This window comes from Theobroma umbraticum, unplaced genomic scaffold (assembly GCF_002168275.2).
Source record: "Theobroma umbraticum cultivar Fairchild unplaced genomic scaffold, ASM216827v3 scaffold_67.0, whole genome shotgun sequence".
NCBI lineage: Eukaryota > Viridiplantae > Streptophyta > Magnoliopsida > Malvales > Malvaceae > Theobroma > Theobroma umbraticum.
Window position 1 is genome coordinate 633346 of NW_018397262.1, and position 61306 is coordinate 694651.

Sequence of the window (61306 nt, forward strand, 5' to 3'; positions counted from 1 at the left end):
TATTTAATTATAGAACTTTTGAAACTAATGTTTACTTATTATATAACTATTTGACTTAACAAAAAAGACCCATGTTAAACGAAAAAAATCAAATTATTTAACAAAAAAATTAATTTGAAATTAATGTCATTGTATTTTTAACCATTTTAGTCCATGGATCCTTAATTAGTTTAGCCCATTGAAATTAATGTTGCCTATGAATCTTTAACCATTTTAGCCCATAGATCACAGCCCAAGTCAACCTAAGTCAACCCATTGATCTCACCCTCAAAAACCGACCGAATTGACCGAAACTGAGCATCTAAAAAATCGACCGAAATCGATATTGCATCATATGCGGTTCGATCGGTTATAGTAAAAAAATTTTTAATCAGTTTTTGGTCAAAATCGAACCAAAATCGACAAAATTGACCATTGCACACCCCTAATGTGAATGTTACGTAGCATTATCACATTAGCATATTAAAGTAATATAATATTACCACGTCAATATTTCTAATCCACTTCATATGCCACCTTAGTAAGTGATGTTATGTCAACGTCACGTCAATAATAATATCAGTTTTATGAAAAGTAATTTCGAAAAACAAATTAAAAGGATTCAATTGAAAAAAATTTTAAAATTAAAAAATTAAATTATTACGATTTTAAATAAATAGATTAAAATGAAAAAAATAAATGAATACAACGGGCTGTTGAGGTATTTGGGTTTTTCTTTAACAGTCCATCAAGAGTAAATAGAAAGCCATTTAAATATTTTGTTTAAATACAAATGATCTAAAGTAAGGAAACTACATTGAAAACAGTAAATAGTTAAAACAAGATTCAAAAACGGGGGAGAGAAAAGGAGTTGAAAAGGAAAATCATTTTCAAACGCGAAAGAAAAGAGAGAGAGAGAGAGAGAGAAACAGTCCCTTCGAAATTGTACCTTTCCTTTCCTCTCTTTTTCAAATCTCCGATTGCTGCAATTTGCAGAGATCTACAGATTAAGAGATCTTGATTTCGATTGGATCTGTCGATCTGCCTCCTCTCTACATCGATTGATTTCGATAGGTAAAATTTTTGGATCTTAGGTTGAAGTAATGGAGGCGATCGAGGAGTTGTCACAGCTGTCAGACTCGATGAGGCAAGCAGCGGCGTTGCTTGCCGACGAAGATGTTGACGAAAACTCAAGTTCAAGTTCCAGTTCTAGGAGGTCTTCTACCTTCCTCAACGTTGTTGCTCTCGGCAATGTTGTAAGTTCAATTTTAAGTAATTTTTTTTCTATGCTGCCGCCACTTCAGTTTGGATAACTTTTCGATTCATCTATTTCAACTTCATTCACTGCTTACGGTAAATTGGTTGTCCGTATTTCTCTATTTACTGTGTAGATTGGATTGAGTTTTTATTTGTATGTGTGTTTATTTTGTTGGACTGAATTGATTTTGAGCTTATTTGTTGATGCTGACAGAGCAGATCCTTGAATCTGGGGTTTTTGTGGGTTTTTATTTGTATGTGTTTGGATTTTTTGCTGATTATAATTACTAAGGTTGTTGGGGAATCTGCAGATTAGAGAGTAAACCCTTCACTGATTTATCCTTTTCTCATAATTCAAAAAGGTTTTGAGGAAGAAAGAACCATCATTGCTTTATTAAAGAAACTTGGATGTCATAGTTGTTCTTATTTGGAATTCATTTGGAGAGTAATGATTCTGCTAACAAAGCCATCGAGTACTCTTGGAATTTGAATTATCATTTTTCTCATTCTAAACATTTTGCTACTAATTCACAGCGTATTAGGCCTTTTAATGTGACATTGCGGTGTTATCACTGCCCTGTTGATTTGTTTTCATATTCATATGTTGTTCTCTTCCGACTCATCTGTTTTTTCTGTGGAAAAATCGTTTAGGGGGCTGGGAAATCTGCAGTTTTAAACAGTTTAATTGGACATCCTATCCTGGTAAGTTGGCTTGCACAAGATTTTGTTTTTCTTTTCCTTGCATATCCCTTTTGTTGCTGGTTGAACTGAGCAAAAGCTCTTATTTTGTTCCTAATCTTTTCATTTCTTTCTTATCCAGCCAACTGGTGAAAACGGTGCTACGAGGTCTCCTATTAGCATTGAGTTACAGAAGGATGGTGCTTTAAGCAGCAAATCAATTATTCTGCAAATCGACAACAAATCTCAACAAGTTTCTGCCAGTTAGTATCTATGTTTTAGAGGCTCATAGCCTTACAATTACATACATGCACAGACTCATAAGTATTTTTCCGTTGCTTCTTGTAATATGATCATGATTCAATATCAGAAACATCCTCTGAGGTCTCTCATGATGTCACTAACCTGCCCTGGGGCTTTAGAATTGCTGCTGAAGGGGTTAAATTCCGAAGAAAAGTCATCTTGGAAGGGTTTGTTGATGAGTGAGATGCATTAGGAGATTTTTCTGATAAGCACCCCAATATAAAACCAATTGGAAATAGGTAACGAGGCTAGAACATGAATCTATAGCCACAGTAAACGTTAAGCCTAGCTGATGTACAATCACACTACTTAACTGTTTGATGTTTCAGCAGGATGGATGGTGCATAGTTCATTTGCTTCAAACCTTTACTTGTGGTATTGCCTGACGTTTGTTGTTGTTCTATAGGTGCATTGCGGCATTCTTTACAAGATAGGTTAAGTAAGGGTTCCTCAGGAAAGAATCGAGATGAGATTTATCTTAAGCTGCGAACAAGTACAGGTTGGTTAGAAACAGTTTTTAAATTTTAACTATTCTTATGCAGTAAGATGAGTTTCAAAAGTTTGTCTTGTTTATAGTTTGAGCATTTAGATTTTAAAGATTGCTCACAATTTTTATGCTGGTATCATGAAATTGTCTTTTAATACATGGGAAATATTATAGGAAGTTCAGGAGCATGAGTGTACAAGTATTCATGATGAATTGCTCAGATGGAAATATTTATAATGTCTATAGATAACAATGCTCTTCATGCATGAGAGATACTTTTGAAATGTGAAAATTTTTCACAAATTGAGGTAGATTTTATTTATAAGTAAAAAAACTCTCTTCTGAATTATTATGAGTGTCAGAAGCCTTGCAAAATGCCTGAAAGTCTTAAAGACAAGACTGTTTGAGTTTAGCTCTCTTAAGTGGAAGAAGCTTTGGCTAAGAAGTAAGTTTATGATAGAGATGCAGAATTGTGAGCTGCAATGGATGTTAACTCTGTGAAGCTTGCGTTCTCTGCCATTAGAAAGCTGTTGAATGGCAACTTGACTGAAGTTCATGCTCTTTCTGTGATTTCCATTTAGTTGGTTCATTTGATTCCATGCTACCTGTGCATATGCCAGATTACTTTTATTATTTGCTTCAATGCCTTACTTTTAATATGACATGAATTTTTTAACTCAGCGCCTCCCCTGAAGTTAATTGACTTGCCTGGACTGGACCAGCGGATTATGGACGACTCGATGGTAAGTGTTGGTTAATGGTTAAGACCTCTATTTCATTTAAAGGTTCACATAGCTTGGTGTTTATGGTCATTTTAGTTTTCGTGGATACTGGTCTTTGTTCTTGAGGTAGGTGTTCTTTTATTCTCAGTTTATTATAGGTATTTGATGTGAGTTACTGCAGTATGGTAAATAAAACAGTATATAGTAATTATTTCTGTGATGGCCTTTGCTTAGGTTAGTGACTATGCTGAGCGCAATGATGCCATCTTATTAGTTATTGTTCCTGCGGCCCAAGCACCTGAAATTGCTTCATCGCGGGCCCTCCGCCTTGCCAAAGAGTATGATGCAGAAGGTAAAGGAGCGTTGTCCTTGTAGTTTTTATTTATTTCTTTTGTCGAGGATAAAAGCTGAATTAGTTCGTAGAGTGAACAATTTTTCCTCTCTTCTTCTCCTTTATTTGTGTTCCCTCTGCCACTTTTCCCCCTCTTTCTGGTTATTGATCAAATAGCAATCTTATCATGTCAAATAGGTACCAGAACCATTGGCGTTATTAGTAAAATAGATCAAGCTGCCTCGGAGCAAAAAGCACTTGCTGCTGTTCAAGCTCTCCTGTTAAATCAGGGACCGCCGAAAACAGCTGATATCCCATGGGTTGCTTTAATTGGTCAATCAGTTTCAATAGCTTCTGCACAGTCTGGATCTGAAAACTCTTTGGAAACAGCATGGAAGGCAGAGACTGAAAGCCTCAAATCCATACTTACTGGAGCTCCTCAGAGCAAGCTAGGCAGAATAGCTTTGGTCGATGCTCTTGCACAGCAGATTCGCAAGCGCATGAAAGTCCGGCTACCAAACCTCCTCTCTGGGTAAACATTCTCTGCTTGCTTTATCTTGTTTTTGATTTCTTGCATCTGTATGAATTTTTATGCCATAGAAATGCTGTAAATGCATGTTTTTCTGTCTTGTTTGGTTTTCACTTCCCTCAAACAAGCATGTATCAAGAACTTGGTCAATAATTCTTTATGCTAATTTATTGGTCAAATCATCCTTTCTCAAGTTGATTTGTTCCTGCAAATTACCTCTACATTTGACATGTATGGTATATTTTGAAGGTTACTTATAACCAAAGTTATAAATGTTAGTCTCAACAAACATATTTAGACCCTAAGATTGTAGATTTGTTGTAGGGTATACGGATGGATGAAGAAAAACAACATTCAACTTAAATAAGGATGGAATATACTAAAATTTGAAATATTTCAGCATAATCTCCATCAAAATATTATTAGACAAACATACTAAGGTAAAAATACTTGAGCTGTTAGGTACATAAGTAATACTATTTGATATTACACACACACACACACACACACACAAAATACTCTGTATTACAAAGTTACAGTTATATTTTATATCCCCTCACTAGACTTGTATTTGAATATTTTACAAAGTTGAGCATCATTTGCTAGTCATGTATTAAAATATATTATTCCATATTTTAGTTTTTGTTGATATTTTTACAATATATCATTAAGTGATGAATATCACACTAAATTGCCAACATTGCTGACATATAATGGATCTTTAAGTTACTTAATATGTCTGTAAAAATATTCAATATTTGGAATATCTTCCATAAATTGCAAAATAGATGTGAAAGATGGATTTTATATGGCATGACCCAAACTCCTGTCAAGTAACATAATGAATCTATGTACCATGATGCTAAGAATGCCATAAATAAAATTGACGATTCCTCGAAGAGGACAACTTAGAGCAGATGCATATCAGTATTTACTCTTCCAAGGAAGTGTTTTTCATCCTAGTTACTCTACTTTCTTACCCCTTATTGCTTTGTGTCAATACAGGTTGCAGGGGAAGTCCCACATTGTTCAGGATGAGTTGGTAAGGCTTGGTGAGCAGATGGTCCAGACTGCTGAGGGTACAAGGGCTATCGCGTTGGAGCTTTGTCGTGAGTTTGAAGATAAGTTTCTCCAACACATTACAACTGGTGAGGTGAGTGATTTTTTATGACATTGGCTCTTGTGGGTGTAAATTTCTCAAGTACTAGATTTCTTTTCTTTTCTTTTCAATCTCGCTTTCTTGCTCTCTCTTCTCACCTGTTTCTGTTTCTGTTGTTGTGATTACTCTAATTTGTTCTCACATTCCAAGATACAATACTTACTGACCCTATGTGTCAAAGAATAAATAACTGTAATAGAAACGATGGCATGGTATGGGCTCTGTTACTGTGGAGTAGTATTTCCTCTGTTGGAAGTGTGGAGAGCTTCTTTAAAGCTCTTTCTAAAGAAATATTAAGGATCCCAATATTGAATGAGTACTTCTAATGCCTGGTCACTATGGTGGAGCCCAACCCTAATAGTGGAAGAATTAGCCCCCTCTGTTATTAGATGAGCCAAGAAGCTCCCTAAGTTAATTGAGAAGTGTGAACACCAGTGTTGAAAGATTATTTGAAGTCTGGCAAGCAATTGTTGAGATAGCTTCCATACCTTTTCTACTTTTTCCTTGACGGAGTCATGAGTCTATGGAATGGAGGATGGTTGACTGGTTGCTAATCCATTTATAATTTATAGCCTTAAAAATTCTGAGAAAGATTTCCAAAGCAGCTGGTGGATGATGAGCTTCCCAGAGCAAGGACGTGTTGTAGCAGCTTCGCTAATATCCAGGAAAAATGTTATGTATTAGTGATTTAGAAACTCTTACTTCCTTTATCATTTGTCCTGCCATGCTCCTTTATCATCATTGATTGTGGGGCAAGTAGATTTTTCTTCTGGTTGCTAATATGTAATTAATTGACATGTCCGTTGAAAGCAGCATTTTTGAAGCTAGTCAGCCCTTGCTTGCTTTTCTCCAATTCTTTTGTTTGTGCATCCAACAAATCCCATGAAGTTTCTTGTTTTAAAAAGCCAACTGCAGTAAGGATCTTTTATTGCAGGGTACTGGCTGGAAAATTGTTGCAAGTTTTGAAGGGAGTTTTCCCAATAGGATCAAGCAGCTTCCAATAGACAGACATTTTGATATCAATAATGTTAAACGGGTATGTTTCATCCTGGTGTTTCTGGCAATTCTTTAGTTATTCAGTATCGTCTGTCGCTTTCTCGATTTTGCATGTTCTCTAACTTTCTATGCTTATTTTGCCAGATTGTGCTAGAAGCTGATGGTTACCAGCCATATCTGATATCCCCTGAAAAGGGTTTGAGATCTCTAATAAAAGGGGTCCTAGAGCTGGCCAAAGAACCAGCACGACTTTGTGTTGAAGAGGTAAGTCTAGCATTAGTGTTTTTCCTTTTACCATCTATTTTGCCTTGAATCAAAGTTTAGGCTGTTTTGAATGCTTTACGTATTATAAAAAGGCTTGTACCTCTCTTCCCTTCTCATGAATGATGTTAAATGTTAATTTTTACATTTTGGAGGAAGCTTAGAATCTTTTGATGGTGTCAGAGTCATTTTGTACTCTTCTAAACAATAAAATGTTTAATGTTGGAGGCATGAGTGTGCAATACAGTGTGCTCTTCAGTTCTAGAATCGCTCTACTGTTTCTTGAACATTGACTTTTCTTCATTATTAATGCTATTTGACTATTTCCGACCTGAAGAAGAAGTATTATTAATTATTTTAATTGAATGAATATACCTTCAAGAGTTGCCCTTGTAAGTCATTTATTAGTAGACTTATACGTTACCTTCTGACATGTGATTTTCTATATCGATAACTGTGTGGGTTTTGTCATGTATAAACAGGTACACCGTGTCCTTATAGATATAGTTTCTGCAGCTGCAAATGGTACACCTGGTTTGGGAAGGTACCCTCCATTTAAGAGAGAGGTATTATATCTTAAAATTGTGTGCTTTTCTGTTATATCTTTTTCATCATAGCATCTTTTTATAATTTCAACTGTCCTATGTTTTGAAACTTTTCACCCCTTTTCCTCTTTGTAAGGCTTAACCATCTTTTTACTTTTTTGTAGGTTGTGGCCATTGCAAGTGCTGCACTGGATGGGTTTAAGAATGAAGCAAAAAAAATGGTGGTTGCACTTGTTGATATGGAGCGAGCTTTTGTGCCCCCTCAGCACTTCATTCGTTTGGTGCAAAGGAGGTACCAAACATGTTTAACATGTCTATATTTCGGCCTCATTTGTTAGATTTTTTAGAGCTTTATTAAATTAAAGAGTATCTGTGATGTAGGACAGCCATGTCTCTCTTACACACCCATACATACCCACACGCACGGAAACACGTGCAGTCATCCCTATTATATGGTTTGAGTGTGTTTCACCTCCTTTCTTATGCTGAAGGCTAGAAAGACAAATAATACTTGCTGTATATATTTGTAATTTCATCTTCCCCTTATTTCCTTTTCTTTTCTACTCTCCACTTATGTTTAGCATCTAACAGATTAATTCTATTAAGAACAGAATTTGCTAACTTGATTCTGACATTTTAATCTGACAATAGAAATATAGTTACACCCTTCCCATTTTGATTGAGAAAAGCAAAGAAATGGTAGAGACAAGTGGTTTTCTTTGCAATAATATATTTCAAAGCACCATAGTTGGAAACTGATTTTCTTACTTAAACACTTTCAAGCATTTACCACCAGCATTTTTATATGGTGTCAATTCTTTTTTTATATACTTCAGGATGGAAAGACAGCGCCGAGAGGAGGAGCTGAAGAACCGATCCTCAAAGAAAGGACATGAAGCAGAGCAGGCGATACTGAATAGGGTAGGTTCTTTTCTTGGATGCAAATTTTTCTTGGAGATTAGAGTAGATGGACATTGTCCAGTTATGTTGCTCTGACTTCTTATTTTTTCTATAGTAGCCATGCCCAATACATATATGAAGGACATGTGTATGGAGTTTTCAACCCTCCCAAAATATAAGTGAAAACTTAGAAACAATTGAACATGCCTTATATGACACTCACTCCTGAGTCCTAGCCAATAGTTGTCCATATGCCTTATACTTCACTGTCATGCATTCAATTGTTCATGTTATACTGGACTTTTATTCTTTGTTTAATATTTTTCCTATATTTTCTTTTTGTAGGCAACTAGTCCTCAACCGGGTGGCCAGCAAACTGGTGGAAGCTTGAAGACAATGAAGGATAAATCTGGTCAGGCTGAGAAAGAAGTGCAGGAGGGATCTGCTTTGAAGACTGCAGGTGCTGAGAGAGAAATAACCGCAGGTTTGTGTTAGGCACATTATGTTACTTGATTATAACTTAACACACAAGTTCTTGGTTGTACTGTTTTTAAACATTTTTTCCATGCAGTGCTCTTGTACTGTGGTCATTTATAGAAAATTTGGAGGCAATGTCCTGTTGCCACTAGAAACGTAAAACATGTTTAGCTTCTGGAGGATTTACATGCTAGATGTAACATTTTGATTTTGTTTGAGGTTGAAATGCACAATGTGGAATGGTGTTTTAATTTTATTTATGCAGAATACTCCCACTCCCCAACAACCTATGTCATTCCCTCTGTCTTTTTCTTTCTCTTTGGTTATATGTAAAAGCTAATGTAACTTTTTTACTGTTTGAAGTATAGGCTTCTGAATACAGTAATTTTGCAATAGAACCTCTGTAATGATTATGGCTTTCAGTTACCTTCATTACTTACAATTGAAGCAGTTTATTTATTGTATGTTATCGACTTCATCATCATTAGGATTTCAAAAATTCCTTACATCGTTCTATTTTTTTGGTACAAAGTGTGTTCCCTAGTCATTTATGGATAATCACCTTATTAATTTCTCCACCCTTCTTGCTACCTTTTTGTAATTTGTTATATGTGGAGGTCTCTTCAATTTTATATAATTTCTCTTGTAATAATGTCTTTGACATTTGTCATCTGCAGGGTTTTTACTAAAGAAAAGTGCAAAAACTAATGGATGGAGTAGGCGATGGTTTGTTTTGAATGAGAAGACTGGAAAGGTGAGACGATTTTCCCCAGTTTGATAACAGACCCAGGTTTATATTGCAAATTTGGATGGCACTGTGCCATCCTTAGTGCGACAAGCCGTAATAATAGTTTTATTGTAATTTTAGATGTTCATGTGATATTTACTCACTAGAGCATGGTATCAAAACATGCTGGATGCTTACAGCCTATGACATATGAGCACACCTCACCCCTAGTGTATTGGTATTGTGTCTGTTTCTGACATGGACACATCACTGACATGTCGGATACGTATCTGGCACAGATGGATACAACAAACAAATCAAAAGAATAATATATTTTTTTTGGACATGGCTGGACATGGGGATCAACACCAGAAATTTAAGTAATACGTATGACCGTGTTTGTATTATGTCATACCCATTTCCCATGTCCATGTGTGTGCTTCCTAGCTTTTAGTTGTACCCTTGCCCTATGATTTAGAAAATGGTTCATGTTATTGAAGCCTTATGTGGTTGTCATCTGTACTTCTAGGAATTGTGTGAAGATGATATCAAAGATACCTTTGCTTCTATAATAATTTATAGTAGAATTGATCCTTTGCTTCTATACTTATTTGTAGTGGAATGGATTCTGACTTTGTGCTTTATTTCACAGCTTGGTTACACCAAAAAGCAAGAGGAAAAACATTTTCGAGGTGTCATCATATTAGAGGTATGAGAGTTATTTTTTCTTCACCTTTTAGTTGTGAGGTCACTAATGTTGTTGTAACTTTTGTTGTGAAGTATTTATTAAGTTTTATTGACCATTTTAAATTATGAGCATATATAAGTAGTTGTTTTTTTCTTGGTGTATGTGTTATTATTACATATTTTAGATTATAACTTTTAAGTTTGAAGTATAAATATGTGGTCTTTTTTTCTTTTTAATTTTTTAGTGGTTAATAATAACAAAATTGTGGAAATTGATGCAAGGTTTGTTTGGTTTGGCTGGAGCTTCTGTAAGAAGTGCTGTTCAACCAGCGCGGTTTTGAAAGTGCTGTAAAGATAAGTTAAGATAGCATTTGGCCCAGTTAATGTAGAAGTGCTATAGGATGTAAAGAACTATTTGATAATATTTTTTATTTTTAATGAATAAAAAATAAAAGATTCAACTTTATTAGACCAATTCATAATTTTGAAAATAAAAGAAATTAGTAAAATGAAATATTTTTTATTAATTAAAAATAAAAAGTAAATGAAATCAAGGAAAAAATTAAACCAAATGAAAAAGATAAATGTAAAAAAAAATACTCTCATAATTTTATGAATTATTGAAGGGTAAAATGAGAATATGAAAAAAATCTCATTAAATATTTATTACTATGCATTAGCACCTTTTTTGAAGAAGTTTTGATCTGTAACTTAATCTAAAAGCCTGTAAAAGGGCTTCCCACATAAGTTAAAAATGTTAAAATTTTGAGTGCCAAACACCCTGCCTTCTTGTTGCAGTAGAAAAACTTTTCCGTAAGCTAGGCCAAACACCCACATAAGGTTGGTTTTTTTTTTTTGAATGTCAAAGTAATATTTCATTGCATAAGGGACATAAAGTGAAACTAGAAGTAACATAAGTTATAGAACTTTACTCTTGTTAGTATTCATATCTAACTCAATTACTAATTAAACATTAAATCTATTTATGTATCAATAAATAAAATTGTAAAGGATAATTAAGGATAATAGAACTCAATGTCTTGGTTTTTTTTTTTGGAAAAGTAGAACTCTATGTCTTTATACATCTAAAAAATGTTTTACACGTATTCATGCTTTTGTATATTATGGATATGGATTATAGATATCTTATTCTGTTAACATCTTGTATTCGTATGGGATGTATTAAATGTTCAAGGAGGTGAAGGGTGGGGGGAGGGTAGGTAAACTATTTTGGCATATGCGTATGAATAAATCATCTTCAGAAAAAGGAGCGGTTGTTTAACTTGATCATGAGGATTTTTCAATGTTTTTCTCTGCAAGCTTGATCCCACTAATCATTTTACTGTCTGCTGCAGGTCTTTAATGGACCTTGCTCTGCGCTTGTGCTTGTGGCTACCTTTTTTTTTTTTTATCTTTCCTCATTCAAATTTAGGCTTTCAACAATTACCGTTTGCTGTGATCTCCTCTTTTCCCTTTCCTAAAACAATGCACAAGGATGGAAACAATATTATTCCATTGTAAATGAGAAGTGCTGAGATTCTATTTAGCTTCTTCTGTATATTTTAGAATCAAACGTGAATACGATTTTATTCCTTGAAAATTAACTGGAGTTATGGCTTGTTGGAAGAGTTATACTTCTATGAAGATTTCCAAATATATTCTTTTTGAGATGCAGCTGTGCTTTGAAGCATTCTGAATAGCTTCTAACTTATGTCTAGGGAGATACTGATGTATTAGGATCAATTTTCTCAAGGATCTTGATGGGCTATTCTGTTCTTCGTTAATGGTTTCCAATTTTTATCTTTTCTGCCTAAGGGATCCTCGGGTTAAATGTTCTTGATGTTGTCAGTGAGAGTGTGTTAGTGTGCTTTTCTCTCCTTTCAATGACTGTCATTTTCCATTTATGAGTATTTAACCTGTCTGTAGGCTTGCCAACATGTGAATTTGCAACTTTTATTGTACTGAATCGAATAGCTTGTAATTCCCCATCTCATTTGTCTGCTATGCAGGAATGCAGCATTGAAGAGGTATCGGATGAGGAAGAGCCTGCCCCCAAAAGTGCGAAGGATAAAAAGGCTAATGGCCCAGATAAGGGACCCAGTCTTGTGTTCAAGATAACTAGCAAGGTTCCTTATAAAACTGTTCTGAAAGGTATCTTTTCCCCTTCTTTCATCCTGGTATTTAATTATTGTGTTTTTTTGCACCTCCCCATTTTGTCTTTTGTGCTTTTTTATTATCAATAAAATCATTTATCTGAACATTGTTTGCAAAACCTGTTTCTCTTGCAGCTCATAGTGCTGTTGTCTTGAAGGCTGAGAGTATGGCTGATAAGGTTGAATGGAAAAACAAATTATCCAAAGTTATTCAACCTTCTAGAGGGTCAACGAAAGGTGCATCTACTGATGGTGGTCCTGGAATGCGGCACAGTCTTTCTGATGGTTCTCTTGTAAGTTAATTGATTTTATTTCCTTTACTTTTCTTTTTTATTCCCTTGAGAAGGGTATTTCATTCTATCAGTGCAAGTAATCACTTCTTTTCTTTTCTTTGGAAGTTCTCTTTAATAATATCCTTTTGAGAATATCGTCACCTTCTTTTAATGCATTTCAGCAGCATAACAAATGTTTACTTTTCGATGGCTTTATTTGACTTTGTGATTATTTATTTCTCAACTATTTTGTCTGTGCTTGTGTTCCCTTCTTCATGCTCATGAAAAATGCTCTACAAAATGTTAATTGTTAACTTACGTGACCTTTCATCCTTCATTATCAACACTCCTCACCATCTTTCCATTTTTCTTTTGAAAATTCTACCTTAAACTCTCATCCTTGGTTTTGTGCAGGATACAATGACTCGAAGACCTGTTGATCCTGAAGAAGAACTTCGATGGATGTCTCAAGAAGTTCGTGGTTATGTTGAAGCCGTATTGAATAGTTTAGCTGCCAATGTCCCCAAAGTAAGCTTAGTTCTTCATCCCATGCCTCACCTATCCTTATACGTGGGTGCCTGTAAGACACCTTAACTCTGTTTCTGTGATGGTTGAGCAGGCTGTCGTTCTTTGCCAAGTTGAGAAAGCTAAGGAAGACATGCTAAATCAGTTATATAGCTCCGTCAGGTTTAGTACCCTTCTCTATGTATATCTTTGTGTCCATAAAACTTTTCCAAGTCTGGCCTTGCAAGTAGCTTTGGAAAGGGTTGTGTTCTTCTATGGACTCTGGGTTTGCATAATCTGCCATGAATTAAAATATATCGTTTCTTATAAAGGAATCTTTGATGAATATATTATGTTTTGGACTGTGTAGTGCTCAAAGCACAGCAAGGATCGAGGAACTACTTCAAGAGGATCAGAATGTAAAGCGTAGAAGGGAGCGATACCAAAAGCAGTCCTCACTTCTTTCAAAATTAACGCGCCAACTTAGCATTCATGACAATCGAGCTGCTGCTGCTTCTGGTTGGTCTGACGGTGGTGGTGGGGCAGGTGTGTAAATGCTTATTGGAAAAGGCTGAATTTTATTATTATTTGTTAAGTGCAAAGGGTGAAAGGTTTATGCCTTATGGAATGGTCTGCATTTTTAGGATGCTGGAAAAGTCCATTTCTTTATGGATGCTAGTGGATTTAGCACTTAAAGTTTTATACTACAAGTAAAACTGGGTTATCTTACATTCTTTTATCCTTGAATTTGCTACCTCCTCCACAGATTAATCACGAGGTGCTTACTTTCTATTGAACCCTCACCAGTCAATCCCACCTTCCAACCTAAACTTTTACAGTTTTCACCTGAAGTCACCTGATTAGATAGAGACTGCCTTTGTGTTGATTGTTATCAACTTAAAAGTAGGGTTCAACTTCTTCTCATGCTTCTTTATAGTGTAATTTTAAAATAATGAGAAATGGTCATGGTCAAGATGCCTTTTTTGAACGTCAGTGGAGGAATTAAAGTCTTAAGGCTCATATAACTGCTAGTGGTAGGTTTCATATATTTGGATCATTCTCGGTGCTCTTTCAAAATTTATGACAATCTGAATACCCTAATTTTCCCTTAGTTTTCTGTTATAATATGTTTCATTTGATTTGGTGCCTTTCTGACTGTTATTCATAATTGGTTTCGACATAAACCACCTGCTATTCATAGTTGCTGTACAACAGCATGACAACACTTCACCAATCTTGTCTTTCGTCTATCCCCATTGCTGAACTTTCTTTTTCCGGATAACCTCTCCTAAATGTTTCAATTCTATACTTTTCTACTTGCGTTCTTCAACATGGATAGTACACATGATGTCTTCAATTAATGGAGAAATGCCATGGTTATTGCAAATATTTCCTGTTTGTTTAGGTTATTATTTTGGTTGTGGTAGATCAGAATTTAAAACCTTTGGTGGGGTGTGCAGGGTGAGATATTTTCTGCATCTGCCATTAGGTTGAGATGTTTGTTAGAAGAGTGAACTAAAGATACTGCCTATTTTAAATACTTGTTCCTTGCTTTTAGCTATAGCTACCTGCTGTTCTTGATTGCTTGCCACCAGCATGTCAATCTTGCTTTCTTTTTTAAACCACACATCACTCTGTTTTCTTTCTTGAATGTGTGATAATATGTATATGTAAATGGACTGCTACAAAGGAAGTTAAGATGGATAGACGTGAATTACACGTTATCATCCAGAAACATCTGGTACAGCTTAGGTTTCGAATCAGTGAGTAGGGAAAGAGCAGAGTATGTAATTATAACAAAAAGGAAACAAAAGTTGGAGTCTACAAGGCCTGTTATGGTGCTGGTTCTGCACCAAGTGTATGGTTGAGATCACACGGGAGTCACTATGTATCTCATTCTATACTAAAGGATGGTGGAAATATACATGTTTGTGATTATTGTTTGTGGCAAAGAGTTTGTCATATTCTGATGTTGATCAATATTATCTTCACATTACAAATCTCTGGGTGTTCTTGTTTGCAGAAAGCAGCCCAAGGACGAGTTCAGCTGGTGATGACTGGAGATCTGCTTTTGATGCAGCTGCTAATGGCCCTGCGGACTATAGGAGGTCTGGATCTAATGGTCACAGCCGGCATTACAATGACGCAGCACAAAACGGTGATGTGAATTCGGGATCAGGCTCCAATAGCCGTCGTACCCCAAATCGTTTGCCACCTGCACCACCACAGTCTAGTTCGTCAGGTTACAAATTTTAGTGGCCGATAGTTTTCAGTTTAAAATTCTCATTTTCCGCCGCATTTTTGGTGGGCAACATTCTATCAAAGCCCACTCTTATATTTTGAGCATTTATCTTTATCAAATGCTACCTTGGAAAGAGTCGTTAGAAGAGGGGAGAGATGGTGTATGTGTAAATAGGACTATAGTTTCTCGATGTCAGGTTCTTCGGCTTTTGCCCTTGTTGGAACTGTGGATCTACATTCTTTGGAGATCCGTCGTTATATTTTCCAGTCAATAGTTTTGGCCCCCCATTAAATTCCTTCCCTCATTTTTGTGCTCCACTGATGTATTTGATTGTCTTGACTATGAAATTGTATTCAGGCTTGGACGATAATTAAGGGGAAGGATATTTCTTTATTTCTCAATTTGATTTTATTTTAAATTTTTTCAACTGCTTTTGCTTTGTTGTGCTGGTGCTCGGGCAGGAACCACCCAGCACTCCTGAGAACAGCACTGAACCAAGCATCAGGCTGCTTCACTATTTCTTGGTTGTGTTCCATTTCTTTACTTTTATAAGTGTTTTATCTTATGCTAAACCCACAATTTTTAGTTCATGACACTAATGATTTTACCAAATGCCACTTTTATGAAACCTTAAAAAAAAAATAAACTCTTTAGAGCTATTAAAATATTTAATAATTAATTAATTATTATTAATTAAAAAATAATTTATCATTTTATACGTTCACATACTATTAGCGTGATATTTTGGTAATATTATTGTGTAGTATTTTTCATTTTTTACTTAATGTTAAGCATGTATACGTAATATTTTTTATTAATTATAATTAGTTAAGAGTGTATTTAATTGAAAATAAAAAAATTTTTTGATTGAAAATAATAAAACAAATTATTTCAATTTGAATGATATGTAATAACTTAATTAACCTGATTCATCTTAAAATCATATTTAATTTAAATTAAAATAGAAAGGAAATAAAAATTTAAATATTTATTTAAATTTTCTATAAAATTTTGTTCAATACTTTTTCAAATATTATGATATAAAAATCCCTTTCTCTGAAGTAGACTTACTTAGGAGTCAGAGAGCAACGGCATCGCGTGTTGGAACCGTCATTCAACCGATCGCAGTCATTGTTATTTGTATTACCTGAAGACCTTGTATTTTCTGAGCGTACGACCCGTCCAGAATTCCTTCGACTAATAACACGCAATCAAGAGCTATTATATTGTTATCCGCACAGATTAGTCTACGCAGTTGGATTACCGATCTTCACATATTAACCGAATCGCGCTTAGTCTTATGTTAATATTTGTTTTATATATCCAATTATGAACGGTGTTTTGGGCAACCGCACCGGTTTGATAGCCAAGACGCGATCATCAACATTCTTAGGTCGGCTCGACTCCAAGGATAATTCCGTAAACATATCGAGATCTGTTCATTAATCCAATTACCCTAACAAATTTGTATTTTTTTGAACCACAAAACGACAATATCTGTTTACCGCTGGTGCAGTTCCCGTATGTTCCCTCCGATATGTCGATACGAATATAGAAAACAACTTTGATGCCCCTTACCTCGCCGCGGCTTACATACTGGTGTATCCTCATTCTGTCTCGCAGATATGTTTTCCTTTTTCCCCTCTCACTTTTCCACTATATTCCTAACTTAACTTATTCCAAATTCATTGTTTGTTAACATCTCCTCTGACCCTGTATTAATAACTCCAAACTAACCATAATTCTACTTTAACTTCCCCCGCCCCCCATCTCTCATCCCACTACTGATTGTTTGTGTCGCAGATCTGTGAATGATTTCCCGCATTGCGCACAGTTTATGTCCGGATCCATTTGAGATGTTTTACCTCGATCGCCCCTCCCAACGCTCCCAGCCCCCACCCCCCCACCCCACGGACACCGACTTGATTCACCCGGCCCTCCACCCTCCACTCCTACCGATTCCCCAGCCCCTTCCCTGATTCCCGATTCCACCTTGCCTCCTAACCACTGTGATCCGATCTCCCCCTTGCCGGCCTGAGGCTGTCGCCCTAACCCAGTCTCCACGAGCCTTTAAATCGCATTATTTTAACCATTTTAGCCCATAGATCATAGTTCAATTTAACCCATTTTAGTCCAAGTCAACTTAAGTAAACCCATTGATCTCATCATCAAAAACCGACCGAAACTGACTTTCTAAAAAATCGATCGAAACCGACTTTTTAAAAAACCGACCGAAATCGATTTTATATCATTACGGTTCGGTCGGTTATATCTCAAAAATTTTTGGTCAGTTTTGATGAAAAACCGACCCGAAACCGACCCATGCACACCCCTAGAGATTACATGTTATAATTACAAAGATAATAGTCATAATAATAATAATTAAAAGGTAAAATAATGTCAAAATTTTGAATCTATATATATATCAAAGAGTATATTTACCAAGAAAGTGAATACACAAATCATAGCATAGGTTTAAACCGGACACCTCCAGACAAAGCTTCATCCAGAAAAGGAAAAATCTCTTAAAACACTTGAAAACCCAAAAACCCTTGGAAGCCATCATCTTTCATTTCCTGCCGGATTGTTATAAGTCTTTCATTTCGATCAACAAAAGAAAGAGTGCAAAGACATGTTCAAGAAGGCAGTAGAAGCAAAGGCCCACCAAAGGCTGTCTGGGGCTGACAGGAAGAAGCTGAAGCGGACACTCAGAGACAGATTTCCCAGAGCTTCTGATGCCGACATCGATGCCTTGCTTCCTCCCAGGGTGCCCATCTTTCATTTTTCTTCTTTGTCTTCTGATTGAAAATCCTTTTCATTTATACCCAACATCTTCATTTCATTCATGCACTGATTCTTTCTTTGCCGTTTTTCTTTTAATTTTTTTGATGGGGGTATTTGCATATTAGACTGAGATAACAGTTGCAAAGTTTCAAAATCGAGCCCATGTGTATGGTGTAGAAGGTGGGTTTCCGGTGTTCTTCGATGTTGATGGGCGAGGCACAGAAATTTACCCCACTGGTATGTTAGTTTTTCTCCATCCCTGCTTTTTTGTACGCTTCCCTTATTATTATTTTTCTAGCTATGATGTGTTGAGTAGTTTTGATTTCATTTGCAACGTTGGATACTTGGCCTCTCTTGGATAAGCAGGGGTTTATCAAAAGTTTCTGTTGCTGCATTGATGGGGTTGGGAAAGCTAAAATTGTTAGTAAAAATGAAATTTTGTTTTGAATGTAGGTATTGAATTGGTATAAACTAGAAAGCTTTCTTTCCAGTGTTGCGGCTAATAAAAACCAAAGAATTCTTATAGATGACTGGACGCTTACTCCTTGCATGGCAAAGATATTTGTTCTCTTAATGTTCTTACTTTCTATGTTGCATCCATTTACGTCTAGTAAATTAATAAACATAAATGAGTATTGTTAGAGAAATGATTGTGATCTGTGAGTGCTTGGAATTTCTAATGTGGACTGTATTGAGACTGATCCACATCTATTAGAGTGGGAGGAAAGATATTTTATAAATATAAGTAAAAATAATGATTGTGATTGAAGTGGTAATTATACTGTGAATGTTTTACTACCAGGTTTAATTGTGCTTTAGATTCTCTTGATTCTAGCTTTCTACAAGTTTTGTATCTGAAGTTGCATTGATGTTATGAAATTTGTTTCATAAGACAACTTTTATTGCCAGCATTGTGCTACCTAGTGTCTGTACAGCATAGTAAGAAGGAACCAAGTGAATAAAGTTTTGAGTTGTGTTCTACATACATTTCTGAATGAGCATTGATGGAAAACATAATAGACTGAAGGAATTATCCTTGAATTTAGTCTAGTGAAGGCAATTTAACATTTTCTTTTTTTCCATGCTCTTATGGTACAATAGGCCTTTATTTGTTGTATACTGTCAATGAACTTGAACTACAGCAGGAGTTTTAATTAGTTCGTGAGTTGGATATTGGGATCACCACAATAGGTGAGCACATCAATAGAATGATTCTTATAAAATTCTCTACCATTTATAGAGATAGCTGGGCCTCTTCAATAGTTAATTGAGATCAAATTTACTCTATGGAGATCTTTCTACGGGGTTCTCCTGTTTTTGTCGCGAAGGTGCTAGGGATATATAAGTACCATGTTGGTGGAGATGGAAACTGTTGCTTTTAAATTCTTCTTACTCTATTCTTGTGCTTGAGGAGGAAGAGGCTTTCCAAATGTTGTTGAGAGAGCTATAGAGACTAACTCTGAGAGCAAGTTTCAAGTATTCCTCTTTTACAGACTTAGTTATCTATGACTGAGTTTTAAACCCGTGCAATTCCAGAATACAAGTTATAAAATGTATAAAGAGACCATAATTTATATTTGATTGGGTATATATATTGAGACTGCACTAGGATCTCTTGGACTTAAGCATAACAAATATCCAGCAAAACTAAATGGAAAAAGAAAAACATAACTCAAATGGAAATAAAAAACATAAGGCTAATCAAAATTTACCATGTAGTACAAAAAAAGCCAAATGGAACGCTTCATGAAAAAAACAAATGGAATGTGTATGTATGTTTGTATGCGTGTGTGTGTGTGTGTGTGTAAACTGAATCTAGAAAAAGAGTGAAGCATACATTCAAATCCATATTCTAACCCATGTGGTAGACTCGTATTTATAGTAGTTAAAATAAATGTAAAAGGTAAGGATATTGAAGATTTAAAATGGAATAAATATAATTAATTTAGTCAGAATATTTTTTTCAATGTTTTGGTGGACTTGACTTAAATTAACATAAAGCCAAGACAACATGAAATTGATGAAAAAACCTGGTTTTTCTGACTTGGCTTGGTTGGTAGTTTTGTACATGACATATCTTGCTTCAATAGAACTCAATCCAATAAATAAATATGTCAAAGAATGGAGGAGGAATTGTCAACCTGAATTCGAATTTATTACATGTAAACCCAACTTGAGATAAATGTTTTCTGGATGTATTAATGTCTTAAAACAATAATCATAGTATACAAGCAAGCTATAATTGAAGTAGTGATTGTATAATTTTATGGAGTGGTGAGCGAACAAGGTTTTTGTTATTCCCCCATAGTTATCCTTAGCATGCCACTGGGCATGATTTTGTGAAGAGCATTGGAATGTTAAAGATATTTAGCTCGCATAAGTTTTATTCAGAAAACTCAAATGGCGACGTTCTTACATTATGTTCATGTTTCATATGCATTTTTTCTGGTTTTAGTATTTTGTTATCTAAAACTTTCCCTCTTGCAGTTTTTGCTCTCTGGAAGGTCCCTGAACTTATACCTTCTTTTATGCTTAAGGGGGGTGAGGTTTCTCGATTTGTCATAGGAGGGGCAGATCTGATGTTCCCTGGTATTAGTGTGGCTGCTGAAGGTCTACCTTCATTTTCAGCTGGGGAGCCATGGGCGGTAAAGGTTCCTGGCAATCCAGCACCTATTGCAGTAAGCATTTTTAGAAATTTTATCTGTTTTTTCTTTGCTAGCTCTCTATACTTCACATTGCATATTAATCTATGTTGCCAGTATTGGTAAAAGTTGATTTGTATTATGCAGGTTGGATCCACCACTATGAGCAGCACCGAAGCATTAAAAGCTGGTTTGCGTGGGAAGGCTTTAAGGATAATGCACTATTATCGCGACTTACTTTGGCAAGTATAGCTGGAAACTAACTGAGAAGTTGGTTAAAGTGTGGCTTCATCATTGACATGCCTGTGGGATCTTTGCAGGGAATCAGTTGAGGGCCATTATGTTCCTAATGCTGGTTTCTTGGAGGATGCTGTCTTTGAGGATCCTTCTTTTTTGTCATCAAATCAACCTTCTGATTCATCTGAAGGTGCCGCTGGTGGGTCTGATGCTCAACAAAGTGGCATTAACAGTGAAGATATCGGGGAATCTGTTGATGTAAATGATGTTGTTTCTGAAAGATTAGCTGCCTCAACACAAAATTTTTCTGAGAATGCTGCAGAAGAAATTACTACAGATGTGAGTGATTTGAAGTTAACAGAAAATGTTGCTGCTACTGAATCAAATACAGAGCACTATTCTCTCTCCACTGAGGGAGTGGATTCCCATTTGGACAGATGCCTTTTGCAGGCCTTGCATACGACGGTAAAGGATAAAGACCTTCCGATGCCTGGAAGCACATTGTGGTAAGATACGTAAATTTATATTTGTGCACCTATATTCCCCTCTCATTGCTCCTTCCTCTCTCTTTCTGTGACACTTGTTGGGCACATGAAAGCATATGCAATCATGAATAATATTTATGAAAAAACTAAAGAGTAGCTGTATCTAGATTGTCTATTCAAAAATCAAGAAGCACGTGAATGAGCACCTACTTTTTCTTCCATGCAGAGCATTACTAGTTTATAAATTCTTGGTTTGGTTAGCTTCATGGTGTGTTTGTATTTTTTTGTTTCTTATGAAAAGAATTGAGGTTTCAATAAAAAGAGAAAAAAAAACAAATAAAGGGCATGACATTATACGGACATGTACAGGAAATGAAGATTCAGCATGGTATAGGTGGATTGTGTGAATAAATTCTTTGAGGCATGAAACAGATGCAAGTTTGCAAATATGGGGATGATACGATAATATTCATTGGGACGTGAAATGAATCAGGGTGCAAACTCGAATTACTATTTTCTTCATTCTTCTTTCATGGATTTATCTCACATTTTTTCCATGGGTCAGTACGTAAATTCTTAATAGTTTTACTGTAGATTTTTTAATTATCTTTATAAATATATTTGCCTCTCTTTCATTTAGGGGCTTAAAAGAAGGTAGAAAAGGCATCTCTTTCTTCTGCAGTTCTCTAACATTTCTTTATTGCTTCTCGGTCATTTGTCTATTTGAAGGCATAATACCAAAATAAGCCCTCAAGCTTCAATCATAAATGGAAATCAACCCTCTATTTTATACGACATGAATTTAAAATTAAAAACTGATGGAGAACAAGTAGGGAAAGAGAAAGAAAGTTGAAATTTGGAGGAAAAATCAGAGATAGAAGCAGTTAGAAACAGAGGAAATTAAGGGAGAAATAGAACTAGGGAAGAAGAAAAACCAGAAAAGAATCAATAGAGGAAGGAATCTCAATAGTCAATACCTCAAAATCTCAAATACTCATCATCCAAAACCTAATCAAAATTAAATTAACATAGGTATTTATAACTAAATATGAAACCCTAATAAAATGCAAATACCAAATATAACCTGATTAAAATAACCCTAATAAAATAAAAGGCCCCAACAATTCTCCATTATTGCCCCCATTTGAAAGAACTCAACTCCAGAGTGTTGGAATGCAAATATTGTTTTGCTTCGGGAAAAACCATAGGTAGTAAAATGAAGGGCCTTTCTAATGAACAAGAGAATAGTGAAAGTCGTCTAGACAAGAAGCAACAAGTGTATTGCGAAGAATTCTTGCCACATGTAAAATGCATCTAGGATGACTAGCATACAAATAAAAAAAGGCTCCAAAGCATCCAATTGAGGTAATGCATTTTTCGCATAAAAAACATGACTAACATTCAAGTGGTTAGGGCCTTTCTAAGTGAAAAAAACATTCAAGTGGTTAGGGAAAGTAAATAAATATGCATTAAGTCCAAGTTGTGGGAGGAAGAAATATGGGTAAATGGATTGGGCACTCAATTTAAATGTTCAAGAGGGATGCAAACCGTGACACAGTCAGTAGCATCAAATTTCTTAATCCTACCATGCATGTCCATAGTAAAACTAAAATCCTAATAATTTGCCAATTTTTTGTCTAATCCAACATGGAGATCAAAAAAATGTTGGACAAAGAATCTCTAAGCATTAAAAAGCAAAGTGTCATGTGGAGAAATAAAATCAAAAGGCATTTGGGATTGGTTTCAGAGAGGTAAGAAAATGATCTCTTGTAAAGCTATGTGACCTCTACCATGACAATTAAAACACTTACTGCTAAGATTAAGTGAAGAAAATTCCTTAGTCTTAGTATTGCTATCATTTCGAAGTCTTAGTATTGCTATCATTTCGAAGCTTTGAGAATGAGACTCCTAGATTGATCAGGACTATCAAATTGAAAAGAAGTCCTAAAACCATTTCTTTGATTTTAATTTAAAATCTTCTTCCCAAAAATGTTGTAGCCCTGATTTTACCTCAAAAAAATAGATGCCTTAACCACTGAGATGATCTCTTGTAGAGGGAGAATAACTGCTTTTTATTTTTAACCGGGCAGAAAAAACCCTAAAACCATTTCTTTAAAAAAATCTAAAAATGCTGAATAAAAAATTTTCATTCGTTTTGCTTCCTTTCTTGTTCTTTTCCCAATTGACAAGATTGTTGGTATGATATAAGCCTTTTCACCTTAAAATTGGGGTCTGCTAATTTAATCTTGCATATGTTACTAGACTTAGCTTGAACTGAATTTGGTGTCCACGATGCTGGCGTGGATTTATTAATGGTTTTAGGGTTTTTTTTAATTTTTGTAAGATTTTGTTATAGGGTTTCTTTGTTAGGTTAAAAAAACTTAACTTTTGGTCCAAATCATGTTTTTGTTGTTTAAATAATATTTTTTGGTCGCTACTGAAGCAGAGATAAAATGAGTTAGTGCACTGCCATCTCTATTGGACTCAATTTCACTCATTTTCAAATTAAATGGTTATAATTTCAAGAGAATAAGAGTTTATAACCTTGATTGCATGCAATAAAAAATAAAGGGTTGATTTCCATTTTTGAGTGAAGTTTGAGGGCTTATTTGAGTATTATGCCCGATTTAAAACATTATTTGAAGATCCTGTACGCGCTTTCTTCTTTTAGTTATTTGACTAAGGAACTAGACCTTTATCCATTTATTATAATGTAATGTTAGTCTGATTTGTACAAATAGGTGCTGTGAAAAGTTGTGGTTCTAAACCTTTTTCTCTCACAAATTTGTTTGAGCTGCCTTGACCTTGTTTTTTCTTATTTATAAACTTTCTTCATTTGTCATGAGATCATGGTTTGTAAACAATGAGTGAAGATTATCCTTTCTAGATTTGATGAAATATGATACCTAAAATGTGGGATTCTTTTGCTATTCTACCATGAAGCACGGATACTTTGAATTGCAAGTGTACCAGTCTTGTGTCTGTGTCCAATGTGGATATGCTTTTGACGCACCGGGATATGTATTTAATACAGAGAGACTTGCCAAAAAGAAATGAAAGTATTAGGATTTAGCCAAGACATGCCTGACATGGGCTGTATATGGCAGCGAGATGATAAAAAATTATAGCTGTCCATTTGCACGAATAGGCAGAAGAGGAGAGAGAAATGTTAAGGACAGATTGACCTTCCTGTGCTTAGTGCTCAGATTAGAGATAAAAGTCGATTTTAAGTTGATGTGATTAAGTGAATGGATGGAGTTGCAGCACTGCATTGCTGAACCAGGGCAGTTGCCGTGTTGATGAAGATGTAGAAAACCCTTTTTATAGTTGGCAACTAAATTATAAAATTGGGCTGGGTCAAGTGGCTTTTGGTTGAAAGGTTTTAAAGTTTATTGGGTTACATCTTCTAAACCTAAAGCTATTTGGCCATATTAATTGAAATATGTCTGATACAATTTTGACAAAATATTTTCTAGACAAATTTTATAAAATTTGTAAGACTTTGTATTATATATTGTTTATGTCAAAATTAATGAAATTATATATAATAAATATATATTAATAATTCTCATATTGTTGTGTCCAAGCCATACCAGACCTGTGCCTTGCGTCCGTATCTGTACTGCCTAGCTATTATATTGCTTTAGATGATTTGCGATTGTATAGATGTCAATTTTATGTCTAGACATGCTTGCTTTATACTCATTATTGGACCAGGCATCATTTTTTTCTCCAATTTCATACTTTCCAGACATTGTTTGTGATTGGTGCAGGTCAAACCATGTGTTAGCTTGTAGACCTTCAGGAATCACATTGGATATCAAGAAGTCATCTCATAAGAAGTTATCGAAGTGGCTACAAGCCAAATCATCCACAGGACTGGTTTGTTTCCTACATTTTCTCGTAAAAGTAGTACTTTGATAGTTTAGAAACTAGGCCTACTTATCCTATTTTATTAAGTTTGTTCCATTTAGTTTAGAAAATCAATGCATTGCTAAAAAACTGATGTTTTTATTCTGATCTATAGTTTGGCTTCATCATTCCTTTTGCTACTGATCTATTATTGCATTGGGAAGTAGGGTTCTATGATTTGACATTTTATGAATTTAGGCATTAAAAGGAATAAAAAAGTTGGAGCTTTTATGGGGTAGGAAACTTTCCAAGAAAGATGGTTCTGAACTTCTGATTGTTATAGAGAAACAAAACATTTTTAGAAAGAAGAATTGGTTCTGCTTGAAAAATTTACTGTCACTAGAGAAATTACACCACATGGTGCAGTTGCATATAATTCTTGAAAAATGGAAAACTCCCATAATATGTTGAAACCAACACCAATGAGGGATGAAAGTTTTAGTCTAACTTCAAATTGGTGAAGTCTCCTTTCATATTTAATTCATCTAATAGTGTTGGTTATGGTGGCCTGAGATTGATAAAAAAGGAAAAAAGGTAAACCGACAATTTTCTAGGTGGTTAAAATCCTGATCAAGCAGTCAAAAGCCTATATCAACCACAGCCTTCTCTCTTAAATGGGTTGCTTTATATTTTCTTATTTTTTATCTCTTGATCATTGTTACTGCTATAACAGATTGTGGTGAAAGAAGACAAGTACAAAAAGGAAGCCATGTTAATTTCTGTTGACCGTGGTCACCCAGACTACTTATCATTCAAGCCAGAAAAACGACCAGTAGAGAAGGTTGATCAGGCTGGTGATAGTGCTGCTAGTGAATGTCGTTCACAAAAGGTGCTTGAAGTGGTAGAGGTCTATAAATCCAGTGTGCATGTTAATCCCATTTTTGCTTCTGTTGGAGCTGACACTGGGAAACTGTACTCAGTTTCTGAGGCCTGTGATATTGTCTTCATGTACATTGAGAAAGAAAACCTGGTGAAGCAAACAAACAAAGCAATTGTGGTTTTAGATGCAACTTTGTGTGATGCATTGTTTAAGGGAGCCATAAAGAAAGGTTCAACTTATCCAACTGAGATCCACAAGAAAGATTTAGGATCAACATTTATAAGCCGCATGCAGGCCCACCACATCGTGACTAGAGGAAGTGAGTCAGCTGTGCGGAAAGGTGCTTTGAAAACAGTTCAGATAGTGACAGAGCGAAGGCAAGGTAACAAAAAGGTGACAAAAGTTTCAGGTTTGGAAACTTTCCTTGTGGATGCTGAAGGATTGGCATCAGAGCTACAGAAGAAGTTTGCTTGCAGTACAACGGTGGCAGAATTGCCAGGTTGGTTTTTCTCTTCATTTTTGACATTTAATCATATCGCTTGGTGGTCAGTATAGAATTAGTAGAGCTCTCCATGGGCTTGGATAACTGCCCTAGTGCAGTACAATGACAATTATATTATAAATAACAAATCTTCCAAAATCTTCCTCCCCAGGCGTCAATTTTCATTCTTCCTTTCTGGCATGTTTGTTGATGTGGGGTGGGGGAGATAAGTACTCTAGCATCTTCATTTGTATTGCTTGCTCCATCTCTCATCGATTCACACATTGTCAACTTTTTGACATGAATTCTCTCATGATCAATTTGTTTTTTTTTTTAAAGAACAAAATCATCACTGGCTTTGGCCACCACTTACCGTTTCACACATTTCAAGTTGTTGCTATGACTTATCTCTTGATCATTTTTTTTTGAAGAAAAAAATCATCATTAATGCTGGCCTCCACTACATCCCCATATCACCTTCAATTCCTACTCAATATTAAGTTAACTTCATTAATAAAATCAAATGCTATGAACAGGTCTTAATGTAAACTAGTAACACCATGTAATTTTCTAAACTGTTGGCAGAAGGATAACATTAATTTTTTTTTTTTTTTTGAAAAAAAAAAGGAGGCTTTGGTCATAATTTTGGGAAAAAGAAAGGAAGAAACTTGGGATGTGAGGTGGAGCTGAAGGAGAGAAGATTTTAGATTGGTTGAGATGTGGAAAGTAGAAATGAGGAAAGAATAACACTAATCTGAGTCCACCTGTGCTTGGAAGTTGGAAGTGAGAGAAAAAGAGCCAAAAGATCTGTTAGAACTTAAAGTGAAAGAGAAAAAGAGCCAAAAATTCTGTTAGAACTTAAATGAGTGAGACTTGAGGGAGAGAGAGAGCATGAGAAGAACAGAGATCAAAACCAGGAAAAAAAAGAAAGAAAGCTGCTGCTGTAAAGCTTCCTCCCACATAAAACTTATAAAGTCCCACTAGTCTATTTCTTCACAAGAACATATATAGACCTTATGGATCAAAGAGTTAAACTGGTTGACCTGGACTTGCCAACCTGAACAGTTGCTCACAAGACTGAAGGATTGAGATGGAAAGAATGTTCAAGTAGTCTTTCTTTATGCTTTTCATGTTTCTTTTTAGATAGTTTCGTTGTCACATGCATTCACCGAAAAAAGTCCTACTAGTCTATTTCATCACAAGAACATATTTGGACCTTATCGACGGTTAAAACTGTTGGCTGAGCAAAAAATGGTAAACTGTTGACCTCTACCTGCTGACCTGAAGAGTTGCTTGCAAGAATCGAGAATCAAGATCGAAAGAATGTTCAAGTAGTCTTTCATTATGCTTTTCGTGTTGCATTTTGATTAGTTTCCTTGTCACATGCATTCACTTGCTATTTGAACAAGCACATGAATGGCAAGAAATGCACTGTTTTAGTTTTACTGAAATGTACTTGAAATTTTTTCTCTTATAGGTAAGAAAGGGCATGAGGTTCTTATCCAAGGTGGGGTGATTGATGATGTTGCAAGACATCTGGTTGAACAATATGGAATCCCAAAGAGATACATTGAATTTCTTGATAAAACCAGGAAATAATAAGTGATAAATGGTTAGTTTGTCTTCCTATAAAGTTGTCCATGGTTGCTTGTGTAGGGATTTTGAAGCACTCTTGGTTTATGTTCAGTGAAAAGCCATATGTGATGATGCTGTAGTTTGTCAATACATTGGAAATTTGTTATGTTCTTATACAAAGGTGGCGTTTGGAATGAGTTGTGTGCATTCACATTTCTTGAAATGTACTCAATTAAATTACATTATAATTAATTAACATAATATAAGATTGCAATGCAATCGCGTTACATTGAGTCGATGGATGTAATGTGATTGTATTGAAAAATCAATGCAATCTTATGTTCTTATTATTATTATTATTATTATTATTATTATTATTTTGAAAGATTGAAGTTTCATTGTTAATGAGGATGGAAAAATCCTCTTCAAAAGAACATCATTAAAGATCCAGTGATTTGTGGGCTATACCTGGACACGAAAAGCAGGTATAATCCCCAAATCTTCCTCACAACTTACCACAAAAACCTACTATACAAAAATCAAACTACTAAACACTTCCATAAAACAGAGACTTGCACACTTCTACCTAAATAAAATCCATTATTAAGTCATGGCAGCATAACACAATAGAAGAAGACTTGTCTTACCTTTGAAAACCACAAAACCTTTTACAGACAATCAAGAAGCACAAAAGAACCTTAATAAGGAGCAACAACATCAACCACCTGGTCAAAGCTCGCAACACATTGGACATCTCATTGGCTAGCATTTTCCTCACCAGTTCCTAAAATTTGCAGGACTTGCTTCCGATTGACCCTTGCGTAAAAAATCTCTCAAGCCACTCTGTTACTTCAACTGTCAATTACTCAAAATTATTATTAAAGTTGAAAACTGAAACCCCCTCAACCTCGGCAAAGTATTTCTCAAAGTGCTTAACCACTTGTTCTTTAATTTCGTCTGGATCCTTGAAATCTTGCCCATTAACTCTGATCTTCATAATCTTGTTACTTGGTCTCCTTGCTTACACCATCGCATGAAAGCGTCTTGTGTTTTCATCCCCCTCCATTGTCCATTTCACCCTTGACTTTTGTCTCCATTCTCGTTCCTCTCTTCTGTACATTTCCCACAATGTTGTTCGTTTTTCAATAATCTCTTGCTTTATGGCAACATCATTGTAATTTCTTTCTCTTTCCACCTCTAATATTTGGATGTCTTCCTCTAAAGTCTTTATTTTGTCTCTAACCTCCTTCATCTTTATCTTCTGCCACTGTTTAATTTTTGGTTTAAGATCTCTCAACCTTCGTAAACCATCTCTCACTTGTTCTCCCTTATTCCTTTTCTCCCAAAAACTAGTCACGAGTTTTTAAAAACTTTCAACATCCATCCAAGGATTGAACAATTTAAAGGTTCTCAGCTCCCATTCCACTCTCTCAGGCCCTATGACTACGAGATTGTGATCTGACAGAGATCTAGGCAACACCTTTTGAATCCAACCCCCATTCAACCCAATGAGCTTTTCTTCCACCAAGAACCTATCAAATCTGCTCACTACAAATTCTTCACTTTTTTTTGCCCAAGAATACTTTCTGTTTACCATGAGTAAATTAATAAACCCAATACTGTTAATAAATTTTTCAAAATGAACAGATAATCTATTGATGTATCCTATGCCTATTCTCTCTTCCTCATTCTTAACATAATTGAAGTCTCCTCCAATACACCATTAGACATCAACCCCATTTAATACCTCAGTTAGTTCAACCCAAAACAGTTCCCTTACTCTTTCATCATTGGGAGTGTAAATGTTGTTTTCTATTACTCTTTTAACAATTCCAATGATCAGCAAGTAGTTTTTATTCTTGATTACCCTTTCAAGCTCAAATGCGTCTTCTTTCCACATGTTAATTATACCTCTCGAGCATCCTTCAGATCCCACAACATATCCTTTAATATTATTTCTGCCCTAAAGCCTTGAAAGAAATTACTCTTAACCTTTTCCAACTTGGTTTCTTGCAGAAAAACCACATCCAATCTTGTTATATTTATCACACTTCTTACTACTCGTTTCTTTTCCCCTTTCCTAAGCCCCCTAGTATTCCATGCCACGATAATCATAAAAACAAGGATTCACACACAAATAATAAGATCTTACTTTACTGCATCTTTTGCCTTGCTAGTTCGTCTTCCTTTTCCAACCTAGAGAACACTTCCACAACTGCTTCTTTTCTTGGTTGGAATTCAAGATCCAATGCTCTACTTATCTCCCACGTAGATTCTACCTCTTGCCTAGTTGCTTGATTCCTCTGTCAAGAGTCCTCATTACTAACTAAGTTAGCTTTTACTTCGTGCCTCAATTGCCTCTTATTTTGTAGCAGGTCAATGTCATCTTTTCTAAACCACCTATTAAGGCTTTCACTCATTACTCTTCTACCAGTAGACGTACTATTTTCCCTTGTCTCTCTACTCATATACTTTCTCATGTTGCATTGTCTCTATCCTTCCTCTACCTTTAGATCGCCCATGTCTCCCTCTGCCCTTGGAAACACTCCTTTGGTTTCTCTTTTCAATTTCTCCCTGATTTACTTCTCTTTTTTTTTGGCCCCTTGGATTCAATTGTAGAGCCATAGGTGTTTGTTTCCTTTCTTTTATTTTCCTTTGAGCGTGTGACGCTGGAGCATTTAGGATTATATTTTATTTAATTTAGTTTTTACTAATTTTACTTGTATTAGTACTTTAAGCTACTCATGTTCTATTTAAGAATAGAACATCTATTTTATTTAAATATCTTATTAATTATTTTAATTATATTAGGTAACTAAAAATAGAGTTTTATTAGGATGTGGGCCCATAATACTATAAATAGAACCTTTAGGCTTAGTTATGATTCATTGAAGTTGAGAGTTAATAAATAATATTTTCTTAAATATGAGTGTTTATTTCTTTAAGCTCTTTTTAAAGAGTAAAAAGTTTTAGTATCTTTAGCCTAGCCAACCAAAGTGGGATTTTGACTATTTTTCACCTTAATGGGGTTTCCAACTTTGCCAATATTGGTGATTTACCTTAATAGGGTTTTCAACCTCGTCACGATTAGTGTCTTTCACAATGTCCAAATGTTTTTACAACGTCTTGACATTAGTTTGGTATCATAGCGGGAGAATCCTTATTCGCTGCATAGTTCAGGTTCATTGTCAAGTTTCGATATTCCTTGTTTGGTTAATTTTATTTTTTATTGCTTTATAGTTATATCTTCTTCTTTTTTTCATCACCATAATGTCATCATCATACAATACCATGCCACTACGACGTCAAAATCATCAAAGAGATGATCACGAGATCGAGATTGCAGAATTATGTTAGCAAATTCAAGAATTACAAAGAGCAACTCGCAAGACGTAATGCTCAAGTTAATAATAGTAGTTCTAGTAATGAAGAGAATGATGCCAGCCCGTTTCATTAAAATTTATCTTTTGATGAAGAATCTATTCGTCACCTAAGAACTGCTACTACTAGAGATTTGGGAATCAAAGTCGACATTTTTGAGTTTGAAGGAAAACTTTATCTTGATGAATTCCTTGACTGGCTCTGCACAATAGAAAGAGTTTTTGAGCTCAAAGATATTCTCAATGAAAAACGTGTGAAGCTTGTGGCAATTAAATTGAAAAAGCATGCTTCTATTTGGTGGGAAAATCTCAAAAGACAATAAGAAAAAGAAGGTCATAACAACATCAGAACATGGGATAAGATGCATCGAGAACTCAAACGTAAGTTCCTTCCTGAACATTATCAACAAGAAATTTTTATCAAATTTCATGACTTAAGGCAAAAACCAATGTTGATGGAAGAATATACAATGGAGTTTGAACAACTTCACATGAAGTGCGATGTCCATGAGCTTGAAGAATAAACTGTAGCTCGTTATCTTAGAGGTCTCAATATTAAAATTGCAAATGTTATTTAACTACAACCATATTCGAACTTATATAATGTCATCATATTAACATTAAAGGTTGAGAAACAACAATTACGAAAAAGCTTAGTGAGTTCATCTAGACTATAAGAATCTACCTCAAACCATGGAAGTCAAAGTTCAGTAACTATTCCACCTCTAAAGGTAAACTATTCCAAAATTGTAAGCAATAATGATAAAGAGATTGCTTTTACTCATGCTTCTAATGTCAAAAAAAAGTACTTCAAATGCTAAGGATTTGAGCATATTGCTTATAATTATCTGAATCGAAGAATTATTTCCTTAATAGAAAAAGAAGATTATGTGGATTAGGAAAAATTAGAATTAGTTTTTGATAAATAGGATAACGAAATAGAGGACGGGCTAAAAATATTCAACAACAAAGAGATAGAAGAAGTTTCTATTGACCATGGAGAAGCTCTTGTTGTTCGTCGTAACCTTAACACTGCTATGATAACTGAAGATGAAAGTTAGCTTCATCACAACATATTTCATACAAAGTGCACATTCCAAAGGGAGGTTTGTAATGTCATTATTGATAGTGGAAGCTATAAGAGTGTTATTGCCAACTACATAGTGGAGAAAAAGAAACGAAGTTAAGGTAACAAAGCGTTGTTGTGTTCAATTCTCTATTAGAAATAAGTATCAAGATGAAATCTAGTGTGATGTTAAATTAATGGACGCATGCCACTTGTTGTTAGGACGCCCATGGCAATATGATCGTCGAGCTCATCATGATGGATACAAGAATACTTATTCCTTCATCAAATATGGAGTAAAAATTATGTTGACTCCATTAAAGCCAGAAAATCGACTAAAGAGACAAGAGGAAGATAAAGCACTCATCACTATATCTGGCTTAAACAAAGCTTATCGTGAGTTAAACTATTTATGTCTCTTATTAGTCTTTAAGGAGAATGAAGTATCTTCACCCTTATCCAAGCATGGTTTAACAAATTTGGTCAACAAAGTTGGAAAACTTATTGAGAAGCTTTATAGACAACCATGCCATTAACAAGATAGCAATTAAGTATGATTTTCCTATTCCTCAATAGGGAAACATGCTTGATCAACTCATTGGTGCTAGAGTGTTTTTCAACATTGATTTGAAGAGTGCTTATCATAAAATTAGAATGCAACTTGGAGATGAATGGAAGACAACCTTAAAAATAATGGATGAATTGTTCAAATGGTTGGTGTGGACTGTGACAGCATGTGGATCCAAACATCTACGAAAAGTATGTCAAGGCTTACTCGTCGAAGTCGAGTTTTTTTTTTTTTTTCGACATGATGAGAGTGACAAAAGAACATTTAGGATTGCATTTTATTTAATTTAGTTTTTGCTAATTTTACTTGTATTAGGATTTTAAACTAGTCATGTTTTATTTAGGAATAGAACACCTATTTTATTTAAATTTTTTGTTAATTATTTTAATTGTATTAGGTAACTAAAAGTAGAGTTTTATTAAGATGTGAGCCTATAATACTATAAATAGGACCCTTAGGTTTAGTTATGATTTATTGAAGTTGAAAGTTAATAAATAATGTTTTCTTAAGCAGGAGTGCTTATTTCTTTAGGCTCTTTTTAAAAAGTAAGAGATTTTAGTATCTTTGGCCTAGCCAACCAAAGTGAGATTTTGGTTATTTTTCACCTGGCTATTCGCAGCAACGGCCTTCTCAGCTTCTTGGCCTAACTCTCTCTTTTTCTTCCTTGTTTCCTTTCCAGCACCGAACCCTTATCATTGACTGTTCTATCACCCAATTTCAAGTTTTGCCTCTCTTTTTCTCTATTCTTTTGTGCAACTCACCCTTCACCGTTTTCCTTTGTTATATGACCTAAATTTCTTTATTTTTGCTATGTCTAATTATCATAGCTTCTTTCATGACTCCCAGCCCATGAACTTGGGCCTGTATTAGCCACTTTCACTAAGTCCTTCACACCTCTGCTCAATTGGGCTTTACTTATTTCATTGTCTTTTTTTGGGTTCTTTTTTTCCTTACCATTACTAAGCCTTTCACTATCCCCTTAGTTCCTCAACTATTCTCTAACCTACTCACATTTTTTAGGCGCTTAACCTCTCAAGTTCTTATGCACGTTTATATTTTCCATGTCAAATTTCAAATTTCCTTTCTTACTCTTTTGTCCTTTTTTCAGTTGATTTCCTACTATTGACTATATCTTTTTCCTGCAATGCATGACTCGAGGAAGCTATAATTTGACCATTATAGTGCCTTTCCTGCAATGCGTGATTTGTATTCCCATGCCCATTTGTCCTGAATCTTTTCAAATCCAACTCATCAACTTTTGTCAGCCCGATTTTTGGAATTTCCCCTTCATCATCTCAATCGCTGTCCTCCATCGTGAACTCCTCTTTCGACCTTTCCACCGCTAGTCGTGGTGCTCTTGTTAGCTATGCCCATTCACTACTTTCTATGTGGTGCTTTTGTTGGCTATGCCCATTCACTACTTTCTACATAAAATATTGACACCTAAATAGTGACTTTGCTTCCATATACAAGAATATTAATGGAACTTGTGATATTGCTGACGCTATCCACTTCCACCAAGATTAAGGCGCAATTAAAACGTCTTTTCTTTTCTGTATCTCTATCGGTTCCAATATACTTCCGCCATCTCTTTCCAATGAATTTAAAGACTTCATCATGCCAAGCATGAATTAGTAATTCCTCTAGTTTCACCTAGACCCTATACCTCCTCTGGTTCATCTATTCGTTGTATCGAACCACCAATAGGAATCGCCTCTCAAAAAGATCAAAGTAATCCTGTATGAGGACCTCCATCTCCTCTTTATTCCCAAATATAATAAGGACTGACAAATGTCCTACAAGTCGTACATCAACCAAAATACCTTCTCGAAATAACTCACTTTGAATCAAATTGCAGCTAATTGCACTATGTAGATATCCCAATGCACCACAATTAAGCCAATCCAAATCCTTTGTTGCAATAGTGATAACCTCACGTTCCTTTTTCTCCTTTACTTTATCTCTACCAACTGCCTCATTTCTCTCTTTCGCTTTATCTCCACTAATAACCTCAATTTTCTTTTCTCTACTCATTGTTAGAGCTTCGCGGTAGGATTTTTGGATTGTCTGCTCCACTACTTGCCTACCTTTTCTTTCCCATTAGTTCCTCGAAGCCATAATTTCCTTCCGCTAGTCTGCCTCTCTCACCTACAATATTTTACCATTTAATGGCATTCCATGCCCTAATCCAATCGCTCTCTCTACGCTTCTTCGTATTTATACCTAATAAAAACGAATCAGACTTCTTGCTTTCTTTGGAACCTTGGGATGTAGATGTTCACCACAACCCTAAATCTTGAAAAGATTTCCTTCAGATATGCCCATATCAATCAAGGGCTTAAATTTCCGGCGAAGAGTGAGAATAACTTCCTTATCCAATGTTCCACATCCCACCAACCATTCCTACCACCATGAATACTCCTTTTCCATGAGCACTCCATCACCACACCGCCTTTCTTCATATCTTTGCATAGAGGTTGAAATTTGTGGATAAATGGTACCTTTGTTGTGTTCTTTTGTTTTCTTGAATTGAAAATGGTGCTTCTGCTGAAAGGTTTGTCAATTTTGCATTCAAATTTTGTTGTGAATCTTATTCTTCATAACAGTTTACATGCAAAAAAGGAAAAAAGATGATCTTATATTATTATTTACTCTGCAATGTTATCAAAGTTGGTTAAACATTTGTGTTTTTTTCAATCATTAAAATTTTAAAAATTTAATTTTTAGCACTTTAAAAATATTTAAAATTAGAAATATTTTTAAATTTTTGAAAAAAATATTATAAATTATTTCCTCTTTGTACTTTCAATAAATTTTTAAAAATAAAAAATATTTTTTGTTTTCAATTTTTTAAAAAAATCTCTTTAGATTTTTAATATTTTCCTATTCCATTTTTAACGTTTTAGGAATATTTTGAAATAATAATAATAACAATATCCCATAAAATTTTCAAAATTTCCAAGAAACAAAATGTTATTTTTCTAGTTAATATTAACATAGATTTGCTCGATACTTGATTATTTATTGTAAAATTTATTTAACAAATGATATTATATAAAAATTTACAATAAAAAAACATATAAGTATATTAAATTTATATTTTAATACTAAAAGTAATTTTAAAAATTAACTTTACATTTTCAATAAACTCTTTGTAAAATAAATATTACAATGTTATTTTTTCATCATTTTAATCATATTTTTTTTAATACATCAAACGTTATAATGTTATCGTACCAGTAATCACATTTCTTACAATTACATTATAAAAAATGTGATTGCATTATAAGGCACCAAATGCAACCAAAGTTGCTTAAGTTAGGTTATGCTTATTACCTCCTTTGTTTCAAAAAGATTATCTTGTTTACGTACCTTTAACTAAATTTAAATCAACGTCTTGTTTAAAAGTTTATAAAAAAAATCATTCTTATTTTTTCTTATTACCTCAATTAGAATTATTAGGTGTGATTGTATCAACACTAATGATCGAATCAAAGTGACAGTTAAATGTTTTAATTAGACAAGACAATCTATTTTTTTATAGTAAAACATAGTACTAATATATTACATGGTTACAAGGAGATTTAACTCCCATAAAACAGCCACAATAGAAATGGAGGAAAGAAAAAAGGATACCATAAAAGCATATTTAAATGGATAATATAAAAAGAACTATGCTACAGCTGCATAATAAGAGAAGCCAGGAAGAGCTAAAGGAACAAAATTTCCTTGGCTTCTCTGTTCTTTCATCACTCAATGACATGAAAACGCTCAACAACATATCTACCAGTAGCCTCACAAATGCTAAGAATCCAAAAATTAAGCTTACAACAAATACCGCGATGCCCTTATTCTCCATAGATATCTGCTTCTCTTGAACTTTTTCAACCTTTGATCTGAAATTAATGGCAATTATCGGCACTCAGACATAAATAAAACCCACAAAAAGCTAAGAAAGAGATTCTATGGACCAAAAAATTCTTAATATTATGTGCAAGTAGCATATAATGGATTTGATGCATATAGCCCCTTGTACGAAGAATCAAATGGTTCACGTGGATGTGGACTTGATTAGAGGTTCTACGCTCTAAACATGGTGCTTCTTGTACGAGATGTACATATATTTGAACTCACATGCTTGCATGTGCAATCATAGGTACAAGGTCAGATATTTATGTTCTCTGCAACCAAGTTTCCTTCTGTATATTTCCAATTCTAGCATGTCATATTAATCAAAAAACCCAATTCCAGGATATATAAGATCCCATTTATTGTTCTATTTTTATCTCTCTCCTTCAGGCCTCTAACTATTACTTGTTTCTGTGCATGTTTATGAATTTAGTGCTTCATCTCATAAAATGTTGAATCCAAATGTAAGCATTATTAGTTTCCATCCCCTCCTAGAAAGTACACCATATCAAACAAGGCCCTTAGACATTGGTTTTGCTTATCAGTCCCTCCCTAACTAGCTACAGCAAATAGCAAATACTAAAAGTTTTTTTCTGCTTTTATCATTGTCTTCTGCAAGGAGAAATCTCTACACTTAGGAAAGGCTGATAGCTCTTCTACCAGTGCATGTAGCTTAGCACAAACTTTTCAAGAATCCCCACCTCCAAGAGGGGGAGCGATTGCTATATTGTGCAGTGAATGTTAACTGATCATCCAGAAAAACCAAGAAACAACCAAACCAAAGCATCACACTCGGTTATCATTCATGATGTCACAAGTTTGGTTTAATTTTGGTTTTGTACACCTAAAATTCTGAAGTACAAAACAAAAATATTCGTATATTAATAATGGACTATTCTTTTATTATTTCAAATATATCTTTTTATAAAATATAAACTTAAACACCAAATTAAATAATGAGATAAAACATAACCAAATTGTTGAAATCGCCTTTTCAAAGTTCTTTTGGGTTTTATGATTTCTGTCATGTTAATACACCTTGCATTGTCTGTTTTTCACAGAAAGAAGAATTGTGTTAACTTCACTTTTTTTTTTGGAAAGGCATGTTAACTTCATATTATCCGAAAACTTGCTGAAGCAAACCAAATGCACCTTATTCACCAGCATGCTTATCATTGGGAATAATTTTAAAATAATAAATTCAAACCACAGGCTCATTACACAAATTAAAATGTAATGAAATTTGAGCAAATTAATCATTAAGGGACAGAACCAACCTGAGATCGGCATTGTCTCTGAGTATAGTATCCAGCTGTACAGAAACCAGAGACTTCCAGGAAGCAACATCACCAATTTCTTTAGCCTGATAAGAAGAAAAACATAATGATTACAACGAAATCCACCTGAATCAAGCAAAATAACCATTATTGAACCAGCTACGAGTTTCACATACCATGATTTTCTGGCTGTCAAGGAGATCTTTTATATCTGATTTAATCTTCTCTAGAAGTTTATCTTTTTTTCCTATATCTTCCTCGAATTCTTTAAAAATATTGCCATATTTGGAATTCAGTTCTTCTAAATACCGCTCCAAGACAGATAAATTTAAGTCTAGAGCTCGAACTTTCTGCATCAAAATTTTTAGAACGCTGTCTCCAGGCACTCGGCCAACTTGATGATGAATGTCTTCAACTGGACTAGGAACAATATTATTAATAACATCATGTTGCAAGTTTGAGTTTTCCACTGAAGACTCAGATCCCATTGCCTTGTATGAATTTTGATACACACTATCGCCTTGAGTGGACTCCAGTTTTGAAGGCATTTGTTTCTGATCACGTGTTCCATCGTCAGATGCAAACAAATTATCCTGGACAGAGATCAAATCCTCCAGCATTCGCTCCACAGCATCCACTCCATACACTTCAATAACACTCAGTGTACAATAAAATTCAGAACCATAATGGCTCAAAAGATTTAACTTTAGATACCTCACCCATTTCGGTTCCTTAAGAACAAATCTCTGAGCAAGCTTCACATTGGCGGCCGTAAAGTTCCCAAGCTTAATCCAAACATCTGTTGGAAAAACCAAACTTCCAAGCAACTCAAAATCTTTTAAATTAGAAGAGTGATGCTCAAAATTTGCTATTTCAATAGTGTCGACTAAGGTTTCTTCTGAAAGTTCTATAGTGACAAATTTCTCTTCTGCTGAACAGGGATTCCGTAGGTACTTGTCCTTATCTTTGCCCAAGATATTAGAGGCACCCTTTGCTTCCTTGTTACATACCAGGACCTTCGCTCCTTTAGAAGCTGAAGCATAATTGTACTCTTTACCCCCTGGCTCCACTCTATGTTTTACTCCTGCCTGGCCAGTACCAGATTTACTTCTAGAAATGAATGCTCTGCTCTTGAATTCGTCAAGACCAAGAGGCACAGCATGCAACAGTCTATCAGACTTTGGAGAGCTGTTTTCAGATGTTACACCTGCAATGGAGTTATCACCATCAAGTTGCTCAAAAGTAGAGATGTGATTTTTGCTTGCTTCACTTGTAGATGATTCAGCAGGAAGAGCTGTGGTCTTAGCATCATTTCTACAAAAAACATCATGAGAACAAAAAGAGCCAGATTCGTCAGCTAAACATTGACCAGGAGAATCAGAATGTTTGTTGTGTCTCATCTTAGCTCCATCCCAAGTCGATAAGCCACGGGCCATGGATCCATCTATATTCAGAATAATAACAGAATTGCTAGTAAGAAGACATGCAAAAAGTTTTCCAGCGATTAAAGATTATACAAATAATACATACAGAAAAAGACCCACATTTTCTACTTTTATGGAAAGAATAACTCGAGTCTCAGACAATAATCCAAGAACAACATGAACAGTAAACACCTGTATAATCACAAGGAAAATGTCATTAAGGACAAATACACTCCTAGAGGACAGAAATAGTAGAAATTCAACCCTCCTTTATGAGATAGATTTAAAATCATCAGTACTAAAAATTTTCTTTACCAAATTTCAACTATGCAAACAAAACAATGACACAAATAATAAATCAGAGAGATGAAATCTTGACAACATCATAAAGTTCCACAACAAAGACAATTATGATAAGCATTTCAGCTCCTAAGTAAAAGGTTAATACTGATTCTGGATACAGATCAAGAAAAATTCAACAGACTCAAAACTTCTGTCCTCGTCTACAGGAAGTCATATGAAATACCAACTACCTTCAAGACTAGTCCACAAACTTGTTCTGAAAGGAGTCAAAAAGCTTACTACAGAGATTGAAAATAGAGAAAAAAGACACTCAAATGAAAATAGAAGAACTAATATAGAAGTATCAACTTGATGGTTGTGAGTTTCACTAAATTTATAAACAAGTGAAGGCTAGAGGAGGTGACAGCTACCAATGACTACAATGTTCACCGTAAACAAGAAGAACAGCACGGCTGCTAAAATGCTTTGCAGTGGCAAACGTTGGAGAATTGAAAAATGGAATACGAAGTACCATCCCAATATTTGCTTCTCACTTATTCTTCCTCCTTTTACAAATTTTGTTTCTTTATGTCCTCACTTCGAACTTGTTTGAGCTTTAGCCTCTTTAGTAATATTTATTAATGTTTCACATATTGGTGCAACATTACTTAACAATAATTGTATTTGACAATATTATCATCACTTTCTTGCACTTCCCAAATTTAGCTGTTTGATTGCAATTTGGTAAAGATGTAGTCATTCACAGTGATAACATTATGAAACCCACTCCGTTATTCTCTCAAAACTGATTCTTTGTTTAATAAACTCAATTGAATCATTATCCTACTAGATGCCTCACAGGCAACTACTCAAGGCAGAGTTGAGCCAGAATTACCAAAGCCACATGAAAACAAACATAAGAGTAGCATAGGATCCAAATGACTAATAAATTAAGAGTAATCACTGCAAATTTGTTTGACTAGCCATGATGAACCAAAAACATTTAAGAATTACTCCATGGAGACCACACATACACACAGAGAGAGAACAATAACAATTTTGGACAAAATGACAATTATTTACTGAGCTCTGAATTTAACGCTTACCCTTATAACCATCACCATGACTGACCCACAAGCTCAAGAGGAACAGAAGCCCCCACAAAACAAAAACCAAAGACAGAGAAACCTTGTAGAAGTAGCTCCTTCCAGTAGTAGCCCTATCCAAAGCTCTTCTTTCCAGAAGGGCTCTACGTGATCTCTGCATTGCACATCAATCCAGTCCGCCGCAGACTGGAAAACAAGGTGTAGATGAGAACCAACAACCTACATCAGATAATATAAAGACAATAAATAAATAAATAAATTTCCAAAGAGCAAAACAGCACAGGGAAATAGTAGTATAGATTTTTTCTTCTTTTGTTTCTCAGTTTCTGATGGGTATTATTGAATCAAACAAAAAGAGAACATAACTTGCAGATACAGCAAAAGACTTTCAGAAAAGCTTCAATCATACACAAGTGAAGAGAAAACAAAGTAAGTTCCATCATACATGTGCCTCATCACTAAAACACACACCGACAGGTATCAATACAAAGGAAAGAAAAAGATTACTTCAAAGTTAAAAATTAATACGCCAAGAGAAACAAACAGTAACAAGCATTATTACAACCAATCGAATAGCCACAAATGGATATTCTTCAGTAGCAAAACAATTCAGCTTAGCAGTAAAGCAAAAACCTCTTTTACTCCATAGGTTCAAAAAAAAAAACAACTTATCTCCACCAAAATCAATGGTGAAAAAGCACCTCAAATCAATGAAAGCAACCAATTCTTCTCTGTCCATATGTATGATATAGAAATGAAATCATCAAGAATTCTTATATAAGGCAATCTCATTAAGTTGTTTTCATCTCAAAAAGACAAATAAGGGAATACCAACTTGATTTGATTCAAGGTTTCCATATATATAAGTATAAATCAAAACAAACCTTACGCTATCCTTGTTGATTCTCTTCCCAGCAATTTTCTCAGCGACGACCAAACGGCATAAATCCTTCAACAAAGAAGAGAACCTGAATCTGAAAGAATCATAATTCAACAAAGAAGTTGATTTAGCTGGAATATTCTTCCGAAATTCCAACCGCAAAGTACAGATCCAACCTCAGAATTATTCAAAAAATAACAGAGCAAATATATTATTAATTAATTAAAAAAATTAAAGTCAAAGCGTAAAATAAATACTGCCATCTGTCTAATCACCTGGAATATATACAAGAAGAAGAAGACGATTAATATATTAGTTTATGCTAATTATTTGTACAATGAGAATAAAGAAGAAGATCAGCGAAGGAAGTATAAAGAAGTAAACGTCGTCGGGAAGTAAACAAAATAGAGCACCGAAACGGCGTAGTTTAAGGCGATTGTCCGCGTTGCCTTGTCCCATCGCCGTTTCCCTGTCCTTGTTGTCAACGGCTTAAAATGTTTTCAAAAATCAGATCTAAAGCTCACATCTCCTTCCTTTTATTCTTTTCCTTTTACACGAACGGAATACTTCATCATTTCTGGACTGTTTTAAATCATTAAGGGTATTTTTGTCAAAAATATTTTATAACTTAATCTCCAGAATATTAATTACAGATCCTTTGTCGGTTATAGTTATTTTAATTTCTTCCGAAATAATCATTTAATGGAATGATATTATATAAAAATTATTTTATTAATTTACTTTTTCACGTCACAACTTAATGATAATGTGCACTACAATATTTGAATTTGAAAACTTAAAAAATTATTAAACGATCCATAATTCAAAATTTTCAAGCTCATCTTACACAAGTGATTTGAAATTATAATTTCGAAACTGCCTACTCAAACCTTAAAATTAAAATGATTTATGTAAAAGTGAGTTGGGTGGGTTGATTTGCCTTTAAAGGAAAGGAGTTTTTGTCTCCTGGTAAACGAGCAAGTCATCTTAGGGTTGCTAAACATCAATGTTTGGGAATGAGAGATACATGGAGATTTCAACTCATTTGTGCAAGATTTGCTCCCATTGTTCTCCACTTTCTCTATTATATATGCAAAATTTTAAAATAAAATAAAAAATTTAAAAAAAAATTATTCCTAAACTCGATAATGTGCTATAAATATAGAAATATAAAAGCTTCACACTTTTATGAAAGTGTATTTTGTTCGAGTATAGTTATTTTATTAAAGATTCCTATTTAATGTATTAATAGTGTATAAAATTAGTAATTTGTTGATTTATTATAAAATGTCACTTCGTTAATAAATAAAAATAAAAAATTTTAAAATCTTGAACATAAATATTAAAATGTTTTTAATGTTTAATGAAGTCAAAAATTAATTTTTTTGGGAGTAAAACACTCCCATTTTCTAAGTTTTAGTCAAAATTTTAAGTAGGTCTATTAGTTTTCGAAATGAAAACTACATCAAAAAATGCAAACACCATTAACAGAGATTCAGAAAAGATAAAAATACCTCTTTTTTATTAATTTTAAAAATAATTATTATATTTAAAAACAAAAAAGAATGGGAAGCATCGGCTATCGGTGCTCCCAAGGAAGGGAGCCCAATCGAGGGCTCTAGTGCTCCCCATATGAAAGCTTTGTTTTAATTAATAAAAAAAATAAAAAAAACTTATATAATAATAATTATAAAAATTAATCAAAGGTAAAATTATCTTTTTACTTTTATCACATTAACAAGTTGACGAAAATACTAACTGTTGATTAACGACTAGATTTACGTGTCAAGTAAAAAATATTTTTTTAAAACAGAACGTCCATTTCGAAAATTAATAAATCTCCATATAATTTCGATCAAAACTTAAAAAATAAGAATATTTTACTTAATGTTTTTACTTTCTTTATAGACTCTCTTTCACTATTTCTCCAAGGTTTCTCTCAAAAGTTTTTGCAAATCTTGCACGTTTCTCTTAGAAATCTTTGGGAGTTTACTTTTTTTTCTTTTCGATTTAAGGTTATTTGTCTTCTTTCGGTAAGGAGACGAGTTACTTTCTTTCTAAACCTTCTCTTGTTCTCTCTAAACAATCAAAACTTCATTTAAGTTCAATTTTATTTTACAAGCAGTTGATTGAGATTTAACATTGAGAATGTGAAATTTTCAATTTACAGTGTGAGATTTAAGATTGAGAATATTTTCATTCTTGTTCTCAGTCTAATTACCTGCTTTCCTAAAATCATAATGAGGTATTGCTTTCTTAAAAGATTTCTAATGAAATAACTCAGGTGACATGCAAAAATTTCATTTTAATTAATTCCTATGGCCATATGAAATGCCACATACTTACTTGAGTAGTGGACATAAATTATGTATGTTATACTATACTTGCAATTGCCCAAATCTCCCACACTTGTCTAAACTCTCTCAATGAGGTTTGTATAAAAAGCAAGTAAAAAATATTTTACACAATAAAAAACAAGTAAAATAAACACATTCTCTCCAACAATCTTTAATAGTTGAGTATAGATAAAAGTTTCAACATAACGCGTAATTAGGTATACATTACGAGTATATAAAAAAGTGTAAAAAAGAGTTTAGAAAGAATTTATTCATTTCCTTTTTTTTTTTATCTCTACTCATATACATTTTTCCTTTCATCTTTAAATTTCCTCCACTAAAGGAGGATCGTAAAGGGCGACAATGGCATTGGTGCCTTTATTGATGGATTTGATTGCTAAATACACCACTCCATGGCCAAATTCTAGCTTTCCACAATCGAATCTCTGTAGTTGGATTTAACTCTCTATGACTAATTGTAAGAAGCATCAATATGGCACTATAACGATTAAATTTGACTGTAAAAGTGTCAGATCGTTGGTACATTATGCCAAACACATCTTTGATGATCGACCATTGAAAAGAAGAAAAAAAATCAAAATGAATTTGAAATAATAAATTTTAAAAATTTTAATTATTAATTATAAATAATTAATATTTCAAATTAAAAAAATAAATTAAAGTTTTAATTATGATTTTTAATATTTTAAAATAAAGAATAAAAGAAAAATAAAATAAAACAATCATATTAATTTTTTAAGGGGCACCATAACTATAGGGCAAAAAACTATAAATCCAAGGCAAAATTTTTGTGTGGACAAAATGCGCATCTGGGCAGCAGGTCAGCATAATTGCAAAAAACCATATAAAAAGTTATAATATTTTATCTACAAAAGAATAAAAATAAAATAGAAAACCAAAAAGGAAAAAAAAAAAACCCTAGTTGTTCATCCGTGAAAACCTCTTCCACCATTAATTCATTTTTGAGGCAATTAACAAGTTGCGAACACATCAGGTACATACATCAAATTATCATCTTGATCATTGGAAGTTGTAATATTGTATTCTAATTTAATTATATTTAATTTTTTTATAATAATTTTTTTTTTGAATTCTACGTAGGGGATTATGCATCAATCAATGAGTCAAATATTCGAATGCATTATTCATCTACCATGAGAATATTTCAATAATTAAGTTTAAGTGTATATTAGATGAATAATTAAGTTTAGTTTTAATCCTTGGTGTGAATTGTCCACAATTATAGGTTGCCCAATTGCCCACAAGGACATTTCAACCAAACAAGTACATTTGCCTTGGATTTATAGTTTTTTTTGCCTTGTGGTTGTGCTCTCCCTTCTTTAATTATAAATTATTAATATCTTAAACAAATTATCAATTTTTAATATTTTAATATTTTAAAAACAAAAAAAATCATATTAAACTTACAATTAAAAATTTATTAGTATTTTAAATAAATTATAAAATACTTTTTACTTTAATAGCTTAGACACTACTTCTTAAATTCCTATATCCATTAAATACTCGATTAAAATAAATTTAAACTAATTATATATATATTAATAAAAAAATAAAATTAATAAATTAAAATTAATTTATAAAAAATAAATGAAATTTTATAATTATATTTAAAAGAATTAATGAATTTTAGTAAGTGTTATATTAATTACAAAGAATTAATAAATAAAAATAATATATATAAAATTAACATTAAATATTAAAAATTATTAATCGGATTCAGATAGTAAAAACTTAAAACCACTCCCCAAATCCTACCTAAACTCATGGCAGATAACATTTTTACTATTTAAACCTTAATCGAACTTGATTATAGAGCATCATAATCTTATTTAATCGGATATGAGTAATACAAGTACCTAATTGTAAACTACTCATTGAGTTTTGGGTAAAAACATGAAAAAGAAAACTAATTGGGAGAACTACACAAATAAAGCAAAATAGTGAGAAAAAGTGCAAATATCATTGTATACAGGCTGAATTAGTAAAAGAAGAAAGACACCAAACGAAACCCAACCCAAACCATAAAACAACATACACGAGTCACTGAGTCAGCATCACTGTCACCGGTAAGTTGGTTGATTCCTCCGCCCCTTCTTTCTTCGTTTCGATGTTTTCAAGGAAACCCACTTTAACCCCATCACCAACATAACTCAGCTAACAACAACAGCTACTTCCCCAAGAAGCCATAGCCTGAATTCCTCCCATTAGTCATTTCCTCCCTCAAAACAAGAAACCCAATTTTCTTTTTCCAGCAATGGCTCATATTCTCCGAACTTCTTTCCTTCCCTCCACTTCCTCCCGTCACAGGACACCTGTTTCGGGTCCCAAAGGGAAGCCCCAAGCCCTTCAAGTTAAGGCGAAGATCCGAGAGATTTTCATGCCGGCATTGAGCTCAACGATGACGGAAGGTAAGATCGTTTCGTGGACCAAGTCCGAAGGAGAGAAGCTCTCGAAAGGAGAGAGTGTCGTGGTTGTGGAATCTGACAAGGCTGACATGGACGTCGAGAGTTTCCATGATGGGTTCCTCGCCGCCATCATGGTGGAGGAAGGCGGCGTCGCTCCCGTCGGCTCTGCCATCGCCCTCTTGGCTGAGACTGAAGAGGAGATCGCTGAAGCTAAAGCCAAATCACAATCTTCTTCCAGCAGCAGTGCTCAGGTTGTAGAAGAGAAACCAAAGCAAAAGGAAGATGTGGAGCCGGCTGTTCCGGCGGCTGCTCCTGTGGCTCCCGCAGTTTCGAGCCCGAAGGCCGTAGCTTTGGGGTCCGCGGTGCATCCCGCGTCGGAGGGTGGTAAAAGGATAGTGGCGTCACCATATGCGAAAAAATTGGCAAAGGAATTGAAGTTGGATTTGGGGGCATTGGTGGGGACTGGACCCATGGGGAGGATTGTGGCTAAGGACGTTGAGGCTGCGGCGGCCGCAGGTGTGGTGGCTGCTTCTGAGTCAGCTCCACTGCCCGCTTCTCCGGCAAAGGCAGCTCCGGTGGCTCCTGGGATTGAATTGGGGACGGTGGTTCCTTTTACTACAATGCAGGGTGCTGTCAGTAGGAATATGGTTGAGAGTTTGTCTGTGCCTACTTTCAGAGTTGGGTACACCCTCACCACAAATGCACTTGATGCCTTGTACAAGAAGGTAACGATGGCTTTATTAAGGTGTTTTAAAATGATATAATTTCTTGAAATTTGTATTCTTTTGAGTCTTTTTATAAATTGATGAGGCAATGGATAGTATGCATAAGAGATTGCATTTGGTTCAATGTGGTGAATTCTCTGGAGGTTTCAGAAGTGATTATGCTATATAAAAGTCAGTGATATTTTATAACTTGGTAAAATTTTAAGCATTCTAGGGAAGCTTGATGCTTCTTATTGAGAAACTAGCTTTTTCTTTGGAGACTGGTTAATTGATGGTCATAGGTGCAAGATTAAGAGGTTTGTCTTGACATCCTTTGTTACAATTAGCCTGTGGGCAAAAATATGCCTTATGCCTGAAAACTTGCTTGTAGGAAAAAACCCCTTTTCCTAGTTTTGGATCTTTAGAATTTTTTTCTGGGACATTTTGCCCAAGAAGATCTTAATTTTCTAAATCTGTCAATATAAGGTAGATGGAAGGTACTATTGTATTGTAATTATTGACATGTTTTGCTTTTGCTTATTTGTGAATATTGGTTGATATAAGTTGTGTTTATTTTGTTTAGATCAAGTCCAAGGGGGTAACAATGACAGCATTGCTTGCAAAGGCAACGGCACTCGCATTGGTTCAACATCCTGTAGTTAATTCCTGCTGTAGGGATGGCAACAGCTTTACATATAATAGTAGCATCAATATTTCTGTTGCTGTAGCTATAGATGGCGGGTTGATTACACCAGTTCTGCAGGATGCTGATAAGGTTCTTGTTATTCTACTTTTGGCTGGCTATTTTTTGTGATATAGTTGTAACAACGTCATTAGGGGTTTATTTCATTCATTGCCTTTCAGGTTGACATTTATACATTGTCAAGAAAGTGGAAGGAGTTGGTTGATAAGGCCAGGGCCAAGCAACTGCAACCTCATGAATATAATACAGGTATGCCATTTTGTGTCAATATTCTCATCAAATTGAGCTAGGAGTTCCTTTAATAGAAAGTTGATGAGATATATATATATATATATATTAATCTTGTTTGCTTTGTGGACTTATGCTAGAATTTATTTTGGTACCATGCTTTTTTTGTATCTTACATGTTGATTTGAAATGCTTATGTTTGATGAAAATTTCAATAAGAGGGAGAAGTTTGTCAATAATTATTGGAAATATTGGTTAAGAAGGTGAAGAATAAGCAAAAAATGTTAGTGCAACTATTAAGTGTTAATAATGCTAGTAAAAAATCATGAGGAGAAAACAGATTGTTTGTTGATGGGTGTTTATATACTTTTTTCAATGGGGCAGTTCAATGTGTATACCAAATTAATGTAACAATCTGTTAGGGTCTTCAAGTTCCCACGCATGTAACTCAGAAATGTTTGGAAGTTTCTTTATAAAATTAAACTTCAGTTGCAAACCAAAGAAGATTATAAAAAACCATCACATCTCTATTAATTTTCGGACCAGAGAGTTAGCTGGTAGACCACCAATATATGGCGTTTCTATCTCTTTTGGGTTTCATTTCGTGGATTCCTTTGGTGTAGCATAAATAGCACCTTAATTTTCAAATTCAAACATTCAAGTTTGGTCTATATATGTTGCTATATAATGTACCAATTTTGCAATTAAAGTTATTCCTTGTTTTTTCCTTTGTGTCTGATGAATGACATAGTTATTATACCCAGTTGGACATTTTCATTTTCTCAGAATTCTAGACTAAGCAATGAATGAGTAGAGACGTATGAGTTTCTAGGATACAAAATATCCAATTCAAAGATATTTTTGAAGTATCTTGAAACTTAAAATTCAATTGACATAAAGTGTCTACACAAACTCAACAGAGAGTGAGTAGTTCCCATGAGGTCAATTGCCCTTTTTTTTTTTGTTTTGATTGGTTAGTTTTTTAGTAAATTGGTTAAGTTTTAAATTGAGGTTGTCATAAACCATTGACAAAGTTTTTTGGTTGATATATAATAACTGCAGTATAAGGTCTATGATTGCAGAAAATGTTTAAAAGAAATCATGATTAATTTATGGTTTCTGGCCTAATATCCTATCAACAGTTCTGGAGCGTTTTCTTAATCTGATTTTGGTTGTATTTTGCTTGTTGATGTTGTTTGCTCCCTTTGCAGGTACTTTCACCTTGTCTAACCTTGGGATGTTTGGTGTGGACCGGTTTGATGCCATTCTGCCACCTGGAACTGTAAGTATTCTTTCTTAATTATTAATATCTTTTCATTTGCAGTATTCTTGGCCTGACTCCTGAGAGGCAGGTAGGACCTGCTGGATTAAACTGTATGCTAATCATGTGGGTGTTTTTATGCAGGGAGCAATTATGGCTGTTGGAGCTTCTCTGCCTACTGTTGTTGCTAGCAAGGATGGCCGTATTGGCATGCGGAACCAGATGCAGGTAACATACATCTTTCTTTTCTAATAAAAAAAAATGGAGAAAATGACTGTTTGTTATGTTCTTTTTTAGGATTTTTATTTTTTAATAGCCAGCATTAGAATAAAAGCACTTACTTTTGAACTTTAAACTTTTGCAGGTAAATGTTACAGCAGATCACCGTGTCATCTATGGTGCTGATCTAGCTTCATTCTTGCAAACCCTTGCTAAGATTATTGAGGATCCCAAAGATCTTACCTTCTAGTCCAAACGTCCCTCTTGTGCAATGAGGTCCCCATGGCCATACTATTGTTAGATTATTGTCTTGTAGCATGCTCCCAAGGTTCATGTTTTTCAAATCTTCTATACTTGAGATACAAAATCAGTGGCCAATGACAATCCGTTTGGGTTTCACTGGAGAACAGGAAGAGAATTTCCAAGAGCAACGGTTATTTCAATTTATTCAGCTTCTATTTTCTTTTAGTTGAGCCTTTCTATTATTACTGTTAATTTGTTAACTTGACTGTTGCCATGAACCATGTTCATCAACATGCTGTCAACTAAATTTTGACTGTTTTAATCATTGTTGTATCAATAAGTTCTCTTGTTTGATTTCTATCCTTTGTGTGCCCTCATTAGTCAAAGCTGAGAGAAGGGGGTGAGAGTGACGGACTGAGTGAACCCAAATGTTGGCATTATTTTTTGTACTTGCTGCTGATTCTTAGGGCATACAATGTCTGCACTGTTTCTTCTTTCTTTCCTTCTTGATTGCCTTCTGATAGGCTGTGTTTGAGTTCTCAGAATTAAAAGAACAAAACAAAAACCAGAACAATCAGAACAGTGGCTTGACTGCTCTTTATAACTAAGTTTACAGGTCTTTGTGTGACAATACTATTATATTACATATGAGAATGCATTCAAAACAAACCATACTATTTTATTACATATGAGAATGCATTCAAAACAAACCATTTCTACATGCTGGTTGCCTTCCAAGGGCTGCCATTGCCTTGTGTGACAAAACTAGTTTTCTTCTATCTATCTGTGATTTGTATGAAACAACAAACTCAGTAGCTAATCAAGGTTACAATACAAAGTCCGTGGTGGAATTACCTTGCATTGAGGAGCATCCTTAGCACACTCTTCATTTTGGGCCTTGTCTCTGGTGAAACACTAACACAAGCAAGAGCAACTTTCAAGACTGCAAGCATCTGATTTCTGATCACCAGTGATGCCCTACTGATACTAAAATCAAGGATGTGATCCCTCTTATCCGGCCGCACTGAGTTACTCAATACCCACTTGGCTAACTCAGTTCCCTCACTAACTGCGGGTTTTCCTGTCAGCAATTCCAGCAGTATAACGCCAAAGCTATAAATGTTTCCAGCCATTGTTACCCTCATTGTATAAGCGTACTCTGCAAACCACCAAGAATTGAAATGAAAAGGATTAGGACTACAGAGTGCTGCATGTTTAAAGGAAGTATATATTTTTCATCTATGTTAAGCAACAGAACATATGGCAGTAATAAAAATACAAGTAAAAGCATGCATGTCAGAGTTCTCACCTGGAGGAATATAGCCTACAGAACCGGCTACTGTGGAAAGGCTTCCAGAGCTCTTGGATGGATCGATTACTTTACAAAGCTCAATGTCTCCAACCTGTGGCTCCTTCAGAGACTTAAGCACAATGCTTCTGCTTGAAAGGTCAAGGAGGAGAATCGGACTTGAAGCACATCCATGCAGAAAAGCAAGACCTTGAGCTACTCCAACTGCTATACTGTAACGACTTGCCCAATCCAAAGAATTTTTCAAGCTGCCATGAAGGATATCATAGAGGGTACCCTTTGGGGCAAATTCATAGAATAGATATGCACTATCAACTGTCAATACATAGGCCAAAGGAATCATGACATTTGAATTGCTTAGCTTCCCCAACACCTCTAGCTCTTGTTCAAATTTATCATGGCTGCCCAATTGGAATATCTTGTCACTCCAGTTAAGCTTCTTGACGTAATAGCTTGCTCCTGATGGCATGATAGCTTTGTAATAGGTGGAAAACCTGGTTTTCAGAACAACTTTTGCTGGATTGGCAACCACTTCCATGGCTTTGGCAAAGTCAATATTTGATCTATGTATTCCATTTGCTGTCAAAAAGTTACCTTGCATGATCTGAGGAGGAGAAAGTTCTTGACATGATTGTGTTTGCGCATTATTAACCTTGTACAAGCGTCTTGAGATCAGTAGGAAAACAACTGCAACTACCCCTACAGCAAGAGCAGCTGCAGCAAGTGTAATGACAATTGTCACAGCAATTGGTCTTCTGTTGTTACTTGACACTGAATTTGTTGCATTATAAAGTCCTGGATTTCCACTTAAATTCAGTAAAACATGTGAACTGAACTTAGGAATAATTCCGGATAGTAGATTATTGGAAAGTATTAGCTGTGTCAGTGAAGACAAGCCAAGCAGGAAACCAGGAATTTCACCTGAGAATTTGTTGTTAGAGAGATCCAAAATTTCCAAACTAAGCAGTCCAGAAAGAGTCCTTGGAATGGGTCCTTCAAAGAGGTTCGAACTGAGATTCAAAGAAATCTGCAAATTTAGCGGCATAGAGGGAATCTTGCCACTCAATTTATTTTCTCCAAGCTGGATTTCTAGCAGAGAATTCAAGTTACTAATTTGATCAGGTATAGAACCAGCGAGATTGTTGCCTTGCAAGTTCAAGCTAAGAAGATTTCCAAAATTTGAAATTGAAGAAGGTATGATGCCATTAAGCGAATTCCAGCTGATATTAAGCACGGATAACACACGCAATTGGCCAATTTGACTTGGGATTTCACCACCAAGCTTGTTGAGTTGCAGTTTCAGAACCTGAAGGTTAGTAAGATTAACCAGCTCCACTGGCAATGTTCCATTCAGCTGATTCTGAGCCAAGTTCAAGAGTGCCAACTTGGAGCAATAGCCAATTTCTGGAGGTATCATTCCTGTAAAGCTGTTGTTTTCCAACTCCAAATACATCAAATTCTGAAGTGATGCAAAATCTATTGAAGAGATAGGGCCAATAAGTGAATTGCTACCCAATCTTAACCTGATCAAATTTGAAGACATTCTTCCAGGTATTGGTCCCTCCAACCTATTATAAGACAAATCCACCGTCTGCAAGGTTGATGGTGACAGAAAGTCCCATGGAATTCTCCCACTTAAATTATTATAACTAAGATCTAAAATCTTGAGAAATTTTGTGATATTACTAGGAATTGAGCCAACAAAATTGTTTTGATTGGCTGAAAACCTCTGCAGCGTTGTGATACTTGAAAGGGTTGCAGGGATCAACCCTGTCAACAGATTGGAAGATAGAATGAGCATTTGCAACTTGGTGAGGTTCCCAATACTTTCAGGAATAGGTCCGCTAAGGCTATTAAAACTAAGATCAATCAGGACCAAATTCTGATTGATTCCAATATCAGTTGGTATTGGACCTGTGAAGCTATTCTTGGAAAGCTCAAGTTGTTCCAAAACCATTGGTTGTCCTATTCGGCTAGGAACAGAGCCATTAAAACGATTGGAACTAAGATACAATCTTTTGAGTGCAACCAAATCATTTAACCGTGAATCAATACTTCCACTCAAAGAATTGAAAGAAAAATCCAAGGATTCCAATCCAACAAAATTATGAAAAGTAGGCAAAGAACCAACCAACTCGTTCTTGCTAAAGTTCAAGCTCTTCAACCCATCAATCCTTCCACAACTATTGAAAAACTCAACAGGGATTGACTCCAAAAAGTTGTTTGACAAGTTAAGAGACTGCAGAGAATCAATCTGGCAAAACATAGGTAGAAAGTTAGAGGTAGAGAGACCAAACCCGGATAAAGAAAGAGACACTACGGAGTTGTTGAGAGGGATGCTGCATGTAACTCCTTTCCAACGGCACGGGTTCGGCTCTTTTGTAGAATTCCAAGGGGAACTTGGGATGTCAAGCTGCTGAGAAATATTGATCATTAGGTTCTTCTGGTTTGAAGCTAGTTGACAGAAAACCAAAGGGTATAAACAGAAGAAGAAATTTATGAGCAGATAAGGGCTGTAAATGCTGCAACTCCTCATTGTAGAGAAGACTATTCACCGAGCTCTCCTTGTCAGGATTGAGAAGGGCAAGAAAGGAGACAGAAGAGTAAGGAAAAGAGCAGAGAAGAGAATAAAAGGGAATAGGATTAGAATTACATGACAGACAGAGAGAGATATTGGTGGCTTGGTGATGGGATTTGCCTTTTTCAAAGTGGAAATTCACGGGAAGAAGGGAGAAGAAAAGAAAGATGTTTGCTCTGGGCGTGTTGGGAGTGGAGTTGACTGCAAATACAACACAATATGAAATGGGGACAGACTGACTGACAACGGCCATTGCAGTGTTGGTTTGGTGCGTGTAGGGAGAGAGTTGCTTTCATTTCTTTGTGACTTTCTGTTTGATGACTTTGACTCTAACACTCACACTTTGGTCTTTGCATGGAAGTTGAATAATATGGGCAAGAACAACAATTCAAAGTCTTTGCAAGTGGGGGTGAAGGGGAGGGGAAGCCATTGGCGGAAGAAGAGCCCACTTTTGAATGCTACAGCCTGCAATTAGGAAAAACGCGTTTCAAAGACTTTTTGGTTTAGGAGTCCTGCTTACGGCCTAGACCCTGGTCAATCTAGTACTTTACACTCAAAAGTATGCTATTTTTCAATTTTTTCACTTAAAAAATTCTTAAACTATTTAAATGAATTAAATAAATCTTTATTTTTTTTTAACATTCGATTAAGTTTTTTTAATTCTATTTCACACTAAATGAGATACATAAAACTACCCGTAGAAGGTAGTGACAAGACATAAAAAATTTATGATATGGCTTGTTCTGCATATAAGGTAAAAGAAGAAAGCAAAAAGATGATTGGGTTGCAAATGGGATCAAATTATATATTTAGGATTAAGCCTTTTGTAATTAATGCTTGATTGATTGTTATTAGTTAAAATGTCACTTATTATTTTATACTTATGTTTCACTCACGTAGAAGATGAAAATATCACATGATCAAGGTTTCATGTTACGTTAGCATGTCACGTCTTTATACATTATGACATGCTAACGTGTTACGTCAATGTCACGTGGTATAAGATAATAAATAATATTTTTACTAATAAAAATTATTTATAAAAATTTATTTAGCTCAAAATAAAATATAAAAATCTAATTAAATACGATAAAAAGATAAATATTTATTTTTATTTTGTTAAAAAGTTCAAGAACTTTTTTAAATACTATATCCCAATTTTTTTTCTACATTACAATCCAAAGCTCTTTTTTTTCTTAATCAATATCAAAGTAAAAAGCGATTAAACATCTAAAACCAACACCCAAGCATTTGGTTCGTTGGTTGATGCATTATTTTCTACTTCAAAAGAAGGGTTCCAATCTCTTTTCCCAATTATATAAAAAAAATTAAATATCTAAAACTAGAGGAATTAATTTCCAATGTTGAACAAGTGCATATTACATGTGACTGTAAGTAATAAATTTTTGCCATTAAAACAAAGTGCATAACTTTTCTTTTTATTTAAATTTGAGGAATGAATTGACCCAAGGTCTACAAGTCATCTATCTTATATTTAAAAGTATTGGAAAATTCTGGCCTTCCCAGGTTCAAGTGTGGCTGCACTTTTGTTCTAGATTGAAAAATACTAAAGAAGAAGGAAGAAGAAAGTCACTATTGCTTAAAGGTGTTGATACTTTGATTAGAGTGAATTCAGGATGAGTTTATGTTACATTACCACGAAAAATCTGTGGTTGTCCAAGCTCAATTTCAATACAAAAGTAAGTAGATGTAGGCTTTATTGATTTTTTTTTTTTAAGTTTACATAATACTTGGAAAAGTTCATAATTATTATTTTTAAATAAAATAACTTTTTATTTTTTTAAAAAAAGTATGTAATTTTATTATTAAATATTTAAAATTATAAAAATTTTAGATTTTATGATTACAATGAAAATCAAATAAAATAAAAGCTAAATAAGATCTGTATACAACTAAAGGCTTGGGTTTAAAGGATATCCAAGCCCAAACTTGAGAGGCTTTCAACGAGTTAAAGCATTACAAAAGCCTCCGGCTGCTTGTCCACATGACAGTCCAACTCATGATCAAGTCCTTAATGTATATAAAATTTTGCCCCCAATGTTCAAATTCAAACAAACTTCACTCATTGTCCACTATCACCACATAACTTTTAATAAAACTATCCAACAATTCGAGTATTCATATAGAAGTAGAGTTGCTTTTCTAGGTAGCCTCTTTCCCACGTCAAAAGTTTTAGTTTTGAATTTACGATAAATATGTATCGTGAAGGATTTCAACTCCAATTTAGAGTCTAAGTGAAACACAGTTGCAGAGATCAATTTATATTCAAACAGCTTAAGAAATTTCTCCTCTCATGGCAATTAGAATTTTCCTTTCACATTTAATAAAAAATTCTTAAGCTGACCAATTAGAATAAATCACTCTCACGTGTTACACCTTGTTTAGCTAGTACATCTACCTCTTCATTAGCCTCTCTAAGTGTATGTGTGACCATCCAATTGAAAATTGAGCTTTACAAACAACCAATTTGTATCATATGTTGCCTGTGTTGGGATTCAATCTCATGCTCAAATTAAAAAATAATCAAAAAATTAAAAATATACTGCAGTCAAAAAACAAAATAGTATTTAATGAAAGAAACAGTCGAATATTATAGGATCAATGTTTTTGTTTTTCATGTAATTTTTAAATTAGTTATGAACACTCATAAGTTTAATAGTTACATATCTTGCTCTAACTATCATAATGAAGAGTCAATTAAATCCAAAATCTTTACTTCTTCACTTTTACTATTTGTCAAATATTCAGCCATCTAAGTGTTTAACCTCTAACAGTAATTCACATAATGATTGAATAAGACTTTCTCAAAAGTATGATTTTTATTTGTGCTAGCAAGTTTTTGTTTTTAAAACAAAAAGACTAAAAGTTCTTGCTGAATCCTATTTTTGTCAGACAAAGAAAACTATTTTTTTTATTTTATGAAACGACTAAGAAGTGGCTAGAGGCTTAGCGTTTTAGTTTGCTAATATAATATATTTATATATCTAAACTAAGTTGTAACTTTAAATACAATAATTATATTTTAATTTAATTAAGTCTCTATGAACTTAATTAATTTTTCACTTTATTTTGATTTTTTTCAATTAAGTCTAACTTAATTAATTATCCTTATTTAATCGCAATCATGTCACCCATTAAGCTTCTACCATATTGGTAATAAATATAAATCCTAATCAAATATCAATTTGATAATTGATTAATATTTATAGATCATAAGCGACATTTAGCAATACATCATGACCATCCAAATGTTAGAGAGTCAATTAAAGAATTTGACAAAGCTCTTCAATGATAAGCCTCTCATTGCAATATGGTCCTTTTATCAAATATCTCAGATATATCATAAAGTATGGCTCAGTGTCTACTTATAACATTTCATATTAGTTGTCATAATTCATGATTAACCTTAAGAATTTAGGAAATTAATTTTCTTCAAATTCATCAAGCTTTGGTCAAAAACTTTATATAAATTAATCAAGAATTGAGAACAAGTAAGATACATCCCTTCATATTACTTGGGGTGATGAATGCTCTCTTGACTACTCATTCACCTTCACATGCTTCATGGCATATCTAAAAACACCCTGTTTAGGCATCTGGTCACTTCCAAACCCGTAGAGATGAAATCAAAGAATGTCATTCTCCATACAAGATGACCTGGTGTCTCAAGTCTGAGGACTGGTTGCATGACTATTACATGAGAACATATTCCATAAACACTCAAGTGAAATACCAAATGGAGTTCTCATAGCAGATCATGTTTACTGAACTTATTCTTTAACAAGCACCCATATGTTATCCTCAAGTATCCCATATACTTCAATCTATGAGATCGATTACTTACTTTCCAAGTAAAGAGGCTTAACATGTACCAGTCTTGGAGCATTTTCAATGCCTTGTCTTGACAATATAATGACCAGAAATAATTTTAGGAATATGGCTTTGATGTATAGTGATCTCTTAATTGTAACAATTTTACAATTTTCTTGCAAGGCTTTTATGTTCCATGGGCTTTATCCAATTAGCACTTAATAACCCCTTATTATTGCACTAGCATGAAAAAAAACCTCTGTCACATATAGTTATGCAATTAAATATGCTTTAAATGACAATATATATTTTGTGACCAATCTAATTGGCTTAAAGGCATATACCAACAGCCTGAACACTAAGGAAATTTCAAAAGATTATTATCCAGTTGACCACATTATTAGAGTCGTTTTCAATCCATAATTTCATTTATGAATTTTTCATATATCTGCTAAACAATAAGAAAGCTTTTTTCATAGCTATAATTTCCACTCGATTAGCATCACAAAAACCAATAGACTTAGCAAATCTCATAACTACTTCCTTTTTATAATCTCGAAACTACTTCCTTTTTATAATCTCAAAAAATTCCACCAATACTTACTTGTCCTGGATTCCTAACTAAAGGTCCATGTCACAACCCAAATCTAGAATATGATCAGTGCAAAGGTATTGATGAGAATTACCCTCTTAACCCATACAAGTCTAGTAATAAATAATTAAACCAATAATCATATGTGCCTCATGGCAACCATCACCATGAAATCACATGCAACATAGATATAAACATGAATGTTATATACATTAAGTATTATAAAATCAGTCTGCACGTTTACATGCTTAACATGTAGAAGCAAATAAGCATAATCTAGAGTATCGACCATAATATGGCGAATACATCTCATAAGCCAACCCGTGACAACAATCCAAAGTATCAAATATTACATGACATATACAAGGTCTAAATTCATAACAGTCGAAAATATAAAGAAAGACTCGACCAGACCAATCCCAACTAAATACGACTCTGAGTAGAAAGGTAGACACTTACTGGATGCCATGACAATCACCTACCAAAATAACTGTAAAAGTAGCTCTCTCCAAAGGATAACAATCCATGCAATCTACTAATTTGGAACAACATCTGCATCTTACATGTGTAAGTTATAAATAACTCCATGAGTAGATATGGGGATGGGGAACAAGCAATGAGGAAGAGTATTTAGAAAAATATGTTTTCAGAAATACGCAATTAGATGATTATCAATATTTTCAGAACTCACCTTATTAGGCATAATCATAAACCGAGCCACATTTACCCAAGTGTATTGACCTGATAGTTCCCTTATCCAGCGTGTCAAACAACCTTTTGGTCAACAACTCACCCAAATCCATAGTTTCTAAGTCCATTATCTTTTAGACGACATTAAAAAACATATGTTTACAATCAATCTAGGTGTAGTATTTTTTAATCAGAATAAAGGTGGGTTAAATGTCCTTTTATAAAACATAGTATATAAAATGATTCGTAATTTGCAAATAATGTTTAAAGTTTGAAATTTAACTTGAGAAGGTTGATTAAATTATCAATCTAAGAGCACTAAAAGCATTAATCAATTCACCCAAGATTTAGTTTTTTAAGCAAATATGTTTCCATTAGAAAAGCTTTTGAAAACATTTTTATTTTTCAAAAATAAGCTTGATCTATCAGTAAATCATGCCTATCTATCGATAGATTTATCTCATCTATCAATGAATAGAAGATAGAATACAATTCTTAAGGTTTTGTGTTGTATCTATCAATATTTCATGAACAAGTACCGATAGATAGGTTATAGAGAACAAAAATTAAACCTATAACTCTGCAGTACGACCTTAAACAAGTCTATAACTCAACCATAGACAAATAAAGAACATTTAAACATCATGTAACAATAGGCATGATACAATTCATCAAATCAATCATGAGTTTAATAATATCTTGGTCTAAATCCACACATTAGACATTTAACCAATCAAAATGGAACTCTAACCAAGGACATCTAAACCACTTAGTGTCATCACACTAAACCAAATAGCCCGTTGCTCTTGGCCAACGACTATTCATAAAAAGGGATAATACTTCATTAGTTACCAATATCCAGCGAGTCTTGAAAATTCTTACCTAGCTCAAATTGCCATTCATTGTGCACATGGCTAGTACTTCTTAGCATTAACTACAGGTCCTTATGCCGATAAGCTCTAACAAGCATAATACAACAATTCAATGTATGGTCTATAATCAATCATCAATATCCATAAAGGTTTAAACAACATAAAACCATCGTCAATCCACAACATAACATCTTATAATGAAAGGCCATAAATACCATGGCACCATCAAGGAGAAAAACATTTCTCATGCAACTTTTAAAATCCTTCCTTCATACATCAATCATTCACAAATGAGATGTAGAGATATAAATACAATTGAAAGGCTTATTCCTCATTTTCAAAGACTATATAGTAGACTATATATACTTAGTCTATAATTTTAATCAAACATACTTAAAAACATTTGTTCACCACATAAACGTTATCAAAATCCATTTATATGTATGGCTGTAGAATAGGCATGCTTAATTATATCAAAATAATTAAAAGAGCCGCATCCACCCACCTTAATGAAGTGTGCCTGGCTTTCTTGAATCTTTCATTGAACACTTGCTTTTCCAACAACTTCAAATCTTCTTCACAAAACCTAACATAATGTTTCTAACATTAATACTTAGTTTTCCTAGTCTAAAAACCATTAAATCTTTCCATAAAATTTTCCAGCAATTCTTCAATCCACAAATCAACAACTAATCCAACTTTAATTAAAGGATTATAATATATTTTTAGCTAGAGTTAGAGCAACTTTACCTTAGTGAGTTTTAAGAGTTCTAAAACCAAATCAAACTTAGGTTTTTATAACCAAAAACAAATTTATTAGTATCCACAATTTCTAGAAATCAAACCTTAAGTTTAGAAAGGTTAAAAATTAGAACTTGACCTTTCAAAGTTCTTGGAGTGAAGAAATAAGCTTGAAAACCACTTTAAAGCTTCAAAATCTTTTAATTTCGTGAAGAATGGAGTTGAGAGCAAAAGAGGATAAGGTGGCTGACTTTGGGTGGAAAAACTCATTTTTGAGGGTTTAAAGGTTTTTAAAGAAACATAAAAGACCAAAATACCCATTGTTTAAAGTCTAGATGTAATCTATCTATAAATCAAGCCTATCTGTCGATAGATTTGACCATAGATTGATAGATATGGGTATCAACCGATAGATGTTTTTCAGTTTCCTTTACTAGGTTTGATCTATCGATAAATGATGAATATCTATCGATTGATACACTCCAGAACATTTTTTTAGTTAAAAAAAAACCCGT

The 61306-nt window shown here is 34.3% G+C and overlaps 5 protein-coding genes across 9 annotated transcripts; 3 read left to right on the forward strand and 2 right to left on the reverse strand.

Annotated features, from left to right (window-relative positions):
* Window positions 1-833: 833 nt before the first annotated feature.
* LOC110419065 (dynamin-2A-like) lies at window positions 834-15610 on the forward strand. The gene is made up of 22 exons (XM_021431941.2): window positions 834-1235; window positions 1888-1938; window positions 2057-2177; window positions 2624-2716; window positions 3386-3447; window positions 3661-3778; window positions 3956-4289; window positions 5292-5439; window positions 6380-6481; window positions 6586-6705; window positions 7185-7268; window positions 7412-7539; window positions 8084-8168; window positions 8493-8631; window positions 9302-9378; window positions 10004-10060; window positions 12048-12189; window positions 12327-12484; window positions 12878-12991; window positions 13083-13150; window positions 13338-13513; window positions 14991-15610. The coding sequence occupies exons 1-22, from the start codon at window positions 1083-1085 to the stop codon at window positions 15221-15223; spliced, it is 2763 nt and encodes a 920-aa protein (XP_021287616.1). The 5' UTR covers window positions 834-1082; the 3' UTR covers window positions 15224-15610.
* Window positions 15611-17653: 2043 nt separating this feature from the next.
* Window positions 17654-28342, forward strand: LOC110419496 (eukaryotic translation initiation factor SUI1 family protein). The gene is made up of 8 exons (XM_021432570.1): window positions 17654-17976; window positions 18119-18230; window positions 20481-20671; window positions 20783-20877; window positions 20956-21378; window positions 25131-25239; window positions 25943-26588; window positions 28048-28342. Exons 1-8 carry the CDS (start codon window positions 17842-17844, stop codon window positions 28167-28169), a joined length of 1833 nt encoding a protein of 610 aa, XP_021288245.1. The 5' UTR covers window positions 17654-17841; the 3' UTR covers window positions 28170-28342.
* Window positions 28343-36667: 8325 nt separating this feature from the next.
* LOC110419644 (Galactose-binding protein) lies at window positions 36668-42578 on the reverse strand. 5 transcript variants are annotated; one of them, XM_021432742.1, is made up of 6 exons: window positions 42313-42578; window positions 42042-42131; window positions 41158-41343; window positions 38522-39789; window positions 38346-38431; window positions 36668-37055 (listed from the first exon to the last, which is right to left on the reverse strand). In XM_021432742.1, the coding sequence occupies exons 3-6, from the start codon at window positions 41315-41317 to the stop codon at window positions 36809-36811; spliced, it is 1761 nt and encodes a 586-aa protein (XP_021288417.1). In that variant the 5' UTR covers window positions 41318-41343; window positions 42042-42131; window positions 42313-42578; the 3' UTR covers window positions 36668-36808. The 5 variants fall into 5 exon arrangements, with proteins under 5 accessions (XP_021288417.1, XP_021288416.1, XP_021288418.1 ...); XM_021432741.1 differs by having other exon boundaries at window positions 41158-41376; XM_021432743.1 differs by having other exon boundaries at window positions 42042-42578.
* Window positions 42579-46426: 3848 nt separating this feature from the next.
* EMB3003 (2-oxoacid dehydrogenases acyltransferase family protein) lies at window positions 46427-50538 on the forward strand. The gene is made up of 6 exons (XM_021432013.2): window positions 46427-47545; window positions 48108-48299; window positions 48389-48476; window positions 49667-49737; window positions 49861-49944; window positions 50081-50538. The coding sequence occupies exons 1-6, from the start codon at window positions 46670-46672 to the stop codon at window positions 50183-50185; spliced, it is 1416 nt and encodes a 471-aa protein (XP_021287688.1). The 5' UTR covers window positions 46427-46669; the 3' UTR covers window positions 50186-50538.
* A 213-nt stretch (window positions 50539-50751) lies between these two features.
* LOC110419121 (leucine-rich repeat transmembrane protein kinase family protein) lies at window positions 50752-54404 on the reverse strand. Its single transcript, XM_021432012.1, has 2 exons — window positions 51488-54404; window positions 50752-51337 (listed from the first exon to the last, which is right to left on the reverse strand). The coding sequence occupies exons 1-2, from the start codon at window positions 54021-54023 to the stop codon at window positions 51030-51032; spliced, it is 2844 nt and encodes a 947-aa protein (XP_021287687.1). The 5' UTR covers window positions 54024-54404; the 3' UTR covers window positions 50752-51029.
* Between the last annotated feature and the right edge of the window lie 6902 nt (window positions 54405-61306).

Excerpts from the sequence above, each read along its gene's own strand:
- LOC110419065 (XM_021431941.2), top strand. The coding sequence starts at position 1,083 with ATGGAGGCGATCGAGGAGTTGTCACAGCTGTCAGACTCGATGAGGCAA. Across the intron at positions 3,779-3,955 it reads CAAAGAGTATGATGCAGAAG|GTACCAGAACCATTGGCGTT; the intron begins GTAAAGGAGCGT and ends CATGTCAAATAG. Across the intron at positions 8,169-8,492 it reads AGCAGGCGATACTGAATAGG|GCAACTAGTCCTCAACCGGG; the intron begins GTAGGTTCTTTT and ends TTCTTTTTGTAG.
- LOC110419496 (XM_021432570.1), top strand. The coding sequence starts at position 17,842 with ATGTTCAAGAAGGCAGTAGAAGCAAAGGCCCACCAAAGGCTGTCTGGG. Across the intron at positions 20,878-20,955 it reads TATTATCGCGACTTACTTTG|GGAATCAGTTGAGGGCCATT; the intron begins GCAAGTATAGCT and ends GGATCTTTGCAG. Across the intron at positions 25,240-25,942 it reads CCAAATCATCCACAGGACTG|ATTGTGGTGAAAGAAGACAA; the intron begins GTTTGTTTCCTA and ends CTGCTATAACAG.
- LOC110419644 (XM_021432742.1), bottom strand. The coding sequence starts at position 41,317 with ATGCAGAGATCACGTAGAGCCCTTCTGGAAAGAAGAGCTTTGGATAGG. Across the intron at positions 39,790-41,157 it reads TCATGGTGATGGTTATAAGG|ATGGATCCATGGCCCGTGGC; the intron begins GTAAGCGTTAAA and ends TTCTGAATATAG. Across the intron at positions 37,056-38,345 it reads AGAGACAATGCCGATCTCAG|ATCAAAGGTTGAAAAAGTTC; the intron begins GTTGGTTCTGTC and ends CATTAATTTCAG.
- EMB3003 (XM_021432013.2), top strand. The coding sequence starts at position 46,670 with ATGGCTCATATTCTCCGAACTTCTTTCCTTCCCTCCACTTCCTCCCGT. Across the intron at positions 49,738-49,860 it reads CCATTCTGCCACCTGGAACT|GGAGCAATTATGGCTGTTGG; the intron begins GTAAGTATTCTT and ends GTTTTTATGCAG. Across the intron at positions 49,945-50,080 it reads GCATGCGGAACCAGATGCAG|GTAAATGTTACAGCAGATCA; the intron begins GTAACATACATC and ends AAACTTTTGCAG.
- LOC110419121 (XM_021432012.1), bottom strand. The coding sequence starts at position 54,023 with ATGAGGAGTTGCAGCATTTACAGCCCTTATCTGCTCATAAATTTCTTC. Across the intron at positions 51,338-51,487 it reads TGTAGGCTATATTCCTCCAG|AGTACGCTTATACAATGAGG; the intron begins GTGAGAACTCTG and ends GGTGGTTTGCAG.